The sequence below is a fragment of the Apium graveolens genome, chromosome 4 (genome assembly GCF_009905375.1).
Source record: "Apium graveolens cultivar Ventura chromosome 4, ASM990537v1, whole genome shotgun sequence".
NCBI classification, from domain to species: Eukaryota; Viridiplantae; Streptophyta; class Magnoliopsida; order Apiales; family Apiaceae; genus Apium; species Apium graveolens.
This window is the reverse complement of record NC_133650.1, coordinates 9,472,071-9,544,159: the sequence shown is the minus strand read 5'-3', so window position 1 is coordinate 9,544,159 and position 72,089 is coordinate 9,472,071. Positions and strand designations below refer to the sequence as shown.

At 33.9% G+C, this 72,089-nt stretch overlaps 3 protein-coding genes and 1 pseudogene across 6 annotated transcripts; 2 read left to right on the top strand and 2 right to left on the bottom strand.

Annotated features, from left to right (window-relative positions):
• Positions 1–24,439: 24,439 nt before the first annotated feature.
• Positions 24,440–31,039, top strand: LOC141717694 (protein EARLY FLOWERING 5). Of its 2 annotated transcripts, XR_012573740.1 has the most exons (10): positions 24,440–24,724; positions 24,890–24,983; positions 26,060–26,145; positions 27,329–27,378; positions 27,814–27,883; positions 27,971–28,052; positions 28,184–28,608; positions 28,796–29,320; positions 30,057–30,457; positions 30,595–31,039. XR_012573740.1 is itself a non-coding variant. In XM_074519871.1 (9 exons), exons 1-9 carry the CDS (start codon positions 24,644–24,646, stop codon positions 30,276–30,278), a joined length of 1,635 nt encoding a protein of 544 aa, XP_074375972.1. In that variant the 5' UTR covers positions 24,440–24,643; the 3' UTR covers positions 30,279–30,566. The 2 variants fall into 2 exon arrangements, 1 of the variants encoding a protein (XP_074375972.1); XM_074519871.1 differs by lacking the exon at positions 30,595–31,039 and having other exon boundaries at positions 30,057–30,566.
• Positions 31,040–32,200: 1,161 nt separating this feature from the next.
• Positions 32,201–41,694, top strand: LOC141717693 (DDT domain-containing protein DDR4-like). Of its 3 annotated transcripts, none has more exons than XM_074519870.1 (12): positions 32,201–33,041; positions 33,414–33,524; positions 35,220–35,306; positions 35,404–35,441; positions 35,586–35,667; positions 37,712–37,818; positions 37,989–38,145; positions 38,495–38,587; positions 39,571–39,691; positions 39,848–39,890; positions 40,028–40,207; positions 40,312–41,694. In XM_074519870.1, exons 1-12 carry the CDS (start codon positions 32,631–32,633, stop codon positions 41,405–41,407), a joined length of 2,526 nt encoding a protein of 841 aa, XP_074375971.1. In that variant the 5' UTR covers positions 32,201–32,630; the 3' UTR covers positions 41,408–41,694. The 3 variants fall into 3 exon arrangements, with proteins under 3 accessions (XP_074375971.1, XP_074375968.1, XP_074375969.1); XM_074519867.1 differs by having other exon boundaries at positions 32,202–33,041; positions 40,025–40,207; XM_074519868.1 differs by having other exon boundaries at positions 32,204–33,041; positions 40,025–40,207; positions 40,315–41,694.
• A 385-nt stretch (positions 41,695–42,079) lies between these two features.
• On the bottom strand, positions 42,080–43,610 carry LOC141718300 (AAA-ATPase At3g28510-like). The gene is made up of 2 exons (XM_074520683.1): positions 42,240–43,610; positions 42,080–42,208 (listed from the first exon to the last, which is right to left on the bottom strand). The coding sequence occupies exons 1-2, from the start codon at positions 43,608–43,610 to the stop codon at positions 42,080–42,082; spliced, it is 1,500 nt and encodes a 499-aa protein (XP_074376784.1).
• Positions 43,611–44,623: 1,013 nt separating this feature from the next.
• Positions 44,624–46,000, bottom strand: LOC141718299 (AAA-ATPase At3g28580-like; annotated as a pseudogene).
• Positions 46,001–72,089: the final 26,089 nt, after the last annotated feature.

The following is a 72,089-nucleotide window of genomic DNA, read 5'->3' as shown; positions in this document are numbered from 1 at the left end:
TGTATTGTATTACTTGAGTCTGTAAATATGTCAAAGATTAGACTGGAGTATTTTTCTGTAAACAGTTTCAAGCCTAAGAATAAAGTATGTAAGAAGATCAAGAAGATCATGCTTCAGAGAAATTGTGAAGAAGTTTGGAGTTGAATAAATCTGTTTTAGGAAAAATGTTCTAAGTCAAGATATCTATAAGCCACGGATCAAGTCATATAGAGAAGTCATTCGAGAACTCCAGAATGACTTATCGAGAAGTCCAAAATAGCTTATAGAGAAGTCTCAGAGATATCGACAAACCAAATGAAGACATGAAGATTGAAGATATCGACACGTTAAATTACCATTAGAGATCTCAGAGATATCTACAAGTCAAAATGTATATAGAGATCTTTGAGATATCGATAAGTCATTTTTGCATTAGAGAACTCAGAGATATCTACAAGTCAAAATGAAGATATGAAGATTGGAGATATGACAAGTTAATTTTCTTATTAGAGATCTCAGAGATATCGATAAGTCAATATGCTTATAGAGATCTCAGAGATATCGACAAGTCATTTCCACATGCAGAAATTTGGAGACCTCGACAAACCAAGTTCACTTATAGAGAACTCAGAGACCTCGATAAGTCAAAGATAATTATAGAGAACTCAGAGATCTCGATAAGCCATTATACTTATCAAGATGTCAGTCCTCTATAGATCAAACTGGAGATCTCGATATGAAGCTCAAGTACAGAATGCAGACAAGTTAAATATTCAAGATTATCAATCAACAAACGATATAATCACTTAGATTGAAAAGTCTACAAAAGCAGCTTGAAGAGTACAAGATCAAAATCCAAGATTAACTGACAAAGGAAAGTCACAGAGTCACAGAATTTGCAAAGATACACTAAGCCATAAATGGAAAGCTTTAGAGATAACTTAAAGTAGGGTTTATTACATCTTATTGCATGCTGTGTAAATCTGTGTATACTAATCTATAAAGTAAACACTGGTCCTTTGCTTTTAAAATATATCAAACAGATCTACTTTTCTTGTAACTCTCTCAAGGAAGAAGCCGAGTTCTTTACTTACAAAGGACCCATGATTTGTAGCAAAATACTAGCTTGATTTTAATACAAAATTAAGTGAGTTTTGAAATATTATGTGCATTGTTTAAATCCCAGTTAACATAATATTACTGCATTTCTAATCTGCTTTGTTCACCAAGTAACAAACATTCAAAAAGCCTTAAAAATATCCAAAACATATTCACCCCCTGTGTTATATTCATTACCTAACATATATCACAAAGTTACAAAGCTTGATAGACTAAACATATTACAGTATTCGAGGTTCAGCAAGGTTGCTTCTTTATTCATATGAAATTATCTTTACTACTCATCATCTTTTATTAAGATTCCCATCATCCCATGTGTTGTGACAGCCCTAGGTTTTGACCCATGTCATGTCACTATCAGTAGCTATAGATCTTCATAGTTGTTGATAGCCATACGACCAAGAACTTCATAGCCATTGAAGGTCTTTTGCTACAGCCTTCCTTAGCCACTGATAGTCACTTACTTAGCAGTTGATGGACTGATGTAGATAGCTGTTGATGTTCTATCTTCACTAGCAGTTGATGACTCACTTCACTTAAATTGAATTATATGGCACTGAATATTTATAATTTGCTTTTCTATTCTAGATTATCCATTGAGTCAACATGACTTCTGAATGAATAATTGCATTGTTACCTGTTTATTGTGTTTCTCACATAAGATATTACAATGACCACATCATTTGACGGGCTACTCCTCCAATGGTTATCCCTTAGGACGACTAGCAATTGGAGTTTACATTTCATCTTAAAATAATTATGCAATTGTTATTTTGTTTATCATCGAGATTAAGACTTGATTCCTAAAACTTGTTAATAAAGAACATGTCAAATTACTTAAAAATATTAAGTTGCAAACGTAAAAAGTAAAAATATACTTTAGCTAACTTACTCAGTAGTCAGTACAATGGTTTTTTTAAGTAGTACAATAACCTGTATAAAGTAATCATTTATATTTTTTATTAAAATAATTTTAAAAATATTAGGAGAATAAAATAACATATATATTTTTATAAAAAATATTAAAAAATTTATTTAACCGAGATAATTTTTTTATTCGTCTGTCTTAAAAGCAATCGTTACTTATTTTACGTGGATGATATTTATTAATTAGCACGGATATCAATTGTCAACCTTATATGGATTGGGACACATCGTAAAGATTGACAAGAATAAATGATTAATTTATCATGATTTGTAAAGACGATCTAATTGAGGTGTCTGAAACTTAAAAAATGCTAAAAAAATTGGGGGAAGTCCGTAAAGAGATATATGACGCAATGTTTGATGTGAATGTGCATATTTTGTTGTAGAAAAATAATATTTTAAAGATGAATGAGAGTAACACTTGATTGATCATTACGATACGGTGTTAGTGTTGACCGAAGAATTGACAATGACTAAAAATGAGTTTTTTGAGTATATGTAATTTGTTGGGATATTGAATAACGTACCATGTTCACTTAACATGGATACAATTTTAAGGTTGAATATCATAAATAAAATTGCATATCATCTTTATGCACATAATTGAGAGTGAAACGTGATTGATCATAGCAACAAAATATTTGAGTTCACCTAACAATGGGTAAAAAATGAGCTTTTTGAAAATATGCAATTTGTGGTGGATATTGAACAAGACACCTAGCTCATGTAACAACATCACAATAATTTTAAGGTTGAATAACATAATTAGAGTGCATATCAGTTTTCCACAACTTTGATTATGAAGCATCATTTGAATAGTCGAAAGTAATTAAAATTATGCTCAACTTAGTTCAAGGAAAATACAAATCTATTTATAATAAAATAAGTGACAAAGAAGATATATGCACTTAAAAAACTTTTAATTCATATCAGCAACGATTTTTTTTCTATTAGAGATTGTTACAAATATAAAAAGAATAAATAATGAAACTAAGGAATTTTAGAAGCTATATATGAAACTAATATCTAAGAGTTTCGTGTAATAATCAATTTTCATACATGACATTAAAATATTAAAAATATTATATTGACTTATAATTGTACCAACGGTCAATTCATTATAATAAATAAATAATTATATAAATTATAATGTGATTCGTGAGATTAATTTTTTTATTCATTTGTCTTAATTTTCTAGGATGGTGTTAAATGCAAAAAATTTTTGCTCCATGTAGTAGTCAGTTACTATAATATAACTCACTCATTTTCTGTGCAGGGTTGACAACATGTTAACACATTAAATAGAGACAAGTTGATTAAGACATACACTTTAAAACACATACAATTAACACATTAAATAGATACACATTCATGTTTTTCTAGATATATTGAATAAATGACTTATCAATTCACCTTTAAATAGATACACGTTCCTGTTTTTCTAGATAGAGAATAAATGACTTATCAATTCACCTTCATTTTATATAAATATAAGTGACTCCTATTTATTTCATCAGCTCAATCTGAGGTAAAAATGTTGTGCAAGACATGCCTGTACAATAACAAGACTAACTCAAATTGACAACCCTAAGTAAGTTGTATTGTAATCTATATTTTGCATTTTGTATTGTAATATTTAAGTCTGTAAAAATGTACAAGAGCAGACTGGAGTCTTTTTTGTAAACAGTATCAAGTCTAAGAATTCTATCTGGAAGAAGATCAAGAAGATCATGTCTCAGAAGAATTATGAAGAAGCATTGAGTTGAATAAATTTATTTTGAGAAAAATATTTTAAATCAAGATATCTACAAGTCACCGATTAAGTGTTATAGAGAAGTCATTCGAGAACTTCAGAATGACTTATCGACAAGTCAGGAAAAGCTACTAGAGAACTCAGAGATATCGACAAGCCAATTCGAAGACATGAAGAATAGAGATATAGACAAGTCATTTATTCACTAGAGAACTCTGAGTTATCGATAAGCCAATTTGTCACTAGAGAACTCAAAGTTATCGATAAGTCAAGTTGTCACTAGAGAACTCATAGTTATCGATAAGCCAAGTTGTCACTAGAGAACTCAGAGTTATCGATAAGTAAAAGTGAAGAAACGAAGATAAGAGATCTCGACAAGCCAAATTCTCTTATAGAGAACTCAAAGACTTCGATAAGTCAAAACAACTATAGAGTGATTAGAGATCTCGATAAGCCAATATACTTATCGAGATGTCAAGTTCTCTATATACCAAACTAGAGATCTCGAGGTAACACTAAAAGTACAAAGTGCAGACCAGTTCAATATCCAAGATTATCAATCAACAAATAATCTAATCAGTTGGATTGACAAGTCTACAAAAGCACTTGAAGAGTACAAGAGCAACGACCAAGATGAACTGGCAAAGTAAAGTCACATGCGTGCAAGATTAGCAAAGATACACTAAGCCAGAAATCAAATAATTTGATTATCAAAAAATAGGGTTTAGTACATGCTAATGCATTCTGTGTAATAACCAGTGTTTACTGTTCTATAAAGTAAACACTAAATGCTTTGTTAGAAGTAACAATTTAGATCAGAAAAATCTTGTATTCTCTCAAGGAAGAAGCTAAGCTCTTTATCAACAAAGAGCCTGGAAATTTTATAGCAAAATATTCTTAATTTTAATATAAAATTAAGTGAGTTTTGAAAGATTTATGTTCACTATTTTATCTGTCTAAATTCAGCACTAACACATTTAACTACAAGATTTTAATTTACTTTGTTCATCACCATAAACACTTCAAGAAAAGCAGAAAACCACAAAAACACATACACCCCCCCTGTGTGTAATTCATTATCTAACAAGTGGTATCAGAGCAAAATCTAAAAGTAAACAGATTCAAGATCTTGGAAGAATGAATACACAGAAAATCAGTAGCATCAAAATCCCTACTTTTGATAAGACTAACTACACTCTTTGGAAGAAGAAAATATTGTTGTTTATCAGGATGGCCAATCCATTATATATTCAGATTCTCAAGAATGGGCCTTTCACTCCTATGGTAAGAGTTGAGCAATTTACAGATGAAGATATGGTCATTCCAGCTCATTATGCTCCTAAAGATCCTTCAGAGTACACTGAGCCTGAGACAGAAAAAGTCTCCCTAGACAGTGGCTTGTAGTGATCTTGATAGAGTTACTTGATAATGTAATGTACAATAACATTGTCAACTGTGACACTGCTAAACAGATTTGGGAGAAGATTCAAATAATTTATGAAGGAACAGAGGAAGTTAGGTCAAATCAAAGAAGGATACTTATTTCACAGTATGAGGGTTTCATGGCTAAGCCAAAGGAAAGTATTACTGATGTGTTTGAAAGGTTTAACAAGCTGATTAATGACTTGCAGCTGCATGATAAATAATCTGAAGCTAAAGAAGTGAACTTGAAGTTTTTGCTCACACCCCCTGATCATTTGGAACATAAAATTTCAGCAATCAGAGAAGGGAGAGACTTGAGCAGAATAACTCTGGAAGTTCTATATGGAATCTTAAAAATATATGAATTAGAAATGATTCAAAGGAAATCATTAAGAGCTGGTCAAGGGCATGTTGTAGATGGTTCAAGTGCCCTAATTATCAATGAAAGCCAGACCTCTAATGATGAGCCAAGATCCCAGACTCCAGTTGCCTCAACAAGTGAGCAAAGAAACAATGATTCACGGGAACAAGTCATACTGGAATTGAAAGAAGATGAGTTCTACACCCTGGATGAACTTGATGAGCCAGATCAGTCAATGGCCTATATAGCAAGAAAATTCTCTAACATTAGAGTAAATAAGCCAAGATTCTTCAAGGGTAAAGGACAATCATTCAACAAAGACAACAACTGGAAAGGAAAAGGGAAGTACACATCTGATAGGAAAAATTATTACAAAATTGGATCTGTTGACAGATCAAAGATAAGGTGCTATAAATGTGATGAGCTAGGCCCTTTTGCTACAGAATGCAGGAAACCCAAGAAAGCAAAGAAAAACAAAACTTATCTTTAACTGGAAGCAAAGTATGAAGCTCTTCTGAAGAAACAACAAAGAAAATCCTATATTGCAGAGGGAAAGAGTTGGGATGATTCTGATAATGAGAAAGTTGGAAATTATGCATTTTACGGCCTTAGAACAAGGAGAGTCATCCTCATCAAAAACACATGTACCAACTCTTACCACCATTGATTTAGATATGAGTCAATATAAGGAAACTGTAGAAAAGATGAGCACATAAATTTTTCACATTCATACAAGTATGGTTGCTGTTAATGAAGATGTTAGCAGACTGACAAAGATAAATGAGAAGCTTGAAAATGAGAAACAAGAAACTGAGTTGTTGCTGGTAGAGCTTGAAGCTGTGAAACAAGAAAATGCATATCTGAAGAACAAGCTCAAGTGTGTAAATGAGATTGAAGTTATTTTAAGGGAAAAGTTAGAAAAGAATGAAGTCAAGTTGAAATCTTTCAAGAATGCATCTGAGTTGGTTGGACAATACCATGAGAAGAACAATCCATGTGCAAATATTTTTTTGGTCTTGATTATGATGCCTTGAACAATAAGAAGAAAGTTGTAGGTGAAAAAGGGAAAGTAAATGAAAACGAAGATGTTCCAGCTATGCTGAAAAAGGTTGGCTCACCTATGTTCAAATCATGTGAAGTAGATTTCAGTGAAGATGTGCTGATCATAAAGCTAGAAATTGCTGATGAAGACAATGAGAAGAAAAATGTAGAAACAGCTTAAACTTCAAAAGCTGAAAAGAAGCTCATGGATAACCAAGATTCCAAGACACCTGTCAAGGAAACAAAAACTGAAGATGCAAGAAAGAAGAAGAATAGAATTGTGAAGATTGGGATAAAGAAAATAAACAATTTTGCTTATGTTGTAGATGCTCCAAGGAAGAAATATGAAAAGTGTGGCTCTGTGAATCACCTAACTCACCTTTGTAAAAAGGTTGTTAGTAAGCCAGCTGAAGGAGCCTGAAAGTATAAGCCAAGACAAATGATCCCTATTCATTTTATGATAAGTTTGATTGCATTCCCTGTAACTTAAAAGTATTGAAAAGTTGTCACAAACTGAGAGTAGATCTCAAAGAAGTGAGTACTGGATCTACAACTGCAAGGGAAAATGCACAAACATCTATGAATGATATTCTTTCTGAGACTTCTAACTCTACTTCTGCTAAATTAGTTATCAAGAAGAAAGTACCCAACACTGCTTGGGTTGCTAAATACCCTTAAAATTCATTGTGTGCAGGGCAAAATGAAGAAGGTCATATGGATCATAGACAGTGGATGCTCCAGGCATATGACAGGTGATAAAGCCCTGCTATCATAATCTGAGGAGAAAGCTGGCCCTTTGGTGACCTTTGGAGACAACATCAAAGGATTCATAATGGGATATGGCAAGATTATTTCTGGAAATTTTGTCATTGATGATATATCATTGGTAGCTGGTCTTGAAGTAAATCTTCTTAGTGTCAGCCAATTTGTAGACAAAGGTTTTAAAGTTCTATTTGACAAAGAAGAATGTATTTTCATCAGCAAGAAAACCAATGAAGCTGCTCTAAAAAGAGCAAGGAAAAGAAGCTTGTTTGTTATAGACTTGGACTCAACAAATGAGGATGGAATTTGTTGCTTCTACACCAAGGCATCCATAAAGCAAAGCAAGTTATGGCATAAGAAACTCTCACATCTAAACTACAAGGCAATCAATACTCTAGTCAAGAAAGAGCCGTGAGAGACATGCCAAAATTAGAGTTTGCTCAAATTGAAGTTTGTGAAGCCTGTCAGAAAGGAAAAATGAAACGATCAAGTCACAAGTCAAAAACTGTGAATTCCATAAGTGCACCATTGCAACTTATTCACATGGACTTGTTTGGCCCAGTAAATATCTTATCAATTTCAAGGAACAAATATTCACTTGTGATGGTGGATGACTTCTCAAGATATACTTGGGTAGAATTCATGCACTCTAAAGATGAAACTCCACACATCATAATTGAGCACATAAAGAAGACATAAAAATTGAAGATCAAAACTGTGTAAAGAGATTAAGAAGTGATAATGGGACAAAATTTAGAAATACAATATTAAGTGAATTCTGCAAAAACAAAGGCATTGTTCAAGAATTCTTTGCTGCTAGAACACCTCAACAAAATGGGGTAGTTGAGAGAAAGAACTAAACATTAGTAGAAGCTGCAAGGACAATGCTGCAAGATGCCAATCTGCCAACTAGTTTTTGGGAAGAAGATGTAAATACTATATGTTACACTCAAAATAGATATCTCATGAACAAGATTCATGGAAAATCACCTTACTCAATCATGTCTAAGAGAATGCCTATTGTAAAGCATCTTCATGTGTCTGGAAGCAAGTGTTTCATCTTAAAAGACAAGTCTGAATATGTGAGAAAATTTGACTCAAAGGTTTTTGGAAGTAAATTTTCTGGGATATTCATTGGAGAGAACTGCCTACAAGGTCTATGTAATTGATCAAAAGAAAATCATGGAGAGCACATATGTGACTTTTGATGATGACAAGTGTCTATGCTTGGAATGTCTTGATGATAATGAAGTTGAAGCCTTTGTATTTGAAAATCTCAATATTAACAGTGATTCTAATGAAGAGGATGGAGGCAATGCATATGAGATGGTGAATGAAGAGACTACTGAACAGAAAAATCATGAAAATAGAAGCTCATCTCAAATACCTGAATTTGATAGCACAAACTCAAGGGGAGAAAGAGAAGAAGGATCTACTAGTCAATACCAATAATGAAGAAAATGATGAAGGCACCAGTCAACAAACTCACACAAGAAAATGGGATATGAGTCACAATCAAAATTCAATAATTGGTGATCCCAGTGCCGATGTAAGGACTAGAAGTGCAGCTTCTAATGAGTGATTACATGCATGCTTTCTGTCTCAAGTAGAGCCTAAGAAAACTGAAAAAGCTCTTATGGATCCTGATTGGATATCTGCCATGCAAGAAGAGCTTAATCAGTTTAAAAGAAACAAAGTTTGGGAGTTAGTTCCTGTACCAAAAAATAGAAGTGTAATTGGAACAAAAAGGGTGTTCAGGAACAAGATAGATGAAAATGGTATAGTTACTAGAAATAAGGCAAGGTTGGTTGTAAAAGGCTACTCACGGGAAGAAGGAATTGATTGTGATGAAACTTTTGCTCCAGTTGCAAGAATTGAAGCAATAAGAATCTTTCTAGCATTTGCTGCACATTCAAACTTCAAGGTGTATCAAATGGATGTCAAGAGTGCCTTTCTAAATGGTGAGTTAGAAGAAGAAGTTTATGTGCAACAACCATCTGGCTTTGAAGATCCTGAATTTCCAGATTTTGTGTACAAGCTACTCAAGGCTCTATATGGACTAAAGCAGGCACCTAGAGCTTGGTATGATACGAGGATAGATTTTCTACTTAAGCATGGTTTCACTAGAGGAATAATAGACAAGACACTCTTCTACAAGCTGCATGGTGGTGATATGATCATAGTTCAGATCTATGTGGATGATATAATTTTTTGTTCTACTAATGAGAAGCTCTGTCAAAGATTCTCTAAGCTTATGCAGAGTAAATATGAAATGAGTATGATGGGGGAATTAAGTTACTTTCTTGGACTTCAAGTCAGTCAAAGAGGTGATGGAATCTTCGTCAGCCAGACTAAGTATGTTGAAGATTTATTGAAAAAGTTTGGCATGGTTGATTGTTCACCTGCATCTACACCTATGTCTATAACAACAAAGTTGGATGAAGATAAAAAGGGCAAGAGTGTAGATATTACAAGCTATAGAGGCATGATTGGATCATTGCTTTAATTAATTGCAAGTAGACCATACATCATATTTGCAACATGTCTATGTGCAAGATTCAAGTCAATCCAAAAGAATCATATTTGATGGCTGTAAAGAGGATTTTCAGATACTTGAAGGGGACTCCAAACTTGGGGTTATGGTATCTTAAGAAAACTGGTTTTGAAGCTGTTGGATACACAAATGTGGATTTTGTTGGATGCAGGGTTGACAGAAAGTGTACTAGTGGAAGCTGTCAGTTTCTTGGATAAAGAATTGTATCCTGGTATAGCAAGAAACAACAATTTATGTCAACTTCCACAGCTGAAGCTAAATACATAGTTGTTGGAAGTTGTTGTGCTCAAGTGTTTTGGATTAGAAATCAGCTAATGGATTATGGCCTAGTGTTACACAAAATTCCAATCATGTGTGATAATACTAGTGCTATATCTATTGTGGCTAATCTAGTTAATCATTCTAGGACAAAGCACATTGATGTAAGGTACCATTTTATTAGAGAACATGCTGCAAATGGTACCATTGAGCTCATTTTTGTTTCAACAAAAAAATAATTAGCTGACATTTTTACTAAACCTTTGGATGAAGCAACTTTCACTAGACTTGTAGGTGAAATTGGTATGCTAAATTCTTCATCCTAAGGCAAGAACTCAGCTAATGTGTTGCAGTAGATTAATTTCTAGTAAATCAAAATTAGTTTAATTTAATTAGAAATTAACTGAAATATGAATTATAAATATTTCAGAAATCTCTGCATATTTATTTTTCAAAATTCAAAATTCAACTTGGAATTTTTCAAATTCTAAGTAAACTGTCTGGATGTTGACTTACATTTTTCAATATGTAAAATTAACACAAGACGGAATTAAAGTAATCAAAAGTATATAGAAACTGAGTTTTCGATAAGTCTAACTGACTTATCGACAAGTCATTTTAAGACTTCTCGAGTGAGTTCTCTATAAGTCAATTTCCTGACTTCTCGAGTGACTTTTCGATAAGTTTTATTTTGACTTATCGATAAGTCATTATAGAGTTCTCTATAAGTGTTAACTTACAGAGTTCTCTACAAGTATAATTTTAGATTTATGAATAACTCAAAACTGAAATAATTTAATCCAATAAATTTTTTTAGTAAAATACTTTTGACAAAATTATTCTGATTTTATTTTGATTTATTCAAATAAAAATTGTAAACAATTCAGTCCATTTTTAGACAAACTGGATATTTATTTGACATCTCGATAAGTTTATTTTTAGTTCTCTACAAGAATAAAATAAAATGAATTATCAATATATTTTTCACATTTCAAAATGACTTCTCGATAGACTAATTCCAAACGTCTATTTTTGAGTTCTCGACAAGTCATCTGCTTTTACTATAAATACCCAGACATATCGATACACATATACTTACGCCTTCGAGAACTCTAAGTGACCTAGCCTTTTCAATTCTAAACCGATTTCTCTCTTATTTCAAACTCTTTTCCACTAATTTTTCTTACCCATTCTCCCTTACTCAACAATAATGACACTCAACAATGTTAGAGTTGTAATCCCAGAGAAAGGAACCAACTACATCGCTTTCACTGATGTTAACCAAGCCCCTGATAGTTTCAAGGGGTTTGTGAAATTCTTGTCTGAATCATATCTTGCAGGTGCTTTAACTTGTTCTGCATGAGTTTTGGACAACAGTTGTGGTGAGAACTGTAATGAATGACAACTCTGTATCTTTGGTGATAACTTGCACAATTAGAGGCCAACAGATAGAGTTCAGAGCAAGATGTGAATGTAGCCTTGGGTCTTCCAACTGTAAATCTAGTGGAGGTGCCAACACAGGATGAACTAGCCGAGTTTATGGATTTCATCAACTATAGTAGAAGAATTAACATGTCAAGCTTGAACAAAATAAACCTAAGGAAGGAATGGTCCTTTGTGTTTGATTCCATAGTAAGGGCCTTCACATGTAGGAAGATAGGATATGACAACATCTTAAGTGTGGTGCTGAAGCTGGTGTTCTCAATAGCCCACAACAGACACTTGAATGTTGGTTTATTGATCCTGAAAGAACTTGCAACTAGGCTGACCATGTCCCAATCTGCTAAAGGTAAGGAAATTTTCTTTCCTGGATTTATTATGTCTACTTTAAATCATCAATTAATAGACATACATTTGCTGAATGGTATATACAACAGTAAAATAGGCAATTGTAAGCAAGTGTCCAAAATTATATTTAGTTCACTTACTACAAAGAATAAGGTAAATATGAGTCTGAAAATCACTCCATTTATGATGGAGAGGTTTAATACTTACACTTACCCTATGCATGATATGAGATCAAATGCTCAATCTAGTACATCTATGGTCTCTGAACCTGTAAAAGTTCAAATACAGGAAAACCAACAAGGGCCTTCCCAAGCTGAGACCACTTCTTCAAAACAAATAGCAGCTAGGAAACAACCACTTCATCCTCTCAAAAGGATGAAGTGAGTAAAAAGAAGAGAAATGAGGTAACCCTTACAGTAATGAATGAGGGTGGCGAGGAAAAAATATAACCTGAGTCACCCTTGGTCAGAAAAATAAAGAAGGCTAAGAAAACTGAGTTGACCACTCAAACCACCTTTGTATCCTCCCAAAAGGATGCAGTTGTACAAATGGGGACTAAACAGATTCTAGAGACATCCTCTCAACAGGATATTTCTATTGAAAAGAGCATTCTTTCCAATGCATCTTGTAAAGAGTCTGCACAGCCAACACCTGAACAAATCCAAGTGTATGGTAGGATAAATAAGGATGGCACACACAAAGAGAGCACATCCCTTGAAGCTCCCTTATCCATTCAGGGGGAGCTTCCAACACTCAATCCTGAGATTTAAAATCTTATATCTAGTATTTCTTCTTCCTATACTGAAACACTTGAATCAAATCCTCAAGTATTGCCACTTTCAAGTGACTTGGTCCAAGAAACCTTGCTCACTACCCAGACACTAAATTCAGATGGTGAGAGGTTACTAGATGGAGTAGACCTTGAAGACACCATCAGAATCATGGGGGTTCATCAGTTTTTACAGAAGACCCCATGGATGTCACAAATGCACCTTCATGTGCAAATCAGCTCTCACAGGGTATTAGGTTTGAGGGTAGTACTCCTGAGGGGGAGCTATCTAAATCCTCTCCAATTCAATTGGAGGTTCCTGTTCCAGGAACAACTCCTCTCAAAACCCTGGCTGAAATTTCTTTGACAATTGAAGCTGGGAGTACAATTGCCAATGATCCTGTTATAGAGGAGGCAAGTTTAGCATATTTAAGTGACAGTGTGGTGCAAGACACACAAGGGTTTGAGGTTGTTGCAAATGACAGTAGCACAGTAAAATCCCCTCCAATTCAAATGGAGGTTCCCACAACTAGTATGGAATAACACCCTATCATAACCACAGTACCAACTGTGAGTCAAACTGTGACTCCTGTCACAGGTGGTTCTAATACTATGTCACCTTCTCATCCAACAAACCAACCATCCACTTCTCAATCCCAACAACCTCATCTCATCTCCCAATGGTTGTATACAGCTGAAGCTCAACCAACAACTGTGGATGATCTTCTAGTGGATTAGTTGTTTGGACTTGCTTACATCTCTCAACAGCTTCTCACCGCAGATATGTCTAATCAGGATTACCAAACCATCATGCTCTCATATCAAACAAATGTCCAAGAACAACAAGATAAAATTGTTAATGAAGTTGAACAAGATGACAATTGTGATGCTTGGTCGAACAAGGACTACAGTCTGGAGATGGAGGATGTTTTGCCTAAATTCAGGGAAGATTATCTAACCATTTTAGGAAGCAATGCCGCTCTAACTCCTGATATGGTATATGATATAATATATGAAGTCTCCAAAGCTCAACTCAAAGCTTTCCATCTCTTTGGAAAAGCTCTAGCAATCAAGTTGACTGGTCATGAAGAAAAAATAATGGGAATGGCGAGAAGAAAGATGGATGAAATAATCCCTTCACAGGTGGAGATCAAGAATCAATTCAAAACCTTTTCTGAACAAATGTCAAGGTATGATCTAAGTCCGGTGGATAAGAGTGTCACACATCTCAAGGAATCCTTTGTAGCCTTGCGCAAGGTAGTTCAAGATCATATAACAAATTCTAATGACACAAGGTGGAAGTTGGATCAAATGCACACTGCAAGATACACTCCTTCTCCTTTGGTCATTGATGAAATACAGAAGCATGTGCAAGCTTCATTTGGACCATCTACCTCAACCTTTACTTCAAGCTCCTCTACTCAAGATATTCAAGATCTCAAGGCACATGTTGTTTCTCTAGAGAACTCAAATTCCTCCCTCAATGCTCAAGTTCAGGCTTTGACATCTCTAGTAAAGAATCAATAATCAGATATCAAGACCTTGGTGGACTCTCACAAGCATCTCTAGATGCAGAATTATGTTGCTTTGAGGGCCATCATGGGGAAGCTCAACATACCATTGCCCTCTCTACATGAAGAAATAAGGCCAGAATACCAACTCCCCTACTCATGCCTGTCATCAAGATTAAGGGGGAGATTGAGGCTAGGATTCAACAATCCAGGGATGCTAAAGCTAAGTCTAAAGAGCCTATTCAGGTTGGTCAAAGCTCTTCAAGTGCTCAAGTTGATGTTGGAAAAAAAGACTTCTAAAGGCTACAGAAGGACCCAATCAAGACCAGGAATTCAGTAAACTTCTTGCAGTACTAAGAATGTTTTTTCAAAACAATTACATGACCTACAAGAAAGCTTTGGCCAAGAACATAAATTTCATCAGGGCGGTAGTCGTAAAAATTAATAATTTCTTGGAGAAAAGAATTGTTGTGAATATCAATAATGGTGGTGTGGACAGATGTCTTCAGGTGTCTCTTCCAGATCTTAAAACCTTAAGAGCATCTGAACTGGATGTAATGATTGACAGAGTAAATCCGGTTATTCCAGAAGACACCCAACTTCTCCATGAGCTCAAAAATGCACAGACAACAGCTTTTCCTGAAGCCTATCTATATCCAAACAAAGGAGTAGTCTACATTTGTCCAACAACAAAGAAATGCAAACATTTCCTTGTTCTTAAAAACCCTGTCAAATCAAACATGAGGCTGATCATGACTTTGCAGTCTGATCCAAAGCACAAAATGAGCAAGAAGCATGAAGATGAGGAGATGATATAGATATTAGACATATACCTAATAAATTCTGACACCATGTTACCAAACACTCAGTTTAATCTAAGAAATGACAAGGATGATGATGAGCAGAAGCATGATGAACAAAAACCTTCTAGCTCAAATCCATGTCAATCATCAAAAGCAGCTGGTAGCAAGGACAAGAAGCAAGAAGAGAAGAAGGATGATGAAAAGAAGAAAGGGGATGAGAGAAGAAGGAAGAAAAAGCAAGATGGCTCAGGACCACACCAACAAACCCTACAAATCCAAATAAGTCAAGCTCAACCTTCAAAGCCAACAAACTTATATACTGAACCACCTCCTACCTCAAAGCCTAAATTCCAATACAAACAAACTGCTAACACCTTTCTAAAAATAGCAATCACCTCAAGCCAAACATTTCTCAAGAAAATCACAAATCTACCTTCTGTCAAGCCATCACTCAAGGTTCACTACCAATCTATTTGGAGGAAATCTAAGAAAGCCAAGCATATTGAGAAAGTGCAAGTTACTAAAAGGGCCATCTGGGATTGTTACAAGCAAAGTGATTTTCTACCTCTAAATTGGTGCATATCAGATGAAGACTACTTTCAACAACTAGTTGAGAAAATAGTCAGAGTTTGGGTTGTAACATTAAGGGAAGTAAGAATCTACTACGAAGATGTGTCCTTCACATTTCTTAGCTGTAACTTAATGGATACCCTCTCACCCGCATAAATCTAGAGAGTGATAAGTTTACTGAAGGATAAGGATACTGTTACAAGAACATGGAGATTAGTTTTAGCTGAATGGTTGATAGTAAGGGAGGAAAGGAGAGCAAGGAATAAGGCTGACTATGAGGAGAAGATAAGGAAGTATCATGAAGAGATTGAAATGTACATTAAAAGATCAGAAGAACTAAAGGCAAAAGGAATGAGCAGAATTTCCAAGGATGGACGATTTCTAAATGTCAAATCTGGCACATTCTCAAAGTTTATGATTGACTTGCTAGATGGTTATATAAAGCCAGAAAGACTCAAACGTGTGGAAGCTCTAAGTGGGACACCAATCATAGAGGAACTTGAAATTCCTGTTTATTTAAAGGACCTCATTAGAGAAGAAACAAAAGCAAAAATAGTCTTTGTCTAATGCATGTAACTATTTAAACTCAAGAAATCACCTAATGCATAAATGCTGTAATTGTGTCAATTTTTATGTATTAGTCTTATTTTCCATTGTAACTTGGGGTTAGTCTTGTTAAAATGCATAAATTTGTGTTAAGAAATCTTCTCACAAACTGGGGGAGATTATTGTGCAAGACATGCATGTACAATAATAAGACTAAGTCAAATTGACAACCCTAAGTAAGTTGTATTGTAATATATGTTTTGCATTTTGTATTGTAACATTTAAGTCTGTAAAAATGTACAAGAGCAGACTGAAGTCTTTTTTTGTAAACAGTGTTAAGCCTAAGAATTCTATCTGGAAGAAGATCAAGAAGATCATGTCTCAGAAGAATTATGAAGAAGCCCGGAGTTGAATAAATTTGTTTTGAGAAAAATATTCGAAGTCAAGATATCTACAAGTCACCGATTAAATGTTATAGAGAAGTCATTCGAGAACTCCAGAATGACTTATCGACAAGTCAGGAAAAGATACTAGAGAACTCAGAGATATCGACAAGCCAATTTGAAGACATGAAGAATAGAGATATCGACAAGTCATTTATTTACTAGAGAACTCTAAGTTATCGATAAGCCAATTTGTCACTAGAGAACTCAGAGTTATCGATAAGCCAAGTTGTTACTAGAGAACTCAGAGTTATCGATAAGTAAAAGTGAAGAAATGAAGATAAGAGATCTCGACAAGCCAAATTCTCTTATAGAGAACTCATAGACTTCAATAAGTCAAAACAACTATAGAATGATTAGAGATCTCGATAAGCCAATATACTTATCGAGATGTCAAGTTCTCTATATACCAAACTAGAGATCTCGAGGTAAAACTCAAAGTACAAAGTGCAGAACAGTTCAATATACAAGATTATCAATCAACAAACAATCTAATCAGTTGGATTGACAAGTCTATAAAAGCAGCTTGAAGAGTACAAGATCCACGACCAAGATGAACTGGCAAAGTAAAGTCACAGGCGTGCAAGATTAGCAAAGATACACTAAGCCAGAAATAGAAAGATTTGATTATCGAAAATAGGGTTTAGTACATGCTAATGCATGTTGTGTAATAACCAATGTTTACTGTTCTATAAAGTAAACACGAGATGCTTTGTTAGAAGTAACAATTTAGATCAGAAAAATTTTGTATTCTCTCAAGGAAGAAGCTAAGCTCTTTATCAACAAAGAGCCTGGAAATTTTGTAGCAAAATATTCTTAATTTTAATATAAAATTAAGTGAGTTTTGAAAGATTTATGTTCACTGTTTTATCTGTCTAAATTCAGCACTAACACATTTAACTACAAGATTTTAATTTACTTTGTTCATCACCATAAACACTTCAAGAAAAGAAGAAAACCACAAAAACACATTCACTCCCCCTCCATGTGTGATTCATTATCTAACAAAAAAATAAAACTTTTTTTTAAAATTTTTCTATCATTTTCCACTAATATATATATATATATATTCTAAGCAGAGAATAACATATGTACATGTTAGCTTGAGTTAAAAAACTTCACATACTTAAACATAAGGTAATTGAATCTTTTTTCTTATAATCTTTTTGTTCTAATGTATTTTAACATTTTTTTATTTGCAAGTTGTTTACCCACCTTTTTTACATCATTGAGTGGCTAAAAGTATGCATCAATCTCTCTATATCCCTTCTTCACGTGTGCATGGTGCTATACATCATATATATTATGCATACATGTATCCGTGTAATATATAATTTGTCTGGAAAAATAAAATTTTAGTTAAGGCAGTAACAGATAGGTTAAAACAAAAAGAATAACATGTTAGTATATAATGTATAAGCTGATAAAATTTCAAAAATAAATGTTATATGAATTATATTTTATTCTTATCTTTTTGAAAGAAATTTGTTCCACTGATTAATATATTGTTATGAATTAAGTATGAAGAATATTTTAAAGAATAGTTATTATTTTGAATTAAGTATGAATATTTTTTGTTAGGTCACACAACACTCTAGAAGGGGGTTGAATATAGTGTTTATACAATCAAATCGATTTAGAACACAAGTATGTAACATTAATCAAGGTTATTCAATATAATAAGCTCTGTTACAAAGTAGGTTAAACTAGTCTCTCAGTGATGAACAATATCACTAAGAGCTGCTAGGTTACAATGAATAATGTTCTCGTGAATGATAACACTTATAGTGTAAACCCTAAGTTGTGTTTATATAGTACACAGTTACAAGATATCTTTTAATTGATATGGAATATAATTCTGTCTCCTAAAATATATCAACCATATATTATCTTTTTACAAGTCTTCTAGTTGTTCAACTCTTCATGCATATCTTCTTTTATTTTAGTCCAGATCCTCTCCTGTAAATCAGCCGCATTCCTTTTCTGAAGTACCCGCACTTAAGTCCTGATATAAATCCTGACAGCCTTAAGTTCTGATATAAGTTCTGATTTCAGTAAGTTCTGATTTCCAGTAAGTCCTGATAAGTCCTGATATTAAGTTCTGAAACTAAATACAACAGATTAGACATGACATCACAAATATATCTAACATTTTTTAAGAATAATTTGCAAATGTTTATTTTTGTTTTATTTGTAGGTGTTAGTACTGTTAGGGTTTGTTTTATTGGTGAGAGGGTTAAAACATAAACTTTTGTTTTATCTTTTATTTTCTAAAAGTTATTAATAAAATTCTTTATTTTTTCAAAGTTATTTTGTGTTAATTTTTTTAATGTTAATTTGTTTAATTTAGGTTGACACTAGTTAAAACATTTATAATGCACTTTATAAAATGACCAAATCATATTTCACCTCTAAATAATTATTGTAATCTTTTTTTATATAATAATATTTTTTTTGTAACAAAGAATAACTAAATATAGAATAATTATGTAAATATTTGTATAAAATAATAAAATTTTCTTGAATTTTTTAATTTAAATAATTATGTACAGTGTTGTATACAGTAATTATAAAATTTACAATAATAATGCATGTTTTTCTTGCATTTGCATACTTTATCGACATGTGATTATGATTATTTTCAGGTTGGCAATAGAGGGATGAGAAGAAATTAACATAAGTATTCAAATATGTTAGCTTATGTTAAACTCAATTTTATTATATATATTAATTCTGTTATTTATATTATTCTTTAAAATTGCAGGATATATATTATGATTTTACTTCAAGCAAATTGGAGGATGTTGGTCATCTATTTCATAGAGAGCAAATATTTCAGAGTCGGCAAGAACTAGAAACATTTGTAAGTTGGGAAAATAAATAATATTAGCATAGTCATTATAAATTTTAAAGGAGGGAAAGACTATGGATAGAGAGATGCTTGTGTCTATTTTGGATGTGAACGATACTCAAGTTATCGTCAAAATAAGAATAAAAGCAATGAACATCAAGTTAAAAAACGTACAAGTGGAACAAAAAGATGTCAATGTCCTTTTTGTTTTAGAGGAACATAAATTTTTGGAGGAACGTGATGATTGTTTGTGATTGACGGGAATCACAATCATAATGTTCCGGTGTATAACATCGATCGTTCAGTAATGAGCATGTTGTTTGGGAATGAGAATAGGGACGTCGGTCATTCAGTAATGAGCAGGTTGTTCGATAATGAGAATAGGGTTAAAAGTGCTCATAATTCACTGAAGAGAATTTTAAAGACATCCGTCGGGAGCTTAGACACAATTTAGTTAAGAGTGCATTCATTATAAGAACTTCAAGAAAATGAAATAAAGCTAGTTTTGTTAGCTTATCAAACAAGGATCTTCATATTATTGTCTTACACCTTCTGACACAAATAATAGGTAAAATTTCTCATATGAAAATTAAGAAGATTATGAAGAAATATAGTCGCCATGGAGTAGATATAAGCCCTATCACATGTGGTTGTTACTTGAGAACAATACATGGACTCCAATGTGCACATGGGATGAGACTACTGGACGAGGAAGGAAAGTGTATCGAGTTGAATGATGTTCACATTTTTAGAAGAACTTTTCATATGGAAGGTGTTACTTCTTATTCACATGAGGATGATGATGAAATTTTATTATCTTATTTTAATATAATGATGAAACAATCATCGGAAGCAAAAAAAATGTACATTTCACAACTTGAGAAGTTAATATATCCTGAAAAATTTACATTGGAAGAACCCTTCACTAATCGAAAAAGTAAAGGTCGGCCGACAGGTAAGAGCTCCATGAAGGGAGATCCTTATTTTTTTAGCATTTTGAAAAAAAGTTCCCAAACGCAAGTCAGAAGATGAACGTGAAGTTCCTAGGAGTGAAAAATATCTTCCTCCGAAAATTCCGCAGTTTGTTATTCCTTACATTCATAAATGTACAGATGTTTCTGCGAATAGTAATTGTGGTTATAGATCAATAGTTCATCATATTTATGGGTCGAAAAATCAGTGGAGAAGATTATGTACAGAATTATACGATTTTATTGAAGGGCGTTTAGATTGTTAGATGAAAGTATGTCATAAAAATAAAGATGAAGCATGGTCTAACCTACAAAGGGAAAACTATTGTGAAAGTCCTTGTCCATATGAATATTGGATGGGTCCAGTGATTATAACTATTTATAATGTGATATTAGTTGTTATAGACCCTATACAAATGGGTACAAGGGTTGACTCAGTTGGTTAAAGAGGGGATAATTATCCTCTTGGTTATATGTTTGAATCTCACGGGAGAAGAATTTTATGATTATGCCTCATGAGCTAGAGTCTATCGATTAAATGCGGTTTACATTGGTTCATGTGGTTTGCAGGCTATTGCGTGAGCCCGTAGGGTTTACCTAGTGCGCACCCGAATGGCAGCGGCTGCGGGTTACCTATAATAAAAAATGGGTACTTTGACGTATTTGCCATTATATGCTCCCGAAGGCATTACAAGTCCATATAAGCTTACTTGCATTGCATTTCTAAGAAAGTGTAACCATTTTATCCCGATATGTACTTATTATTATCTAGAGTCGTTATACTTTAATTATTATTCTGATATGCACTTATTATTATATAGAGTTGTTATACTTTAATTATTAACTCATTATACTCTATTAATCATTTATGGTACAAATAATTGTCCAGTTCCAGAGATTTATAAATTTTGGTTCAAGTTTCGTGAAGTTTCTATAAATGGATGAGAGACTTCTTTGAAAGTTAAAATCGAGAATTGGAAGTTGTTTTGCGGTTAAATTATATTGTGTAACTTTAAACATTTATTAAAATATTTAATTTCCTAGTATTTTTAATTTTAAAAAATTAAGATTAAAAAGTTAAAAACAATAACACGTTATGTTAAACAAGTTCTTGCATAACAAATTTATTTGTACAATTTTTTCAATCCCGAAGATAAGTTTTCGAATGTCATGATTCACGAGTACAAAGAAAGAGTGAATGTTATTTCTAGTTTGTTCTTTTTTTGAAGATGCTTCTCTTAAAATGACTATAAAATTTGAAGACCCAAGAGCTACATTACTTGTTCGATTTGGGTTTGACGTAAATACGAAGAAATCTATCTATATTACTACGAGTTTAAAAAATCGATGCGATGATGTTGGTGGCGGTGTTGTGATGTTGTGAGACAAGGGAAAAGAGAAGTAAGGCGAGAGTGAGAGAGAGAGATAGAGAGAGAGATATGGAGGGAGGGAGAGGGAGAGAGAGACCGAAAAATTATTTCCAGTTCGTTTTTGAAAAAATGGGTATGGCGAAAGATAGATCGGGGACTGAAGGTAGTATTTCGAGGAAGAAATCAAGTTTTGGGAGGTTTCCGGAATATGGCCGGCGGCAGCCGGACGACGGTGTCGATCGGTGGCAGCCATGGCTGCAGGTGGCAGAAGGTTGAAGAAGATGATAATGTCCAGAGGTTGAAGATATTTAATATTTGAGTATATTTTGATATTTAAAATGGGAAGTATTTCGGGTTGAATTTGGAAAAACGGGTTGGGTAGATTGATAGATCGGGCAATGGTGAGTAGAACTCCGGAGAAAATTTGTGTTTCGAACTTGCCGGAATTTGACCGGACGGTAATGTCACCGAAAGTAGCCACGATTGTTGGTGGTGGAAGGTTGGAGAAGATGATGGGTATTTGGGGTGTATTAATGTTACAGATTTTGTTCATTCAATTTAATTGTTGATGTCATAATTGTTGGAGTAATTTTGGTATTTACTTAAAGAGGGAGTTACAAATCTAGAATCTATTTAATTAATTGTTAGATATTTTAATGAGTGTCTTGATTGAAGGCTTTTATGGTGCACTATTTGAGGGCATAATTTAGGCATTTTAGAGGAAATTTTGTGGCAATTATTGGGCTTGATTTGTGCCAATTTATTGGGCTTGTTTGTGCCAATTTATTGGGCTTGCTTGTGTCTAACTAATATTTTGGTTTAGATTTTATTTTATTATTATGTACTATATATTTGTATTTGTTTTATAATTTTAATAATCGTTCATTTTTTAATATTTTTCTTTGTCTCTTTGATTTTATTTTCAGGATGATAAGAGATTTAATGGGGGATCTCATATCAGATTTAAAGCTCAATTATCAACCAAGTTCTCGGATTACAAGATAATGTTGAAGATATGCGGGATTGCCCGTGCAACTATCTGACTCTAGTTTATACTTAGTTTTGTATAATATATTTTAGTGGGTTTATTTTTCCCCTCCTGAGTTTTTTTCCCACTGGATTTTACTCTTGAGGGGTTTTAATGAGGCCTAACTGTGGGTTATCTGATCGGGCATTGAAGCGATATTATCTAAGTTTTTGGGAGCACTTGCTTACTTTTTGGTTAGATGATATAATTTGATGAATGAAGGAAACTCCGTCCCTCCGGATTGTATTCTCGATTTTTATCAATGAAAATGTTTATATTTTTGCAAAAAAATAATTATTTATACTCTTAAATAACACGGTTAGCAATACACTGACATTAAAAAACCTAGATTTGTACATTTAGAGCAACATCACTAGGACTACTTTTTTCTAAATTTCAGACATCACACTTGAGCCACGTAAGTAAAAACAGTCCCGGAACAATAGGTGGCCGAATGCCTCCAATTGAAGGATCATTTCATACTTTTCAAAATAATAACCTATTCGTATTGTAAGTCCAGTTAGATTTATAATAATAAACTTAAAGGAAAAACTGAGAAAGCAGTAAACCATCTGCATTCTTTTTCCCTTTATTTGAATTAAAATATTAGAAATAAGGAAAGTGGGTCGATCCGGGGAGTTGGGACTGACCACTTTCGAGGTCTGCTCCCGAACGTTATTTCGATCCCATTTTTTAATATCAGACCATTTCACGTGTCCCAAGATTGCACGTGGGTTAATATGTAATTGTTGATTAGTATATGTAGCAAATTTTTAGTGCATTTTGAGCATTTTCAACAAATTTTTTAAATAAGCTCTTAAGTGGAAAAATAAAGAGTATTAATTAAATTGAAACTCTAAGACACTATTAAAGACTCTTTAAAACCTTAAAAACCTTCTCTCTCCTCTCTAGTCAACCACTTGCTCTTAACTTATATTTTATTAAAAAGTAAGGATTTGTCTGGTGTTAAACACAAACTTTTATGAAATTGAAGTGTTTCTATTGGTGAAATTTATGTAAATGCAGGGGTCCATTAACATTAATGATTTAAAGACCAATCAAATTTTGACACATAACTTCTTATTATGTGCTCATGGACATAACACAGAGAATCCGATAAAGTAATACAATCATCCATTTTCTCTCTCAACTTTGTATTGTACTCCTATCAAATAAAGATATTTTAATATTAAAATATTATTTAAATAGTAAATATAAAAAGTGTTGTTGGAGGTGAATAAATAATAGATTGTTAAAAGTTAATATTTTACAATATATTTGAAGAGTGACTGAAGGTACTAAGATGCTCTTAATGATCGTAATAATACACTTCCTCCGTCCCTTTCAATTGTTTACATTTTTTTGAGAGTCTCAAACACACATTTTAAGGTATATATAAAGTATAATTTTGTAAATTTTTTTATAATTTTATTTTTCTGAATAAAAATTAAAATATTCAACTTTTATTCAGAAAAAGAAAATTATAAAAAAAAGTTACAGAACTCTATTTTATATGCACGTGTCTGACCCTCTCTCAAAAATGTTCGAAAGGGACTGAGGGAGTAATAATTTTCTAATATAAAAGCATACTTTACTTATCTACCGGGTCGGACTCCGAAGGGCTTGGATATCTTTCATTTGTTCTTCATTCTCGTCCCCAAAATCCAAAGGTTTTATACACACACTACCTACCTACACACACTCCCTTTTTGATGCCGCGCGCATTGATTAAAACCGATCAATTCAATCGATTGCGATCATAATCAAACCCTAATCGATCAAATATTTACACCAGCGGTTAAAAAGTAAGCAGTCAAGATGAAGACGACAAAAGGCGGGAAAGTTATGAACCCTACCGATGCTTATCGCAAAGAGCTTCGCAAAAAAGAATTGAAAAGAGTAATCTTTTTATTCAATTGTTCTTTTTTGTTGTGTTTTGATTGGTTCTTTTATTTTTTGACCTAGTTTTTGATTTTGTGTTGTGTGTGCGGTAATTGAGTAGTGGTGATTGTTTTTTGTAATTGGTGATTATTTCGATAATGTTTAGTTGATTGTTTTTTGTAGAATAAGAAGGAAAGGAAGAAGGTGAGGGAGGTGGGGATTTTGAAGAAGGATCCCGATACGCTTAAGGATCAGATTGAGAAGTTGGAAGCTATGAGTAAGTTATAAGCTTTCGTGTTTTTTTATAAATGTAGTGTCTTTATTGTTTATGTGTTTTGATTTTGGGCATTTAGTTTGAGCTGTGTGTGTTATGTTAAATTAAGTAAGAGGTTGTAGTATATTTACGGAAATGGTTAGGGAGTAATGACATTTTTGTGTTATTATTGTTACTCTGGTGATTGACAATTCAGTTCAGGGTGGTGTTGTACTTACAACTTGATGTCCCGTCTTGGAAGACATAGGATGATCTAGTTTTTTAGATGAATCAGCTATACATGTCACTTGGTTTCCGTTTCTTTCATCTGTGGAAGTGAGATGAATGGGAAGGAAAATATTTTAAGGGAGATGAGGGTGGAGGAGGTGACGGGATAACTAACATAATGATGAAGTTTGTGAAGAATATATAGCGGAGAAAATAAATATTGAAAACCTTTTGTTTGGGGGGGGGGTTACCAAGTCCTATGTAATGGAGCTGTAAGGAATAGTATAATTTTCATTTATTGGCTACAATTAAGCTGAGATATCCAATTTATTCTTTCCAACTAACAGAATGAGAGAGCCAAGCCCAACATTACCACTCAATCCGTTGTAATAGTAGGCTTGGAGGTGCAAGAGTAGACTGAAAGTGCATGAAGATGATGAAGTTTGTGAAAACACAGTGCGGATGAAAAGAATGAGCATTTTGGAATTAAAAGGATTGTAAAATGCCAAATAGAGTGTTGCAAAATCAACTTTGTGGTAGGAATGAGGCAATGAGCACAATAATCAATTATAAACGAAATCATTGCCCTAATTAATAATTATACATTGCGTTCTTTCAACTCAAAGAATAGAGACCAAATGTAACTCTTTTTGTAAAATGACTAATTTATTTGTTATTACTCCAATTGCTCACAACATCACTTGAATTTCTCTTTATTTTTATTTGCATTTGTTTTAAGAGCTTTTTTTATGAAATGTTTTGTGTTGTTTTGATTATTCATGTCTGAAAGGAAAGTCTGCTGATCTGTGGTGTGTAACTGATAAGCTTTTTAGCATATTGATTGATGTGCCTCTCTGAATATTATGATGCAGAGGCAGATGGCGCTCTTGACAAAGCAAGAAAGCACAAAAAGAGACAACTCGAGGACACATACAATCTTGTATTGAAGAAAAGGAAGGTATGTATAAGATATGCCAAGCATTTACTTTATGTGTGTGTGTGTGCGCGTGTGAGGGAGTGTGTGTATGTATGAATTGATTACATAGCAGTCTAGCTACTATGATGTGTTAATAAACTACCTCTTAAAATTCTAGGTAGTTTATTACTTTTTCCCGGGTAGGAGATTAGTTCTTGTTGGTTATGTTGACTATTATATCTTGTAACTCGTCTTTGATGTAATTTTTTTCAAACATGACAAGTATAATATGTGACAGTAGCATGAGTAGAACACGGCCCCCTCCAAATGTTCCATCCATTCCTCAATTCCTCGATTCCTGTTTGTGGTGCTTAAAAGCGTTTGATATGAAAACCCTTATACTCGTTTTTCAGCAATCACAGTTTAAGAAGAAACTAAGAGAATTACAGAAATAATTGAGTATCCTCGATTCTCTTTCAAATTATGGAGAGTAATTTGACCATAGGTTTATAGAGATGGTAAAATAAGAAATTAAATGACTATCGTCTATCCTCGACTTCACTACTTCTTGGGTTATCACTAGTAATATTAAGTACTAATGTCTGGATTATTCTGACAAAATTCTCTTTCAACTTCAAATGACATAAATTATATCACTTGGTAAAACTTGCTATCTTTGCTCCACTATTTGAATCGTCCCTCAGATACCTGAATTCATAAAACATATGGTACTACTAATTTTTTGCATTACTAATATTATTTAAAAATGTAATTATATTTTTTTTTGCAAATATATAAAAATATTTTGTCAAGCATTTTTTATGAATTCCTAGTAGTGCTGGCCGGTTATCTGTCCATCCCAGGTTTTCCGCTTTGAGGGATCTCATCAACAACCATATAAGTTTGCAATATGGATTAGTTATGGCATTCCCTTCAGGAAAATTGAAACACATCCTACTGTCCATGTCTAATATTTATGGTAAGTAGATTATGTGGTAAGCCTTAGAAAGTTGCATACAGCTGTGTTGAGAACCTGGAAGAGCTGATATGCTAATATATAATTCCAAGCACATGGTCTACTAAATTGCCCATTGCCATATTTCATGTTGCTTGATTACCTATGCTTACAAATTACTTTTTTTTTTGCACGCTTCATTAAACGCTTTTGCTAAGTGCTTATCTGGGTATATGCTTTAGCCTAAGCTTTTATGTGATCTGTGTACAGGAACATGAATCTAAAATGCGGGAAAAAGGCGAAGAACCAGTAATGTTTAGGTGAAGATCTCTCTCTCTCTCTCTCTCTCTCTCTCTCTCCCTTAAGCGTAAAACTTCAGACTTTAAGGCGTTCTCTCTCTCTCTCTCTCTCTCTCTCTCTCTCTCTCTCTCTCTCTCTCTCTCTCTCTCTCTCTCTCTCTCTCTCTCTCTCTCTCTCTCTCTCTCTCTCTCTCTCTCTCTCTCTCTCTCTCTCTCTCGCTCCCTCCCTCTCTCCCTCTCCCTCTCTCGCCCTCCCTTGTCTCTCTCTCTCTCTCTCTCTCTCCCTCCCTCCCTCTCTCCCTCTCCCTCTCTCGCCCTCCCTTGCTCTCTCTCTCTCTCTCTCTCTCTCCCCCCCCTCCCTCTCCCTCTCGTGAAAAAAAGGCGCAACTCTTATAAGGTATAACTTTATTATCTTGTTTTTATTAATAAACTCTGTTGGTCTCACTAATACTGCAGTCATTTGGGACCTCCGCGGAGACGGACAACTGCAGAAGAAGAAGATCGTGCCAAACACCCGAAACCAGAAGTAATTTCTTAATTTTAATTTATATACTATATCATTTTGTATTAGTATTCTTGTATAAAAACGAATTTTATATGACTATTTATGCAGGATTCTGTATACTATCATCCGACTTTAAATCCAACCGGAGCTCCTCCAGCTGGGAAGCCCCAAATGTATAAATCGTCAATAGGTACTTGTTTCTTTTCTTTTCAACTTAAATTGGCTGGTTTCTTCTTTTTCTGTTAGTTGCATGTATATAAATGAGAACTCTTAACGTGCTTTCTTATTACTGGCTCGGGTTATTGGAATGTTGATGTGCAGGACCGCGAATTCCATTATCAGCAGCATCATCTAGTGGCGCTGCATCATCATCACTGGCAGAATTGGATGATGTTGACCTGTCAGTTCCTCCTCCACCCCCACCACCTCCACCGATACCTCATGCTGGCGAGGTGAACATGGGAGATGTTTCTATTATACCCGAATCTTTGCCTCTACCTCCTCCACCCCCACAGCCACCTAAGCCTGCTGTGGCAGACTTGGGAACAGCCTTGCCTCTACCACCTATGCCTCCGCCACCTCCCGGTCCCCCGCCTAAGGAACAAACTGCAAATCATCAATTACTTCCTCCGCCGCCTGCTGTCCATAAGTCTCAACAGCCACCCCCTCCAGGAACTGGTGGGCTAGAAAGAGAGAGAAATCAATCTGCTAAATCAGACAATATGGTCCCTCAGGAGTCAGTTCGGGTAGAATTTTTGTTCATCCACTAATTATTTTTTCGTGACATGTTCTTCCAAAGCAAACAATTGTCTGTGTTAATTTTTGTAGTTCTACCTGTTATTGTTGCAATGTACATCTGATGTATCCTTTTCAATTTGCGAATATTTATTGTCGGAATACTGTTAATTTCCCCCCTTCTTTTTCCTTGTGCAGGGATCTGGTGTGCTCCCTCCACCACCTCCACCTCCAGGAATGCCACCAAAGACGGCCGATAATCAGTCTGAAGGTGCACTATCTAAATCCAATACCACCAATAATCCCCCCGAGACAAAGGATCTATCTAAAATACTTCCTCCCCCACCCCCTCCCAGGCAACAACCGCCAATTCCTGGACCTCCCCTTCACCCTGCTCTTCAGCAAGATGTCTTGCCCCCAGGAATTTCACGTATTCCTCCACCTCCACCTGATATGCGCCCACAATTATCTGCTCCTGGAATGTCTGGTCAGCAAGTTCCTCATGGAATGATGGTCCCGCTAATGCCAAGACCACCTTATGGACCTCCCCCTGGCGCTCCCTTAATGATGAGACCACCGCTTCCTCCTGGTCCTCCTCCCATGGCTCTAGAAGATATTGGTGCAAGGCCATTTATCCCTCAGAAGCCTTCTTATGTGAAATCTGCTGCATCCACCGTTGTCAAGAGGCCTCTAGCTCAGCATACGCCCCAGCTAACATCTATGGTGAGATTTTTATACTGAAGGTTACGTTTTCCTATACTAATTGTAGCTCTTTTACGGACTTAATATCATGCTTTTTACATTTTGACTATAAGCATTTTGTAAATCCCAAGATGAATCCACATACAAGAACTCGTCGATGAGTTCAGTATATGTTGCAAGGTGTTATAGGAATCTAATTTGTTGCTGAAAGAGACACACAGAAGATTTTAAAATTCGAAATATATGCTCACTGTTAAGGCAATTTAAGAAATTGTTTAAAAATGGCCAAAGTTTTTTCTTAAGCTCACATTAGTAGTAAAGACGAATAGGACTAAGTTTAATGAATGGGGTAGTAGCCAGATGGCATATTTCTACTAAAATATTAAAATAAAATTTTCATGTTGCTTGTTGTAAACAGAAGTGTGCGATGCATACATAGAAATTAATCTGATCCTAATTGGACCCAACGGCTTTGAAATATACCCTTACAGGCCAAAGGAAGCATTATTATTACATGTTGATAATTCTTTCAGTACTTAACCAACCAAAGTAATTGATATCTTCACCTTCCTATTATAAGGTGATAGGTATATGTCAGTCCTTTAGGTGCATAGCTTTGCCTTCTAGAGTCAGTTCCAAGTCTTTGGTTTTCAGGCTTGGCTGAGACTTTTCTTCCTTTTTACAACTCACGATCTTTAAATTTTTATATTACTGTTATCTCTTTGTTTGTTAAAACCTTTTCCTTGCATGGATACAGATTCCTGCATCTGTGCGTGTGAGGAGGGAGTCTGCTGTTCCCAAGTTGAAACCGAAGCCATCCGTTTCATCTGTGACAGCTGCCACCCTGCCAAAAGCTGCTCCAGCAGTTGCAAAAAAGGAGTCTGGTACCTCTTCATCAGCACCAAAGCCTCAGAGCACTGATGATTCATATATGGCATTTTTGGAGGATATGAAAGCCCTTGGTGCTCTTGATAATTGAGCTGATTTGCAAATGTGGTTGCGGAATGAGGAGAGTTGCAATGCAAGGTCCGAAGGGTAGTATAGGAAGAGTGTCTACAAGTGACGACAAATTCTTTTGTGCAAGATAACATTCACCTGCTTTTTATGACCAATTGCTTCTGAATATCCTTTATGTTTTTCATTCTCAAAGTTTATAAGGTATCTGGAATCCTCATATTTGAGGAATTTGTAGCTCATGATCTCGTTTAAAGGACATGGACATCATTAGCTTTAAATTCTGATTCAGTAATTAAAGAGATTTCTGAAACTTTTTTAATTTTGGTTAATTTATGAAGGTTTATGTCTGCACCAAATCCGTGAATCCTTTTCTGCAGAGAGAATGGAATTGCAGGTTCAAAGTTGAATTCTCAGAAAGTAAGTTGTTGAGGCCGACTCACAATGGTGTTTGAGCTAACTTATCAATTCCATTTAAAAGTTTTAGCATATTAATTGACGAATTTCAAGGAACAAGAATGACGCTGACGTGTACTCTGAGTTGAAATTCTGGGCAAGTAATGTGATGGCTTGAAGATGGTTAATTTTGGGAGTTAATCACCTTGTTTAGTTTTATGTTTGGCTTGTAGAATCCTCTCTTTCAAAATCATTGTGACTTGGAAGCTGGTTTGTTTTAGAAGCGTTTAGTATCTGGACTGGACTAGAATAATCTGAATTTGTTTGTTAATCAAATTAGGAATTGAACCAATCCAAGTCTTAATTAATACGATATCGATTATTTCTCTACGACTATTGTCAGCACGAGTCAATTATTGCCGAGGCTAAGAAATTATCTTTGCCCCTAAAGCAGTGTAATTTATCCATTAAATTTGCAGGCTTCCACTGATTGAGAGAAATGATAAATTCGGGTCCAGTTTCGATTCAAATCTACAAACTTGCTAATACTAATTAACGTATATTAATTATGAATTAGAATGAATGGTGTCTGATACATGGTTAGACAAATGAAAAATGAAGCAACAATATTGCATGGAATCCAAATTAAAACAAAAACAACAAAGCGTTCATAGTTCGAACATCGAATCTGAGTCTTTAAACACAGTAAATCATTTAGTCACTAATATTCCATTCACTTGCACATCGGCGACGAACTTGGAGCCCATATTATTTTTAAATAAAGTAATAATATAAATAATTATACAGTAATTTGACTAATTAAGTAAGCTAGTTACAAATATATTTTTGTCTTAACCGGAAAAAATGGGTATAATACTAAAAAGACCCTAAAATATTCCGAAGTAACTAAAATTTTTTCCAAAATAAAAAATGAGTAGTCGTCAATTAAATTGAATAGGAAAATTTTTAGAGACTATGTCAAATTTTTTTAACATATCATTTGTATCCTTTACATTTTTCTAATAATATTACAAGAATTCGCGATATGTATATACAAATATGTTAATTTGTTTGATTTGAAAATTTTAAACATGTATATTCTATGCCTTACGAGATTCACAATTAAAATTTTCTATGATGGTAAATAGACTATGTAATAATAGTGTAGAGCCGATAATTTTAAGCGTTTATATAATTGTAATGTATTTTTAGATGGTTTTAAGCGTTTCTATTATTAAATTAATTCTTATTTTTTCCAAAAAAAACAATGTAGTGCAAAAGTCTGATACATTTATGAATTCTGGTCCAATTATTACAATCATTTATTCCTAAATTTTGCATGTAAATATAAAGATCCCCTAAAAAGTATTTTTGAATAAATGATCAATAACACTGGCATGTCCGGACTCCGGAGCACCTGCCATTCATTCAGTGACGTATACCCCAGACACGCATCTCTGAGCAGCTGCTGCTTTCTTGATGACTTCTTTACAAATGCCCCTCAAATCTAATCCTCACATAGTAATTAGTTCCTGCCCTAAATCTTAGGTTTCCCATTTTTGTAATCATCTGCCCTTCATAAAAAACACACACACACACACTCACCTCAACACCCCTGAATGTAGCAATTACTACTAACACCAACTTTCTTTTACCTTTACACCCCCTTCAAATTAGAATACCCCAGTTAGATTCTACGCTCCCTAGTCTTTTTTTCACCTCTCTCTCACAAATTCTACCCTCAATTTGTCTTTTTTTTTTCACCACAATCTCTCTCTCTCATATTCTACCCTCAATTGCCTTTTTTTTCACCCCCAATTTCTACTCTCTCTCTCTCTCTCTCTCTCTCTCTCTCTCTCTCTCTCTCTCTCTCTCTCTCTCCTCACATCCAAACAAATAAACACCGAACAAGAACCTTTACTCTCTTCCTCTCTAACTCACTGCTTCAAACTCATAATAAATCAAGAACTAATGCAACCACATGATCTCTCCGTCTAACTCTCCCACACAGGATCCCAAACCACTTTCCGATCCCACCCCCACCATGTCCGACCAACAAATTCCGATCCCTTCCGACAACAACAAAAGTATTAATAACAACATAGTTAAAAGAGAAAGACCATCCAGAGCTTGCACTGTACGCTCCGCCGCAAGACTTCACGCCGCCGCTGCAGCGGAGGCTATAATTGTTGCTGCTCAAAGAAAACAAAAGAGGAAGTTCCGGCCACCACCACGGCATGTGGAGTCACCGTCACCGCCACCGTCTCCGCCACAGGACTCGAAATGTAGTAAAATTGTGACCCAATTGGTAATGGAGCCTGAAGCAGCTCAGTTGCCTCGCTGGAGTATTCGGTCCATGTGGGAATTTGCTTCAATTCTTAATTTCTTGAATGTGAGTCGAAATTAAGTGTAAAGTTGCAATCTTTTTACGAAATCTTGATGTTTCTTGGTTATTGACTTATCCTAATTTATTATGTAGGAGACTAATGGAATTTAGTTTAAAGTTCAATCTTTTTCGTAATCTTGATGTTTCTTGGTTATGGACTTATCCTAAATTGTTATGTAGGAGACTAAGGAAATTTAGTGTAAAGTTGCAATATTTTTCCGAAATGGTGATGGTTCTCGGTTATTGAGTTACCATAATTTGTTATGTAGGAGACTAATGGAATTTACGATAAAGTTGCAATTGTTTTAAGAGATGTTGATGGTTCTTGGTTTTTGTAATATTTTGTGTGGGCGTGTAATGTGTTTGTTATGTTGGTAGGTTTTTAGGGGCCTTTTGAATATCAAAGTTGAGTTTTCGGCCGAGGAGTTGGAAACGGCTTTGTTAACACCAAATAGTACTTTGGCTGATATTCACATTCCTTTGTTAAGGGTAAGTGTTTTATTTTAATGAATTTGTGTTGCAGTTTTAGTTCTATATGAGTTCTTGACTACTTTTAATCATATAAAACAATAATTTAGTGGGTGCTTTATCAACCTTTCTAATTGTGTTCTATCTGATGGATAAATAGTATAATATTTGCACAGCTTTCACTTTCTTCTCCTCTTTTTAATCTAGCTCGAGTTCTTGTATGAATTTGTATCTAATAAAATATATATATAGAGAGAGATAATCAGGCATGAGAGATTAGGGCAAAGGAAAAATGGAAGTACTCCATAGTTTATCCATGCACAAAACAAAAGATGACATTTCTATATTGTTTGCTGGAAGCAGAGAACATTAAGGAAACTTTGCTTAAATGTACTTTTCCAGCTCCAGACAGCATTGGTGGTTGACGTGAGAAGTTTACATGACGTATGCTTTAGATTAAAAGTAGTCTGATTTGTACTGAACGAGAAAATAACTTTGCCAAACATAGCTCATTTTATATCAAGCCCAACGTAGTGCTAATCATGCCAACCTAGTCAGCAACATGTTCGCATCAGAGTGCTCTGAGGAGATGCAGGAAAGACTGTTTAAAAAATCAACAGTTTGTCGCATACTCGTATTTTGGCTTTAAGAGGTCACTAGGTCAGGCGCACGTACAAAAATATTTCCACTACATGTATGGCTAAAATTTAATTTGTGTCATATATAAGTTCGTTAAATAGCGTTTCTTTTATCTAGCAAAAAAAAGCGTCTTTAACTCCTGGGGTCATGTTCTAATCCTAGACTTTCTTTGAACACATAAAAGTTTGAGCTACATTATATCTTTAGTATCCTTGAAAGGCTTTTCAGCTTTTCGTATCCATGTATAAGTACATATTTTCCAATTATTTTGATGAAATTATCAGGCACACACAACAAATATATATTTGTTGCCTTACTGCTTTAGTCCTAGTAAATGTCGGTAACAAAATATTGGAATGAACCAGATTAATTATTACTTGTTAAAAAGATAAAATAACGGCTTTAGATGGATTTTTGGATGGAAGGTTACCTGAACAGATTTATTGATCACACATAAACACCTATAAGTTTGCGTTACCTTTTCTATACTTCTAAATTTGGATGAACCGATGAAGAACTGAATGTTGCTACACTTGTTTCCTTTTAAGAGATTGGTTAATGCCTATGCATGCCCCTGTATGATTTTTTCTGGTCTACTGTTTACGTTGGTGGTATTGTATGCTCTCTTATGCCTGCTGTAGAGAAAATTCACAAAGTTTACATAAATGTATTGCGTAATGAACTATGAAGCAATAACTTGATTTACTTGTTCAAACAAAGTTAAGCATAGCTGTACGTCTATTTTTTAGATCACGCTATCGGATTCAAAATCATTCTTTTGGCTTGAAAGACTTACTCCCTTTTGATCATGTAACCATACTATCCTCTTTTAACCGTAACAACCCTAATAAGGTCATGTCTTTTGATATGGAAATTGTGTATTATGCTAAATCTTTCTTTTGGTAACATACAAATATACAAGAGTTGTACATATGTTGATCAGATCATAATACTATTTCTATTATGGAGCTGTTTAAATTAATATTTGACACGTGGCTTACATATATGTTGCTTTTATGTAAAAATATGTGTTGTATCTTTTTGGTTTTCACATTTTATATACTGGGACAATAATAGGGAATTCCTCCTATTACTCGTATGGCACTTGGGCAAACTACTTGGATTACTGTTCTATGCAGAAAATTGAGAGACTGGTGGCACTGGGTAATACATGACTGTTCAATTTAATAGTTATGGAAGTTTAACTATCTGTTAATGCAGTTTAAACTGATGGTTTATATGGTTCGGTACTTGGCTGCAGGTTGCAGATGGGGAGCTACCAATTATTGCGTCACAAGGGTAAGTTTATCACATATTATTTTTTAAGGTGTGCATTTTCATGACCAGCTTGTTTATCAACAAATTAGTCAATATAAATAATTAAAATTGCAAATTTTCTTGAATTTTTTTGGGTGTTATGGGTTTATCATGTTCATTTGACAGAACTGAGATTGAAGCATACAATATACTTCCTCCTGGTACGCGTGTGGTGATTTTGAAAGCATTATGCGATATTCGTGTTGAGGTACAAGATTTATAATTCTCAAATCTGCTTCATTGTGTACTTTGTAGTCTGATGAATTTGGCTTCTACATTACTCAGAATACCATTTATTAACATTTTTTGAATATAGCACTTAGTTTGTTCACTTTGAGTGTCCATTCACACGGTTGTTGCCAAGTGATATGACATGAACAGTGAAACAGCTGATGTATGAAAAATAGTGAAGAACGAAGAACCAAAGAAGTCATCTGTATACTTATTGATAAAATATATCATTGTATAGTTTGTGAGTGTGAGGTTAATATATTGTTAGTATATTTGCCATGGTAATATTTATAGAGTTGCGGTAAAGGAAATTAGGTAGTGCTTGCCTATTCTTTAAGTTACGGTTTGAGTTTTTAAGTAGATTTGTAATCCCAAGACATTGAGGACACACTTTCATAATTGATTATCATTATACTCCCAAATGATATAAATATATTGTTAGTATATTTCCCATAGTATACCAACATTTATCGAATTTGAAAAAGAGTCAGAAGAGTATTAATAGAGTTGCGGTAAAGGAAATTAGGTTGTGCTTGCCTATTCTTTAAGTTACGGTATGAGTTTTTAAGTAGATTTGTAATCCCTATACATTGAGGACACACTTTCATATTTGATTATCATTATACTCCCAAATGATGGATAATTTTTCTCCTAGTTAATATTTTACAACTAAAGATAATTAAGCCTTTTGACCTTTGAGTCCAAATTTTGGATTAGGTAGTAGGGGTTCATGATCTTATTTCCTTATTCTTGTAGAATTTTTTGTGAATCCCTTTGAGTTGAGTAGATTTCATTCTCTTAACATAATTAATATGACTTGGAAAAAATCTGCTCTGTTTGGTTGGAAAAAATTAAACTATATTATGGACAGATATGGGGAGTTTGATTCCTTCCTCTTTTTTCATTCACAAGTTTTAACTCGATACTTCCAAATTGGATTAATTGATGTGAATTACGAGTTTCTCTTTTTTTTTTGTCTTATCAATTTGTTTAGCCTTTTTTAGAATAATTTAAGAATACTCCAATACTTTTTAATTTAAATTGAAATTTGCTTAGTTAAAGAATATTATTTCAATATAAATAATATTTTTTGCAATAAATTTCGTGCATAATAGTATAAATAACTAAAGAATTTGAGTCGAACACTTATAAGAAAGTATGTATTTAGACTCTTAAATTATTCGAACTATTGAATAAGGTGGTTAGGTTCCACTTGATAGTCGTTCAAATAAAATGATGGGCTTTAAATTTACTCATTTTTTTAATATGATTTTTGTTTGTTTCTCTTTGAGTTGGATCTGATTGGAATCCGAATTAATCGGATTCGTTTTAAGCCCTATGTGTTTCCCTTATACACCAGGGTTAGAAGGTTTAGAGGAAAGTCAAATGTACACAGACCTTACCTCTGGTTTTCGGTGTAGAGCTTAACTTGGACAAACACAAGAACAATAACTAAATATAGCTTTTTTTACCTGAAATCTTCAATTTTGTCCTTGTGTCGGTAGTCACATGACATGAGAGTGGCCGCAGGATCTGTGTCGGATCCTTCTTATTGGAACCGGACACTACATCTTGCAGTGTAGAAATCTAGTTTAAAAAGCCTGAAAGAATCAGTTATCTATGTTATCCCTTTGATATCAGGATATGAATTTGACATAAATAATTAAGCGTATAAAATATATTCATAGTAGACATTGTTTTTTATATATGTGAAATCAAATTATATGAAACTTATGTGTAAAATTACATGCCGAGTCCCCAGACACTGCATCAGGCCATCTGTGCACAATTTTAGACCCATATCGAGGAATCCTATATTTTTTCCATTGAACTAGGAATACTTAACATAGAAAATGCAGATATAAGAGCACCATAAAAGAAAAGAACATTAAGTATAAAAAACATAGCATGCATGAATTACACTGATAGAAATATATTATGTTTGCTTGTTCGCTGATATTTATTTTATTCTTTAACTACACTTCAGTGCCTAAAAAAATTAATTATTTTTTTATTCACAGCAAGAAGATATTCGGAATTATATAGATAACTCAATAAAGCAAGGCATTCATGTTTCAACGTTCCGTAAAGAACGCATTGGGGGTGATTCACAAGGAATCTCCTTTTGGTAATCTCTATCATTTATTTTATTTATCATGTATTTCCTGATTCTGGATTGGTGTTATTCACTGAATCGTCACAGAATACATCATATATAACAGGGGAAATTACATTATAGTGAATGTGATGGTTTCTATTCTGCGATGATTATTTAGTATCTTTATATTATTGTTGTAGGTATGAAGATGATCCTGTCATTGGTCAGAGGTTGTACAGAGAAATAAGAAAAGTGGAGGTGAAGAAAGGAAAGGGGAGAAGTATTCAACCCATTCCCGTTTCATGTTACCAGTGGGAAACAGCTGCAACTAATTTGGATGAATTTCAAGATGTTTCTGTAAGTTCTAAATTTCTAATGTCTTTTGTGGATGTTTATATATATTTAAATATTATGTATGCCTATCTGTGTACATGTATAAGCTTGTTCCCGGTTTCCTCCCAAAAAAGTTATCGGTTATCTTCTCATTATACTATGAAATATCTATGCTCCTGACTCAGGACGGCTCATAGGTTAAAACTTTTAATAGTGCTAATCTGCCAACCAATGAGTTCATGTCATCAGGTTTATGATATTCCTAGATAATTGGAACAGCTAATGTGGAAATTGCTTTCTGGAATCCATGTATTTTTTTGTCTCGTTTTAATTTACCTTCTTGTCTGGTAAGGGATCTGTCTTTTGGTTGCAGGAGAAGCTTTTCTCAAGCAAAAATAGAACAGAGGCTTCACTAGGAAAGAAGTTAAAATTGGACGTGCTTCCAGAGGTTGAGAAGGTCCTTAAGGTAAATTCTACTTATTAAGGAAGCACTGGTTTTACATTGCTGTTTTCATGGTGTGTTTTTAGTTGATACATAAAACTTAAAGGTGGAACCGGGGATTTCATAAAACTTAAAAAATACGTTGATTTTTCTTCTTCTTTCTATTTACAAGTGTTTCACATCAGTAGTACCTGAAATATGTTCAACTTGACTTGGGAAAAAATCATCTTTACTAGAACAGCAAATAGTGCAGTACAGATATAGTGACAAAAGCTACGGAACTTGTGGAAATATGATCCAGTAAGATACCAACAAAACTATATAAAAATTTAATGGGTGCAAGATGTAGTTAGCACTTTTGTGTCTATCAACATGGGTTAAATATCTCTTAGTATTTCAAATTAAAATAAAAAATATGGATTTAATGGTTATATGGTGTAGTTTTTTGTACTCTTGATTCCTCTTGCTATATAAAAATTTAATGGGTGCAAGATGTAGTTAGCACTTTTGTGTCTATCAACATGGGTTAAATATCTCTTAGTATTTCAAATTAAAATAAAAAATATGGAATAAATGGTTATATGGTGTAGTTGTTAGTACTCTTGATTCCTCTTATATGTTGCAGTGATTAGAACTCTTAGGTCTATTGAATATTTTAATTGGGTTGGACTCCCTTTAATATATTTGTTATAATCCTTGCTAAAGAAATTGGAGGTGATGTTCGAACACATACTAAATAGTTTACCTTCTTGCCTAACTGGTTTGTTTGCTATAGTTTGAAAATATTACATGTAATTTATTATTATCCGAGGTTAGGTTGGAGCCCTCCCAAACCCATCTGTTTCCGCAACTGTCTGTATCCTTTGACTTCCCTTCAATATTTCTTCGCTCATGACTACCTGTTTTAATTTCTTTGAATATTATTATTACTACTATTTTTCAGTTTATCGAAGAGCTGAAAAGATTTGTATTACTATGTATGTATTATTTGATTGTTCATTGGACAGACAAAAGAGAAGCTATTGAAAAGACAACAGAGGCAAACACTTCTTCTTGATAACATGATTAGTGTGGATGGTCCTCCTGGACGCTCTCTTCGTGGTAGAAAGCATGTCTCCTATACTTTTGGTAAGAGGTCTATATATTTTTTCTCATTTAATTTTTTTAATGTTTCCTACGGGTTTCACTTGATAGGAGAAGTTACCAAACTGATTTGTATATGACTTATGAATAGCTAATTTAATGGTTGTCTCATATACCGCATTCATATCTTTTTTTTTGCAGATGACTATGACAAATCAATCAATGAAGCTATCAGTGTTACCAAGTATGAATTCATCACCTTGAAAAGTTCATAATTTGGAGTATTATAAATCTTCAAAGATATAATTCCATTACTTCTTAGACAAAGTAATCCTTAATTATCCGACCTGTATATATGATTTATAATTCTTGTTTCAGAAGAAAGCAATCTCCACCAGAAACTACTGTTAGAAGAGAAGGTACGAGATCCGACATTTCTATGAATGGTGAATTGGGCGGTCCTTCCCAGTTTTCTGAACGTTCGTTTAGCATGCCATCTCCAGAATCAAATGATCACGATGAAATTAATGAAGATCTTACCTATGAAACATTGGGTCGCGGGTACTCTCACTTCTGGTCATATATTATATTATATTATATTACGTATAATTTGTATTTATTTTTTGTTCATCTCTTGAACTGCTTGATAAATTCATGACATAAAGCAGTCAAAGAAGACAGAGGCCTGGCCGGTATCCGGCCAAGGAGTTCGTTGAAGAACTGTCCGATAATGATGCAGAATTTGATAGTGATGAGGAAATAGTCGGGGAAGCAGTATATGATGATGAATATCTCAAGAAGCGGAAAGGAACGAGGAAGATGTCCAGTGGGTCCGAAGGAGATGAGGAGTATCACTGGGAAGGTGAAAATGTGGAAGAAGAGGAAGATGAGGAAGATTACTCTCTGAGTATGAGTGATGATAGCGACGAGCGTATGAGCGATGATAGTGGTAAGCGACGAATGTCTAAGAAATTACCAGGTCGCACTAGGAGAGGATCCAAGTTAAGGTCAGTTAATGAGTTCAATTCGGGTCCAAGACGCAGTAAGAGAGCCACCAGAAATCGTATAAATTACAGAAAACTAGAAGTGTCAGATTCAGAAACAGAATCATTGAAACCTGAGAAATCAAATGCATCCGATGAGCACACAGATGCAAGTGACAAGGAGGAATTTTCAATAAATAGCGAGAGTGAGGAATCTGAGGCCAGTGATATCCAGTACAGGGATGAGGCATCAGAGGAGGAGCAGTCCGGGGAATCAGAGGAGGAGCAGCCCGGGGCATCAGACGAGGAGCAGCCTGATGCATCAGATGAGGAGCAACCTGATGCATCAGATGAGGAGCAACCTGAGGCAATGCTTGAAGACCAACCAGAGGCAATTTATGGAAACCAACAGGAGGTAGTGTATGGAAATCTTTCGGAGGGAGTGTATGAAAACGAACCAGATGCGGTGCATGGAAACCAGTCCGCAGGAGGGTATGGAAAGCAACCAGAGGGAGCATATGGAAACCAATCGGAGGCAGTGTATGGAAACCAATCGGAGACGGTGTATGGAAACCAATCGGAGGCAGTATATGGATACCAAGAGGCAACAGCTGGGGAAGAGCAGGTTCAGTTTCCTATCAAAGCTGATAGCCCCGGTCAGAACAAGCCTGAAGTTCAGAGAAGGGGTTTTCTTGACCTAAATGAGCTTGCCCCTGGTTCTGGATTTGATGATAGTCCCAACTCTATGATGAAAGGTGAAGATACAGATAACTTCTGAGGTTTCCCTTGCTTCCAAGTTAAATTTGTAGGCTTATCTTCAGGAAGCTGGTTATGATTCACAAGCTTTGTGTTTGATCGACCGAGGAAGTTAGTGCAAGTTGCAATTAGAGAGTTATTTTTCTAGCAAATTAGTGCAACTGCCTTTATGCAGCATAGTAATGAATTTTATGAAAGAGTGAATGTAGATTGTGTTCTGGTTCAAATATAAAGTGTACCATGTCCTATAACCTGTTATTTACCTGATGAAAAAGAGATTAAAAAGAATATCATAATCTTTACTTGCTAGTTCATGTGTTGTATCGTCTGATCACTGACTAGTTGGGATGGTCTGATTCGGGTTTCTAAATAATCAAAAAAATCAAGCTTGCAAAAACACGTTTTTTTAATGATAGTAATAATATTAGTAGTCGTAATAATATAGTTTGCTAAATTATTGTAAGCATACAAAATTTATTTATGTTTTGAAATAGTACAGATCTTTTATTATGCATTTGCAATTTACCAGATAGATATCTTTAATGTTAATCATATGCTGTTCTTAGATATCTTTTAGTCAATAGGTGAATGTCAATATTTGGAATTGCAAACTTGAGATATTTCTGAGCTTCTCACATATAATGGTTTTTCCAACATTATCATCAATGCACAGGAAGAATGTATATGATTGTTTTCAGAGTTGTGCAGCCTCTTTGCTTATATATGCCTGTATTTCACCCACATTCATTGGTTCCTTGTGTTGATCCAGCAACACTTTCACTAGTTCCTTCATCCTTGACACAGCTTCCGCCTTTGCTAGTTCCTTCTTCCTTTTTATGTCCTTGACTCTTGGCTTCAAGAACTCGAATCAGATGCAAAAGACATACGTCTGCATCTTCAGTCGCAGTCTTGGGCATGAGGTTCTCTGCAACATCAGCAGGTGTGATGTTGACCTCAGTCATCAACTGTTGAATCAAATCAAATTTTGGATGTGCATCCACCTCCAGGTAACTCTTTGCAAGAACCTTAAACCCCTCAAAACTGCAATAAGACATCTCAACATGACGATCCATCCTACCTGTTCTGGTAAGAGCTGAATCGAGTTTATCCACGTAGTTGGTCGTAAAGATTATAATTCGCTCGCCTCCAGATGCAGACCACAGCCCATCAATGAAATTCAGCAATCCTGATAGAGTAACTTTGCTGTCACACTCCACATTGGGTTCTTTATCAGCTTTCTTCTTCCCCTTGTCACTGTCTAATGGTTTGTTCTCATTCTTGTTCCTTTGATGAGTAATGTCAAGCGCACAGTCAATATCCTCAATTACAATAATCGATTTACTCATCGTATGGATCAAAAGCATTTTCAACTCTGTGTTATCCTTGACAGCAGTCAGCTCAAGATCATAAATATCGTAGTTCAGCAGATTCGCCATTGCAGCAATCATGGTTGATTTTCCTGTCCCCGGAGGACCATAAAGCAGGTAACCTCGTTTGCATGCTTTCCCAATTCTGGCATAATAATCCTTACTTTTGCTGAATGTTAACAAATCTTCAACAATCTCCTGCTTCTTGTCCGGCTCCATGGCCAAAGTTTCGAAAGTAGCCGGATGCTTAAACACAATACTACTCCATGACTTCCCATGGCCAGAATAATTTTTGGTGCTGCTGTTGTTAGTGTATAGCCTTCTCTCCCTATTTTTCCGGTTAATATCTTCCCCCGTGCTGAATACATGTTCCAAGTAAGACTCGGTGACCATCTCTCGGTGCTTCTTATGAAACTCAAGGGTGTAATATCTTTTTTCTGTCCCGGAGTACTGTGAGTATGACAGCGACGACTCAACCTTATTCGAAACCCACCACACATGTACACCATTAAACGTATCACTCACTCTTTCATGCTCATCCATACTTATTACTAGACTTTTGCTATTTAATCCCACCTCGGCTCTGAGTTTCTTGACATTCTTGGATGAGATGACACTGAGATAGGCCTTTATGAAGCGATATGCTTCGTTGCGTCCGAGATGACTTCCACTGAATTCATGGATGGAGAGTTGAATGTAAGGATTGAAATGGTCGATGAGCCTGTGTATGCATGACTTCAAGTAGCTGATGAGCTCAACAGGAGCGTATTCGCAGATGATCGTCCAAGCTTGTAGGACATTTTTGATCGGTGAGCCAAATGTATTCCACAGCCTCGTCATTTTTCCCGGGGTTGCCATTGACGTTAATTTGTTACAGAGGCTCGAAATAACTTGATTTCTTCTGCTATGGTGTAGGCAATGAAGAGTTTGGTTTCTTTGCTCTTTCTTGTATATAGTAAAGAACAAAAAAAAATTCACTTAAAATTAGGAGGTAATCCTTGTGTGTACCTTGTAGAATTAGATGCCTCTCTTAAAATATTGTTGTATATTTAGAATTTTCTAGTACTTTTATTATCACATCTTGATTTGTTTATTTTAGGCCTACTTGGAATCAAATTAATTTACTCTTCTAGTAAAGAATTATTTAATTACATGTTCACATAATGCAAAAATACAATTAGGTACTATTTCCTGCTTTTCAAAATCATTTAAGATGTTTACAGAATAATATGTATGAGTATGACTGGCATTTTAAGTTAACATAGTAAATTTCTGTTTTTCTTAATTTTAAATAGCATAATTCATAGGTGGCAGAAGAACACCAGGTTTAACTTCTTAACAAAGCTGATAGCCAAGGTCAGGACAAGGCTGATGTTTGTTCAGAGAATCAGAGTGCTTTCATTTTTCTTTTTAATGTAATTGAGCTTACTCCGCGGGTTGATGATGGTTCTAACTCAATGATAAAGGGTGAAAATACATATTTCTTTTGAGGTTTCCCTTGCTGCCAAGTTAGATAGAAGGCTTGTCATTGGCATGGGAAGCTGATTACTAATTTATAAGGTTTGTGTTCATTCGATCCAGGATATACGACCAAGTTGCAAATTGAGACTTTTTCTGTAGCAAACTAGTTCAATTACCTTCATGCAGCTTATTAATGATTTCTGTTATGTTTTAGGTTGTCTGTAAGTAGCATGGGGTAATCAGAAGAGTTATGCGGTTTTTGTACTGTGTTCTATAATGATAACCTGCTACTTGCCTGATGAAAAATGAATACTAAAAGAAATAAAGACATCTTGGATTATGAAATCCTTGATTTGTATGGGATGCCAAATGACTATGACTGGTTTAGAATTTTTGATATTTGAGAAGTCTTAGTTCTTTGCAAGTTCCTTCTTTTTCTGCTGGTCTTTGACTTCATCAAGAGCTCGAATCAGATTCGACAGACAAACATCTGCATCTTTAGCTGCCGTCTTGGGCATGAGTTTCTCTGCAACATCAGCAGGTGTGATGTTGACCTCCGTTATCAACTGCTGGATCAAATCAAACGTAGGATGTGCTTCCACCTCCAGGTAATTTTTAGCAAGCACCTTAAACCCTTCAAAGCTGCAGTAAGACATCTCGATATGTTTGTCCATTCGTCCTGTTCTGATAAGAGCTGGATCAAGTTTCTCCACATAATTAGTTGTTTGCACAATAATCCGCTGGCCTCCACAGGCGGACCACAGCCCATCAATAAAATTTAGTAGTCCTGATAAAGTAACTTTGCAAGCATCCTGGGATTCTTTACGAGCTACGTTCATCAGTAAGTCAGTGTTTGAATGTTTCTCGTCTTTCTTCATCCTCTGACCACTAAGATCAAGTGAGCAGTCAATGTCCTCAATTACAATTATTGACTTACTGGTTGTCTCAGTCAACAGCATTCTTAACTCTGTGTTAGAACCGACAGCAGTCAGCTCAAGATCATAAATATCGTAATTTAGCAAATTCGCCATTGCAGCAATCATGGTTGATTTTCCAGTCCCCGGAGGACCATAAAGCAGGTAACCTCGTTTACATGCTTTTCCGATTCTGGCATAATAATCCTTGCTCTTGCTAAATATTAACAGATCTTCAATAATCTCCTGCTTCTTGTCTGTATCCATGGCCAAAGTTTCAAATGTAGCCGGATGCTTATACACAATATGGTTCCAGCTAACCTTAAGGCCATGATACTGATTGGTTTTGCTTTTGTTAGTGTAGAGCCTTCTATGCCTATTCTGCCTTTGAATTTCTTTGCCATTCTTCAATACATGCTCTAAGTAAGTCTGAGTTATCATCTCTCTGTGCTTCCTATGAAACTTAAGGGTGTAATATCTTTTTTCTGGCTCGGGAAAACAATTTGGGTTTGAACTGGACGGCACAGCCCTAGTACTTAAAACCCAGAAAACTTGCACGCCACGAAATTTATCACTCACTTTTTCATGATCATCCATGCTTAGCACTAGCTTCTTGCTATTTTTGCCAAGATCCGCTTTGAGTCGCTTGGCATTCTTGGATAAGTTGGCGCTGAGATAGGCCTTTACACGGTTATATGCTTTGCCCTCATCATGGATGGAGATCTGAACGTAAGGGTTGAAAATACCAAGGATTCTGTCTCTGTATGAATCCAAGTAAGGGAGGAGCCCAGTACGAAGGTATGGCCTGATAATTGCCCAGACAAACATGAAACTTGCTATTGATGAACCAAGCGTAGTTCATAGCTCGTTCATTGTTCTTCGGTCTTCCAACAATTGTTTCTTTAAATTCCTTAAGGGGAGACAATGACAATGTGTCGGTAAAAGTTCGTGTGTTATGTCCGAAAAGTAGGGTTTGAGAGTTTCGAGCTCTAAATAGAGCATTAGAGTCTTTTATATATACTTCATTCGAAATCCGAAATCCGAAATTTTAAATTTACAACCTGATTTTTTGGATTTGGATATAAATTTAATTTTTAAATCTGAATTTTTTTAGATTTAAATTTGGATTTTAGGTATATCAATCCGAAATCAGATCTAAAATTTGAAATTCGATCTAAACCCGATCTGAACTCCAAACACGAAAAACACGAATATATTTATATATATTATAGTTATATATATGTCACACGGGGCTGAGTTCTATGGAGTCCACCTTTTTGTTGGAGTCCTCGGAGTCCATCTACGTTCTGCAAATAAAATATATTGTAAAACGTGTTATTTTGCAAAACATGTTACACAAATAGCATAACTTCAACAAAATCATGCAAATTTCATATATTTACAGTACAATATGTATGTTCTGCAATATGTTCTGCAACATAAACATTTATGTTCTGCAAACTAAACATATTTTGTAGAATAATATATTTTTGCAATGTTCTGCTTCTAAAATGTATGCAATCTACAAGATTTTTAATAGAATAGTGATGTTTGTCGAAAAATAAAATGTTTTGCAATATTTTAAGCTATATTTTACTTGCTAAACATATATGGACTCCGAAGACTCCAATTAAAAGGTGGACTCCATAGAACTTTAATCGCACGTTATAATACATTATATATATGGTCATATTCCTCTTATGCCCCATTTGTTTGGGTCTGAATACATGTGAATGAGCCTATCTAACTGAATCTAATGTGTTCAGATTGTTTGGGATAATTGCTTTTCTGTTGAGCAAATCTTAGAAACAACTGATTCATTTATGCTTATAATCCTCACTGAACCCATTCATATATACAAATTTAACGTGCTAACATGGACAACCACCGACAAATGTAAAATTGTGTTCATAGTAGATACTAAAAATTCAATTAAAATTCTTTATCATATTTTAAGTTAACTATTTATTTTTCTTTTAGGTTTTAAATCATATATACCATATCCATACAACCACGGCTTTGGAAATGATAATTTCGTGATGGGATTTTAACTTATTAAAGAAATGATAACTCCACTATTAGTTTTATTATGACATGATAACTGATTAATAGAATTTTATATTTTTGTCCATTAAAATTTATTCAATTACATGTATTTTTTATTTTTTGAAAAAAGTCACATTCAGATAAGATAAATTTTTATTTACCAAACAATATTATTCATTCAGAATTCAGATTTTTGATTCTTTCAGATTATTCAGAAATATTATTCATTCAGATTTAAATCATCCAGATTTACCAAATTACCCCTTAGTACCCTTAACTTAGAGAATTAATGTGTTATTTACATAGAGTTCAGGTGTAGAAAATTATATTTTTACAGTAAAATTTGTTTTATTCTGTATTATTAATATGCTATTTATGTAGAATTCATGTGTATAGTTTTGCCGTATTTATAGTTTAATTAGAGTTCTAGTATTGTAGTAGAACTACACATGCAAAAAGTAATATTTATTTATTATTCCTTACGTCCCATTTTATCTGGCTAATTTGACTTTTACCCGCATCTTTTTAATTTTACATTGTACATGACTATATTACCCTTATTTATAGAGTCAGGTGTAAATATTTTACAATTAATTTATTATGGTTTCAATAATTGAATTCATTGAAATACAAGTGTATTTAATATGTCAAAGGGTTGATACAGGTGTATCCATTAACGTAACTCATTAATCAATAAAAAAATGAGACCGTTAATCTAAATTAAATAAGGGCATGAATGAAATTAACCAGATACAAATGGAAATTTTGACATAATTTTGGGACATATAAAAATAGTAAGATAGTCAGATAACATGGGATGGAGGGAGTATATTCTAAAAACATTTTTAAGCACATAAAATATTTCAAAAAATCCCGAGATTTTAAGCACATAAAATATGCAAAAAATATTTATATCGGTTTAAATCCCGAGAATCTATTTCAAATTCAGGCTTATGCAACATAATTCGACTTATATTGTACTGGTTCTAAAGTTCTACTTTAATAATTGGTTCCAAGTTGAGCGCGGTCATATACGATATATTATTTTATATATTATAGTATATATTATTTTATATACTATACATTATACAATATACATATTATTGTATAATTTTTAAAACATATATTTACATATTTATGTTAAAAATTAACTAATAATGAGTTCAATGAAATCTATTTATTGTATAATTAAAACGGGTGATAAAAGAAACAAAACATCTTCGAGTTTTTTTTTTCTTTTTTTTCATAGAGAACCCGGGTAAACCTCACGGTCTCATCCAATAACCTACAAAACACATGAACCAAGTTAAATCACATTTAAACGACATGCTCTAGCTCAGATTCTCTTCCTGTGGGATTTGAACCTGTGACCAAGAGGATAGTTATCCCCTTTTTAACCAACTGAGCCAGCCCTTGCGAGCAGCATCTTCGAGTTATAAATCTAAATAATTGGGTATTAATTGTGTGATTTTAAAACATTAGCTAGAAAAGTGAACACAATTAATGTTACGGTGGAATGGTTGAATACGACACATTAAAATTCTTTCACCAATATTGATAGTTATACAAATTTTCAGATTTCCCGTTCGGATTTCGGATATGAATATTCAAATAAAAAAATTTCGGGTATTGGGTATACACGAATCCAGTTCGAAATCTGATGGATCAGGTTCGGATATCCCTTTTCAAGTATTTTTTAGATTCGGGTCGGGTTCGGATTTTGATAAAATTTTCTTGTTTGGATATGGATTCTGTCATAACTGACCTGATCCGACCCAATGCCATCCTTACCGGTATCATTACTCTTGCTCTTTCACTGTATACTGTATTTGCATGCTTTTACTATAATCATATTTTTTTTTGCCGGAAAATCATATTTTAAATATAATAAGCATAAACACTACAATTTATTTTTCTTCAAGGATAACATTGCAAATTCTTGAATGAAATTTTGTTATATATTTGATATGTTATTATTGGTTGTATTCATATTTAAATATTAATTAAAAAACCAAATTTTCAACCTATACAAAATTATTAGAGTTAGGATTTTTTTTTTGCTAAGCGAGGTAGGAAATATTTTAAACATGTAGATGTAGTGTTGTAAGCAGAGACGGAGTTTTCGAGGGAGCAGGGCTCCCTAGATTTCCAATAATAGCCTTCTAGTATCCATTTTATGGCAGATGTACATGCAGATCTGGCTGAAAACATTGTATATCATCTCATACACCTGGGTTCGAGTCCTATTGACGTACGGACGCCGCCAATAGCTGACAATATTTCCGACGGTCTCTCTGATTTCATATACTCCTTCCGTCCCAATATACGTTTCCTCTTTTGACTTTCGATACTGTTCACGGTAAACGATTGACTACTAATTTACGTCTAATCTATAATATCAAACATAGTCATGAGTGATCTTGTTGGATTCGTATTTATCAGTATTTTAATACAGTGAAATTTTTATATTTAATACTAATACAAATTTAAAGATATTAACGATCAAAAGTGTGCATTGGCAAACGTGTCCAACATAAAGAGGAAACGTTTTTAGGGACGGAGGGAGTACTAAATTTTTACAAATAGGTACCATGATCATTAGGAGCGGTATGTTAGAATCCTTACTAACCTTACCGGACAAAAGTGATAAATGTATAATCTACTAAAATTAGGTTACTGATTGAAATGTGCACATTATTGCTTATTAAACTTTAAATGTTATTGTATTTGGCAACTGGTCAAAAAGCGTGTTGATATAGTAGAGTCAATTTTGACAAAAAAAATGTGATGCTTTATCTTGACAAAAAGATTTATTTGGTATTGGTTGTTTTCAATTACTTGTAGATTTTTAAATTTCATAACATTTTGATCAGTTTTGCTAACTCATTGAATTCAAATGTATAGTATATATATTTATATCGTATATTTATTGTGCTTAGCTCTGATTAGTTTTTAAAACTTTGATTTATGCATGTTTTTTTATCATTGTTTTGTCAATGAAAATTATTTAAATTTACCTTTCTAAAATCTTTTTGTTGTGTTTTTGTTACAGAAAGTTAATATCAATTTACTTATTCATATAAATAGGTGAATGATAATATTGAAAGTAACACATTTTACATTTTATTGGTTTTTATTAATAGATTGTAACTTCTTCATATCTTCTCTTCTATATATAATAGGAGAACAAGAGAATAAAATTAGTGAAATTTTTTATTATCAGTAAACAACGATTCTATCCATCCTATATTTTATTCATGTGTTGAAATGACGAACTTACCTTTTTATACTTAATTTTTATATAAAATATGTTGCTATTGAGGATTGAACCTAAGCCATTATGTTCACATGTATATCTTTTTACCAATTCACCGTATTGTTACTTGTATTTTTAATCATACATATATAATGTGAGTATCAATAATAACGACAATTTTTTTAACATAATTACTGAAATATTTATAAACTTAATTTTAAGGAATTGAATTTAAGATATAAATTTAAACTAGTACATAAACAGATCATCATCTTATTTACTAAAATAAATTTTAGTTTAAAAGTATGTCTCGTACATTTTAATATATAATTTTTAATAAAAAAAATAAATTGTACATATAATTTTATAAAAAAATTTAAAATATATACTTATATATATAAAACATATAAGTGTATATATATTTAGACATGTTAAGGTCATAAATAGTTAGTATATTTCGGTTTATTATCAGAACTTGATCCATTTTTTAAAAATATTCGAAATATGATTACATGACCCGACCGAAAGTACAATTTCACTATCTAGGTTTAAATTAAATTACGGGTTTGACGAGAAAATCTTACCCATAATGGAAAATTTTGTAATATCTAATTTAATAAAAATTAAGATTTTTGAGTTTTTTATATGATCAAGTCAATTGATAATATATATCGAAATTATTAGTTTCGAAATCAGAATTTTAACCATTTTCAAAAAATACTTGAACTTTAACTACATGACCCGGCCGAAAATACATCGTCCCTGTCTAGGTTTAGTGAATTTAAATTATAAGCTTGACCCGAACATCTTATCAATAAGAATAAAATTTATAATATCTTATATCGAATTGAGATTTTAACGATCTTTATACGATCAAGTCAACTAATAATATGTATCAAAATTACTAACTAGCCGGCTGTACATTATTTTTTTTAGGACTTCACTCAATATTTAAATATATTCAGAATTTTACATGAGATATCACAAGATCCATTAAAACCACGACAATATACTAAATCGATTTATATAATGTTTCATTTAAAAAAATAGTTTTATAATATTTTTCAATGATGGTGAATTTGTAAAGAGGTGATTCAAAGGCCTACTTATTTTCATTATCTTTAGAAAAAATTGAACTAGAACTATAAAATAAAAATTAGATTTTTCATTAACACGTTATTTCAAAAATGGTAAGACATGCGATGCTTCTTCATAAAAAATATAGATATTTATTGCATAATTTAATTAAAAATATATTTGTATTCATGAAAGAAATCTTTAATTTTAAATTGTTCAATTTGATATGGTTATTATAGGTAATCATATCCATGGAGTCCCTTTTTTCTAGGTCCTGTAGTCTAAAATATTAGTTTTGTATTACAATCAAATCTAATGGTTTAGGTTTTATATTTTTAATAATTTTAAAATTAAAATAATAAACTCCATGACATAAACAGGGTTTTATGGTGTTGTATTATTAATGTTAAACAACTAGAACATTATGTTCAGTAGAATCATATGTTATGTAATATTTTACTTGTCAAATGTATGCGATTTTTTTTATTAAAATAGTGAAGTTTATAGAACTGATTTACATTATAATACGTTTTACAATATTTTATGTACAATTTTACTTGCAGTGACTCCCACATTTAACAAAAAACAAGGACTCAATACAATTTAACTCACACACACACAAACACACACACAAATATATATATATATATATATATATGAGAAATTTGAAAAATTATAGAATTCAACATTTTGAAAAGATAAATTATTTAAGATGAGCAATAATAATTTTACGAAAATAATATTTAATATTGGAAACCATCGTACGACTATTTTAATTTATTAAAAAAAGTTAAAAGCATGATGTATTGTACCGTATGATTTAATCTATGTTATGTTATCTAAAAAATATTTAACGTTAATTGATAATTTGAAAGGATTAACAAGTTTAACTGATATTTAAAAAGAAATATCGAATCAAAAATTTTTAATTTTACGAAAATTATATACAATGTTATCGAGTTATTTTAAAAAGAAACATTAAAATCATAAACGGAAACACTTGAAAATGATTTGAAAGATGATACTAGTACAAGTTTCTTTACAGATTCTTGGAAAAAAAGCTCGTGAATTTCACTAGTTAGTCTTTAAGATATATGATTGATTTTTACGTCACATCCATGATTGATACTCGGTTAAGCAAAATTAGATTGAGATTGATTTTTAGTGCTACTATAATTACTATATATAAATAATTATAATTTATTTATTAGATAATTCTAATTTTTTAACAATTATAAATACATGTTATTTGAGTAATTTATTGGCTAATGATTAGACATATATGTAACTTAGATATTTAGCATATAACATAGTTTACTCGAAAATATAACAAATAATAATTTACATACATACACACGCACATGTGACTTCATCTTTACAAATTTTAAAAGATTCAATGTTAATTTTGTATTCAGATTTATTGATATACTAGAAGAGAATAACAAAAGTTTTTTATGTTGTGAAAATAAGAATGATTTAAGTTTTTTCAATGTGTTAAAAACTGGGTGAATTATGTCAAGTTTAATTGATGAATTATGGCATTGACAATTATCTGACATCCTATAAAATTAACTTTATACAATAGATTAAAAACTAAGAATACCGAGTCAACTTTAGTTAATAAATTAAGATATTAGCAACGACATAAAATGAACATAGACGTTGAATCTAAAAAAAATCATTTTCCATCAAAATTAATTTATATTAACGGTAATGTAAATCCTAATTTGTTGAATATTATGATTGCAGGTCTTGACGATTTTAGTAATGCATTACTAATTATTTTAAATTAAGCAAGGTAATTGTAATTTAGTAGTAAGTTAAGTAATAAAATAGCTCATTACTCCTGGTTTATTTAACCAAAACTTAAATTTTTTACTCAGACTCTATATTAATCTGTTAACTTTTAGTTTACATTTTATGAAAAATACTGAAAACATTCGATGGATTATCTTTAAATCTTTTTTTTAAACGTAAAGTGACTACCCTGCTTGTCTTCATTCAGTAAATACAAATTATACGACGCAAACAAGAAAATATGTAATTTGATTAATGAGTTATATTAGAAATGTTGTGTACATTATTAATGACTTACATGAAAATCATACACATTGATAAACACTAAACTTGTATTTGATATATCTTAGACGTCTTTACCAATAAGAAAACAATCAAGAATGCTACTAAAATAATTATATGTTGAACAAAAAAAATCTTGAAAATGACTCGTGCCTTGCACGGGTTATTAGGTTAGTTTTAGTAAATAGATTAAAATTAATTATTTTATAATTAAAACTCCTCAAATTTAGTATTACTCATTTAAGTGAGTTTCTTCAATTTTTAGAATATGAAAGTTGTTAGGTCCTTTAATTGATTTTTTTGGTTTTTAAAAATTGAATATTAAAAAATAGGAAACATGTGGTTCTTAAAATTAATGGTTTTTATAAGTTTTATATGTAGTTTTTGAGGTATATATGTGTATTTTTTGTGTTATAGTATTTTATTAGTATAGCTGGTTTTGTTTTGTTAATTTCGTTTAATCGTAGGGTCTTGGTGGTTGATCTTGTGTATATATGTGTTGGTTTGTTTGAATTTATTTATTATGTATTTAGGGGTCTTTAGATAGTGTAAATTTAACAACCCAACTAATAAAATTTCTCAAGATAATACTTATTTAAATCCAAACTCCATTAAAATCCGATAAAACTTTCAATTCTTGAAATAAAATACAACCAAATTACAACCAAACTAACAAATTCTAAAGAAAATCTAAGAAAATACAAAACTTCTCAAAGTCTTGGAACTCGCACTCTTCCCCTTAAAACAACCCACCTAAAAGAGAGAATACCTGCTGGAGGAAAACAAGAAAAACAAAGGACCGGCAGTGAGTGAAAGCTCATATACGGATTTAAAATAAAGCATAACTGAACAAAGATTAAAAGATGACGAGGCTAAGAACATAACTGAATATCTGAATGAAGCACAATAATAATAGTGAATGAGACAATATAAAAAAAGAATACTCAACTCATAAAATAAAACTAAATGCTTACCACCCAAAACTTATCATACTCTTACACATATCCGTATCAATTTTACATAATAATCACAAATAATATAATCGAAAGAATAATGATAAAATGAAATCATACCCTTATACATACTCTTACACATATTCTCACACTTACAAAATAATACACAAAATAGCTTACATACGAACATGAGAGATAATCTTACACTTACAGGATGTCCTACATTTTCGGTAATCTAGAAATATGTAGTCATCAAAACTTACAGGGGTTTGCACAGCACAAAGCAAATGCTACCCAATATCTTACAGGGGCTTGCACGGAAATAAGCACGTGCTACCCAAAAAGCCAAATCATACACTTACTAGCCATGGCTATACGTGTCCCACAACTTCGGCGACATGCCCATACAATTTAAGTACACCGCATAGGAGGTACCAAGCACGAGATTATCCACTCGCGACGGATGTCTAACAAACTCCCAAGTCATACAAATAACATAAATAACTCAAAATAAATACTCAAAGATCACACACTCAAATATCTTACATTTCCAAAATTATATATAAATTTATCAAATAACCTCAAAAAAACTATAACCCAACATCACGAAACAAAATAACATAACAAACCACTAATTATTGATAAGCTCAAATCTGATCAGTTTCAAAGAATGTCAAATTACTGCATAAAGATTAAGTCAACTGAAAAAGTACGAAACACGAGAGTCGTAGGAAATTCCGAGACCTTTCCAGAATGGTAAGGCTCATCAAAAACGAACAAGTAACAAATTCAGAAAATAAATAAATGCGGACTGCAGAACAGAATCAGCCCCTGATTACAATTATATTTTGATATTTAAGACATCAAAATCACAGAATTTAGCAGCAGAATGTAAACGCAAATTGCAGATATCAAAAAGAGCTTTTCAGAATGGTATTGCTCATAATATTTGAATAAATATTCAATTTATAATGAATTTTTAAAGGTTGGATATTCAAATCCCGAAGTCAAACAGACAAGTCATACAAATTGCAGAAAAACTCATATTTAAAGACCGAATTTCACAAATGGTAAGGAACGAAAGTTGTAGATAATTAAAAGACCTTTCCGAAATGACCAAAATCAACAAATTCTAACAGATAACGAATCAGATATGAATTTAGCAGGAAATCAGATCGTATACAATGAAGAATACGGAAACGAAAAATAAGAGAACAAAGAAGATATTCGTACCTCGAAATCTTAGTAACCGAGAATGCTAATAACGATTTTAGAACCACAAATCACAAGAACCCCAATTCCACAAACGCCAAATTCAAAACCCTCCAAAAAGTTCTTGATGTTCATCTCAATCTCCATCTATTCTCTCTCTCTCTCTCTCTCTCTCCTCTCTTCTCCGATCAAAGTAACGCAAACCCTTATTTTTTTAGCAAATCCTAACTCTTCCTTCTTTCTCCCCTTTTTTATTAAAACCCTCACTCTTTTTTTTAAAGCTTTACTATTTTTTTTAAACCAATACCCTTAAAACAATATTCTCAATATAAGAATAAAAATAAACTTATAAAAACTATTTTAACTACAACACTGACATTAAAAAATAATTAAATCAAATAATTCAACTAAAAATAATTATAAAAAATCGGGATGTTATAGTAAATGTAGATCTGTGTGTATCTAGATTTTAATGTATGTATAAATTAGGGTTATGTAAAAACTATTTGAGTATTTTGTATTTTGAGTATAGGTGGAGTTATGTGTGAGTGAGTTTATCTAGTACCATGCTTTAGTCAATTGTTTGTTTTGTACCTATATTGTATTGTTTGCTTTTTCAATAATGAATATCAACATGCATGATTCTAATTATAATAATGTGTGTGAGTTCGTATGTGTATATAGATTGGATAATTCATTATGATTTTAAACGTTTTACGTTCTTACTCTTAATTTTATTTTTAGTTCATCATGTTTTATTTTATACGTGAATAACATGATTTTGTTGTATTATTTATTTGAAATAATGTTGTATGTAAAGTGCCATTTTGGTGACTTTTTGTGCTTATTATAGCCGTGCCATATATGATGGCTTTTTGGACCTAATATGGGGTGTTTTTGGGTCGTTAATGATATTTTATTTTGAACCAAGGGACTCTCTTTGGTGTAGAAGTTTCCAGTACTTATCCTGCAAAGTTCAGTTTGTTAACAAGGCTGATGTAAAACCAATTTTCAAGATAAGTACTCGATCATTTTGTTATCTACTTTATGATAGTGTCTAAGTAGTAATAAATGCCCAATCATTAAAATCTTTGATTAAGGCATTAAAATCTTTGATTAAGGCCTCCGGGTATCTATATTTTACTAGCTTAATACTTCAAATATTAAATAAATCTAAATGAAGGATTTCCCTTTGGTGCATTCTTTGGACATGATGATAGCTGGACTAGGGTCGAAAGAAGATTTGGATCAACCAAGTACTCGGCTTGAGCATATATTTTAGATAAGTGGTCTTATTTTTTATTTCATTTTCCTCGGTGTTTCTCTCTTTAGACCTTAAGGCATTATTGTCTAAACTTGTGGTGCCATCATGCATGACCTTCGGTTAGATGATAAACTTTATTGTATGAAGAAAACTCATTTCTTCTTATATTGCATCTCAGTACAGAATGTACCTCCCTGAAAAAATAAACAAATTTTTAGAGTTATTTATAATAACTTGGAATATAATGATAATGATGATTTTTTTTAATCAAAAAAGTTCTCAAATAATAAAACAAAAATATAAAATTATTTCTTTTTTAGAAATTTAATTAATTTAATGTGACAAACAATATTATTCATTCATAATTCAGATTTTTTCAATCATTCAAGAATTTTAACGATTCATATATTTTGTTTATATTTATCAAATGACAATGCCGAAAGTATGGAAACTGTTCTTAATAAAATTTTGATCAGTACTTAATTTATCACTCTGTTGTGGAATAAAAATTAGGGTCCATTAGTATTTAATGTTAGGGTTTGTGAGATTCGAACTTTAATGGTTGTTCTCGCGGTGGGGACTGACTGTACTCGCAAGATGCCTATATATCTCGATGTAGTAGAGAATCAAACCAAAAACATAGTTCTAGGTTGAGGGGTAGAGCCCTTTATATAGAGATGAGTCTAGGGTTAGACTTGTGTTGAGTAACTCTTCTACTTAGATGGTAATTAGGACTCTTGTATGGCAAGGGATTCTAGACCTTTCTTGTAGGTATTAGTATCCATGTTGGACATCATGTCTATGTTCTTTCAGCCGTATTGGGCCTAGTCCCTGAACAACTCATATTCATGGACCTTGACGACCTCTGGTCGTGGGCCTTGACGATTTGGGTCGTCCTTAGTCTGTAACACGCCTTGACCAACCTAGTTTATATTAGGCTTTTGGACAAGAATCTCAAGTATAACTAATGTGATATTTAATATGTCTTTAGGATGTGTTTTCTATCCACATCATTTGCCCTCCAACTTCCGGGGAAACTACTCGAGTTTTTAAGAAAGTTATAACACTCTATTCGCGACTCGGGATACTTTTGGCCCTTCCCGGGTATCGGTCGTTCATTGGTGTTGCCATTTTAGCATAAAGTGTGGTGCGACCTACACGTTTATGACTTATATTTTAGTGTGAGTATACACACTTTTGAGCCTTTGCACATGCTAATTGAATAGTATTTGACACTAAACGGTCCTAATCGGGACTAAAAAATGAGCGTTTATCACCCTTTAACCTTCGTTAAGGTTAACTGTAGGGTGAAAGTTGCTAACAGGCCCAAACCAGGGCTAATCGGCCCTAAACAGGGTTAATTTCCATGTGCAAACTATTAATTGGGCTAGAAATAACCTAATTTTAAGTTAGGGTACACTAATTGGCCTTAATCGAGGTTGATCTGCCCTAATAGGGGCTAATTTGTCTTAATTAGGGCTAATTAGTACGCTCAAGCCACTAATTATCCCTAATTCACACTAATTATGTGCACAAATAAGTTAAACGGCCTTAAACATGGCCATTATGTTGTACAAGCCACTAATTATCCTTAGTTCAGGCTAATCTTCACTAATCGGCCCTAAACAGGGCTAATCTTCACTAATCGGCCCTAAACGGGGCTAAGTTTAAAATCCTAAAAATTTCAAAAAAAATTCGCATGAGGGTCACCGGAAATCCTCCAGGAGGCTATGGACCAACCTCCGTGGAGGTTCTGGTCGGCCAGAGGCCTTCATGTGGAGGACTCGGCCCATCCTGCTGTTGGTCGGCGATGGAGCCACCTCCATGATGGTCCTGGTCGGCCGGGAGGTGGACGTTCTGTAAATATTTTTTTTACAGGAGGTTCTGGTTGGCCTCAAGCCCTCTATGTGGAGGACTCGGCTCTTCCCACTCTCGGTCGACCATCGAGCCACCTCCATGGTGGTCCTGGTCGGCCGAGTCGTGGCGTTTCTCAAAACTGCTACATTCTTGTTCTCGTGAACACCCTGTACTTATTCTCTTAAATGTTTAGTACCTAACGAAACTTGTTCCCTTGGACGTTCTATACTTCTTCTAGTGAACGTTCTGTTCTTGTTCTAGTGAACGTTCTGTTCTTGTTCTAGTGCATATTCTATTCTTGACGAAACTTTTTTCCGTGGTCGTTCTAACCTTCGTTGCTCATTTTAAGAATAGGTTCTTAGAAGTGGAATTAATAAAATTAAATATATTGGTACTGGTGGAGTAGGATTGACCTGTGATTGCCCCTCTCCGACCCTTACTGCCCAACCTCAGAAGATGCCATTCATATGATGAGAAATAAAAAGGAATATCGAAAATTCGAGTGGCTGAAGCTGAAGCAGCTACTTTCGAAGTACATGAATCACACAATGGTAGATTAGAAACCTCTGGTAAAATGCCCGCCGACAACTCAAGTCCAACCCACGAAACTTGTTCTCGTGGATGTTCTAGTCTTCACGAAACGTGTTCTCGGTGAGCGCCAAATTTTCAAAAAACTTTCAAAAATTTATCAAGAGGGTCACCGGGAATCCTCCAGCCCTCCAGGAGGCTCTAGACCATCCTCTGTGGAGGTTTTGGCCGGCCAGAGGCCTCTATGTGGAGGACTCAGCCCCTCCTACTCTTGGTCAGCCACGGAGCCACCTCCATGGTGGTCCTGGTCGGCCGGGAGGTGACGTCCTTTGAATTTCTTTTGTATTCATTCCCGTGAATTTTCTAGGCTCATTTTGGTGAACATTCTACTCTTATTCTGGAGTACTTTCTGTTGTGCAAGACATGCCTATACAATAACAAGACTAAGTCAAATTGACAACCCTAAGTAAGTTATATTGTAATCTTAGTTTGCATTTTATATTGTAACATTCAAAGTCTGTAAAAATGTCAAAGAGCAGACTGGAGTCTTTTTCTTTAAACAATATCAAGCCTAAAAATTCTATCTGGAAGAAGATCATGCCTCAGAAGAATTATGAAGAAGCTTGAAGTTGAATAAATCTGTTTTAAGAAAAATATTCTAAGTCAAGATCTCTACAAGTCACAGATTTAGTGTTATAGAGAAGTCATTCGAGAACTCCAAATGACTTATCGAGAAGTCAGGAAAGCTACTAGAGAACTCATAGATATCGATAAGCCAATTGAAGACATTAAGATTGGAGATATCGACAATTCATTTCTTCACTAGAGAACTCAGAGTTATCGACAAGTCAAATATCATTAGAGAACTCTAAGATATCGATAAGTCAGTTATCACTAGAGAACTCTGAGTTATCGACAAGTCAATTAGTCACTAGAGAACTCAGAGATGTCTATAAGACAAAGTGAAGACATGAAGTGGAGAGATCTCGACAAGCTAAATTTTCTTATAGAGAACTCAAAGACCTCTACAAGTCAAATCAAGTATAGAGTAATGAGAGATCTCGATAAGCCAAAATACTTATCGAGATTTCAGGTTCTCTATATAACAAACTGTAGTTCTCGAAGTAAAACTCAAGTACATAGTACAGATCAATTCAATATCCAAGATTAACAATCAACAAACAATTCAACCAGTTGGATTGACAAGTCTACAAAAAGCAGCTTGAAGAGTGTGCAAGATCAAGGGTGAAGATTAACTGACAAAGGAAGATCAAAGTAAACACAATATGCAAAGATATGCGAAGCCAGAAATGGAAGATATACTTTTCATAAAATGGAATGATTAGTGACAGCTTACTAAAGGGAATAGCATATCTTATTATACACTGTGTAAAACAGTAGTTAACTAATATATAAAGTTAACACTGGTCCTTTGTTAGAAGTAACAATTTAGATAAGAAAATCTTGTAATTCTCTCAAGGAAGAAGCTAAGCTCTTTAGCAACAAAGAGCCTAGAAATTTTGTAGCAAAACATTCTTAATTTTAATATAAAATTAAGTGAGTTTTGAAAGATTTGTGTTCACTGTTATTGCTTGTTTAATTTCATTATTAATACATCTCACTGCAAGATTTGATTCACTTTGTTCACAACCATATAAACTGCAAAGAAAAGCATAAAAACACAAAAACACATTCACCCCCCTCTGTGTGTAATTCATTACCAAAAAAGTGGTATCAGAGCAAAATCTGAAAGTAAACAGATTCAAGATCTTGGAAGAATGAATACACAGAAAATCAGTAGCATCAAAATCCCTACTTTTGATAAAGCTAACTATACTCTATGGAAGAAGAAAATTATGTTGTTTGTCAGGATGGCCAATAAACTATACATTCAGATCGTCAAAAATGGGCCCTTCACTCCTATGGTTAGAGTTGAGGAATCTATAGATGGAGACATGGTTATCCCAACTCATTATGCTCCTAAGGATCCTTCAGAATACACTGAGCCTAAGAAAGAAAAAGGTTCCCTGGATAGTGGCTTGCAGTTAATATTAATAGAGTCACTTGACAGTGTAATGTATAAAAACATTGTCAACTGTGACACTGCTAAGCAGATCTGGGAAAAGATAGAGATACTGTGTGAAAGAACTGAGGAAGTTAGGTCAAATCAAATAAGGATACCGATTTCACAATATGAGGGTTTTATGGCTAAGCCAAAGGAAAGCATTACTGATGTGTTTGAAAGGTTTAACAAGTTGATTAATGACTTGCAGCTTCATGATAAATATTATGAAGCTGAAGAAGTGAACTTGAAATTTTTGTTCACTCTTCCTGATCATTTGGAATAGAAAATATCAGCAATCAGAGAAGGGGAAGACTTGAGCAGAATAACTCTGGAAGTTCTTTATGGAATCTTAAATCCATATGAACTAGAAATGATTCAAAGAAAATCATTAAGAACTGGTCAAGGGCATGTTGTAAATGGTTCAAGTGCCCTAATTGTCAATGAAAGCCAGACCTCTAATGATGAGCCAAGATTCCAGACTCTAGTTGCCTCAACAAGTGAGCAAAGAAACAATGATTCACAGGAACAAGTCATACTAGAATTGGAAGAATATGAGTTCTACACCTTGGATGAACTTGATGAGCTAGATCAATCAATGGCCTACCTGGCAAGAAAGTTCTCTAACATTAGAGTAAAGAAGCCAAGATTCTTCAAGGGTAAAGGACAATCATTCAACAAAGACAGCAACTGAAAAGAAAAAGGGAAGTACACATCTGATAGCAAAAATGGTTACAAAACTGTATATGTTGACATATAAAAAATAAGGTGCTTTAACTTTGATAAGTTAGGCCATTTTGCTACAGAATGCTGGAAACCCAAGAAAGCAAAGAAAGATAAAGCTTATCTTGAATTGGAAGCAAAGTATGAAGGTATTCTATAGAAACAGCAAAGCAAAGCTTATATTACAGAGGGTAAAAGTTGGGATGATTATGATATGATGAAGACGAGGAAGTTGGAAATTACGCACTAATGGCCTTGGAGCAAGGAGAGTCATCCTCATCAAAAACACATGTACCAAATCTTACCACCATTGATTTAAATGTGAATCAATATAAGGAAACTGTTGAAAAGATGAGCACATAAATGTTTCACATTCATACAAGTATGGTTGCTGCTAATGAAAAAGTTAGCAGACTGACAAAGATAAATGAGAAGCTTGGAAATGAGAAACAAGAAACTGAATTGCTGATAGTGGAGCTTGAAGCTGTAAAACAAGAAAATGCATATCTGAAATAAAAGCTCAAGTGTGCAACTGAGATAGAAGCTGTGTTGAGGGAGAAGCTAGAGAAGAATGAAGTGAAGTTGAAGTCCTTCAAGAATGCATCTGAGTTGGTTGGACAATATCATGAGAAAAACAAGCCATGTGCAAATATTACTATTGGTCTTGATTATGATGCCTTGAACAATAAAAAGAAAAATATAGGTGACAAAGGAAAAGCAACATAAAATGAAAATGTTTCGGCAATGCTGAAAAAGGTTGGTTCACCTATGTCCAAGGCATGTGAAGTTAACTTCAGTGAAGAAGAGTTGATCATCAAGCAAGAAATTGCTGATGAAGATAATGAGAAGAAAAATGCAAATGCAACTCAATCTTCCAAAACTAAAGAGAATCTCATGGACACCCAAGATTCCAAGCCACCTGTCAAAGAAATCAAGGCCGAAGATGCAAGAAAGAAGAAGAAAAATAGAAATGAGAAAATTGGGATAAACAAAAGCAACAATTTTGCTTATGTTGCAGATGCTCCAAGAAAGAAATGTGAGATATGTGGCTCTGTAAATCACCTAACTCACCTTTGTAAAAAGGGTGTTAGCAAGCCAGTTGAAGGAGCCTGCAAATACAATGAAGCAGATGCAAATGATCCCTACTCATTCTGTGACAAGTTTGATTGCATCTCTTTCAATTTGAAAGTGATGAAAAGTTGCCACAAATTGAGAGTAGACCTCAAAGAAATAGTAATTGGGTCTACAACAGATAGGGAAAATGCACAATAGTCAATGAATTCTATTTTATCTAAAGCAACTCATTCTACTTCTGCTAAATCAGTTAATAAGAAGAAAGTGTCCAACACTACTTGGGTTGCTAAACACACTTAAAACTCATTGTGTGCAGGGCAAAATGAAGAAGGCCATATGGATCATAGACAGTGGATGTTCCAGATATATGACGGGTGATAAAGCCCTGCTATCACAATTTGAGGAGAAGATTGGCCCTTTGGTGACCTTTGGAGACAACAACAAAGGATTCACAATGGGATATGACAAGATTATTTCTGGAAATGTTGTCATTGATGATGTAGCATTGGTAGCTGCTCTTGAATTAAATCTTCTCAATGTCAGCCAGTTTGCAGACAAGGGTTTTAAGGTTCTATTTGACAAAGAAGAATGCATCTTCATCAGTAAGAAAACCAATAAAGTAGCTCTAAAAGGAGCAAGGAAAGGAAGGTTATTTGTTGCAGACTTGGACTCAATACATGAGGATGGAATCTATTGCTTCTACACCAAGGCATCCGCAGAGCAAAACAAATTATGGAATAAGAGACTCTCACATCTACACTCTGGTCAAAAAGGAGTTGGTGAGAGACATGCCAAAGTTAAAGTTTGCTTAAATTGAAGTTTGTGAAGCCTGTTAGAAAGGAAAAATGAAAAGATCAAGTCACAAGTCAAAAACTGTGAATTCCATAAGTGCACCTTTGTAACTTATTCACATGGACTTGTTTGGGCCAGTAAATGTCTTATCAATTTCAAAAAAACAAATATGCATCAGGTGGATGATTTCTCAAGATATACTTGGGTAGAATTTATGCATTCTAAGGATAAAACCCCACACATCATAATTGAGCACATAAAGAAGATAGATAAACAGGCTGAAGATTAAAACTGTGTGCAAAGATTGAGAAGTGATAATGGGACAGAATTCAGGAATGCAACATTAAGTGAATTCTACAAAGGCAAAGGCATTGTTCAAGAGTTTTCTGCTGCTAGAACACCTCAACAAAATGGTGTAGTTGAGAGAAAGAACAGAACATTAGTGGAAGCTACAAGGACAATGCTGCAAGATGCCAAGTTGCCAACTAGTTTTTGGGAAGAAGCTGTTAATACTACATGCTACACTCAAAACATATATCTCATCAACAAAATACATGGCAAATCACCCTACTCAATCATGTATAAAAGAAATCCTATTGTAAAGCATTTTCATATGTTTGGAAGTAAGTGTTACATTTTAAAAGACAACTTTGAATATGTGGGAAAATTTGACTCAAAAGTTTTTGAAGCAATTTTTCGAGGATATTCATTGGAGAGAACTACCTACAAGGTTTATGTAGTTGATCAAAAGAAAATCATGGAGAGAACAAATGTGACTTTTGATGATGATAAATGTCCAGGACTGGAATGTCTTGATGAAAGTAGACTCTTCATTCATCATTTGTTGTGCATTGACTTCACCTTCTTCGTCAGAATCACTGTTAATGTTGAGATAATGGAAACTCATCTCAAACACCTGATTTTGATAACACAAACTCAGGGGGGAAAGAGAAGAATGATCTACAAATCATACCAATAATGAAGAAAATGATGAAGGCACTAGTCAACAAACTCACACCAGAAAGTGGGAGAAATGTCACAATCCAAATGCAATTATTGGTGATCCAAATGCTGGTGTAAGGACTATAAGTGCAACTGTTAATGGGTGCCTACATGCATGCTTTCTGTCTCAAGTAGAGCCCAAGAAAACTGAAGAAGCTCTAATGGATCCTGATTGGATATCTGCCATGCAAGAGGAGCTGAATTAGTTTGAAAGAAACAAAGTTTAGGAGCTAGTTCCTGCACCAAAGAATAGAAGTGTAAGTGGAACAAAATGGGTGTTCAGGAATAAGATGGATGAAAATAGTATATTTACCAGAAACAAAGCAAGGTTGGTTGTAACAGGCTACTCACAAGAAGAAGGAATTGATTATGATGAAACTTTTGCTCCAGTTGCAAGACTTGAAGCAATAAGAATTTTTCTAGCATTTGCTGCACACTCAAATTTCAAAGTGTATCAAATGGATGTTAAGAGTGCCTTCCTAAATGGTGAGTTAGAAGAAGAAGTGTATGTGCAACAACCACCTGGCTTTGAAGATCCAGAATTTCCAAATTTTGTGTACAAGTTACTCAAGGCTCTATATGGACTAAAGCAGGCACCTAGAGCTTGGTATGATACATTGTCAAGATTCTTGCTTAAACATGGTTTTACTAGAGGTACCATAGACAAGACTCTCTTCTACAAAAATAATGGTGATGATATGATCCTAGTTCAGATCTATGTGGATGACATTATCTTTGGTTCTACAAATGAAAAGCTTTGCCAAAGATTTTCTAAGCTTATGCACAGTGAATATGGAATGCCAATGATGGGGGAATCAAGTTACTTTCTTGGACTTCAAGTTAGTCAAAGAAGTGATGGGATCTTCATCAGCCAAACTAAGTATGTCAAGGATTTATTGAAAAAATTTGGTATGGTTGATTGTTCACCTGCTTCTACACCTATGTCTACATCAACAAAGTTGGATGAAGATAGAAAAGGCAAAAGTGTAGATATTTCAAGCTATAGAGGAATGATAGGACCTTTTGGTTCTTTTGAATCTTGTAGAAAATTTTTTATTGATATGATCATTGCTTTACTTAACTGCAAGTAGACCAGACATCATATTTACACCATGTCTTTGTGCAAGATTTTAAGCCAATCCAAAAGAATCACATTTGATGGCTGTTAAAAGAATTTTCAGATATTTGAAAGGGACTCCTAACTTGGGATTATGGTATCCTAAGGGAACTAGTTTTGAAGCTGTTGGATACACAGATGCAGATTTTATTGGATGCACGGTGGACATAAAGAGTACAAATGGGAGCTGTTAGTTTCTTGGATAAAGACTTGTATCAGGGCATAGCAAGAAATAACAATCTGTGTCAACTTCCACAGCTGAAGCATAATACATAGCTACTGGAAGTTGTTGTGCTCAAGTGCTTTGGATTAAAAATCAGCTAATGCACTATCGCCTAGTGTTACACAAAATTCCAATTATGTGTGACAATACTAGTGCTATATCTATTATGGCTAGTCAATCACTCTAGGATAAAGCACATCGATGTAAGGTACCACTTTATTAGAGAACATGCTGCAAATGGTACCATTGAGCTCATTTTTGTTCAAACAGAAAAACAATTAGCTGATATTTTTACTAAACCTTTGGATGAAGCTACTTTCACTGAACTTATAGGTGAAATTGGAATGTTAAATTCTTCATCCTAAGGCAAGAACTCAACTAATGTGTTGCAGCAGGTTAATTTCAACAAAATCAAAATTAATTTGATTTTATTAGAAATTAACTAAAATATGAATTATAAATATTTCAGAAATCTCTACATATTTATTCTTCAAAAATAAAAATTCAGCTTGGAATTTTTCAATTCTAAGAAAACTGTCAAATGTTAATTTACATCTTCAATATGTAAAATAAACACAAGACATAATCAAAGTTAACAAAATTATATAGAGAACTGAGTTCTCGATAAGTCTAACTGACCTGACTTATCGACAAGTCATTTTAAGACTTCTCGAATAAGTTCTCGACAAGTCAATTTACTGACTTCTCGAGTGACTTCTTGATAAGCTTCACTACGACTTATCGATAAGTCATTGTAGAGTTCTCTACAAGTGTTAACTTACAGAGTTCTCTACATGTATTATTTTTAGACTTATCAATAACTCAAAACTGAAATAATTTAATCTAATAAATTATTTTGGTAAAATACTTTTGGTAAATTTATTCTGATTTTACTTTGAATTTATTCAAATAAAAATTGGAAAAAATTTAGTCCTTTTTGGACAAAGTGGGTATATATTTAACATCTCAATAAGTCAATTTTTTAGGTTTTTACAAGAATAAATAAAATGACTTATCGATATGTTTCTCACATCTTAAAATGACTTCTCGATAAGTATATTTCAAACGTCTATTTTTGACTTCTCGACAAGTCATTAGTTTTTACTATAAATACCCAAATATCTCGATACATATACATACTTACAACTTTCGAGAACTCAAATGACCTAACTTTTCAATCCAAAACCGATTTCTCTCTTGTTTTTGCTCCTTTCTCACTAATTTCTCTTACCCATTCATTCCCACTAAATAACAATGACACTCAATGTTGTTAGAGCTACTATCCCAGAGAAAGGAACAAATTACATAACTTTTACTGATGCGAATCAAGCCCCTGATAGTTTCAAGGGGTTTGTAAAATTCTTGTCTGAATCCTACCTTGCAGGAGCTTTAACTGCTAACCCAGTCTTGTACTTAGATGTGTTGCATGAGTTTTGGACAACTGTTGTGGTAAGGACTGTTATGAATGACAACTCTGTATCACCGGTGGTAACTTGCACAGTTGGAGGCCAACAGATAGAGTTCAATGAACAAACTTGGTTTAATCCTACTTGACCAAGACTTTCATGAGTACTATGAGAATGCTCATATATTGTTAATTATTATACATGCTATTTTGGTGGGCTTGTTGCTCACCCTTGCCTTATTATTTCATCACACAACAACAGTTAGACAAGTTGAACATGACCAAGCTCCCAATTCATGAGCGGATAGGAAACGTTCCGCAGTTTCCTATAGGCGTTGATGCCGCTGTAGTTGAGGTAGGATCACCAATAGTCTAGGCTTTCAACTTTTGATGTACCAGACTTATGTATATTTATGAATTGTAATGATGGAAAATAATATGTAAATCTATTCAGAAACCCTTTTGAGGTGTAATGACTTATAATTGTGTAATAAAATGACTTGTAGTATTTTTGGTATTCATCTATGAGACTATAACGTGTGGTGTGTCTGTATATTGTGGGGTCACAGTATGCATTAATTGGTTGTTTATTAAGATTAAGTGTTATTAAAGGAAATGGAACTCGTGAAAACCCGGATCTCCGACCCCGGATTTGGGGTTATACATAAATGGTATTAGAGCTAAGCGTTATAAACCTCAGAGATGATGCGTCGTTAAAATAATAAGTTCACTAATATAATAAGAACTCTTTCCAAGTTCATAATCAGACTACTTAACGTAGTACTGACAGTTAAAACTAGACCTGGCAACGTACCGTGTCGTGTACAAATATTCAGTGTACTTTCATATTTTTGTGTACCAAACCTTAAACCCGAACCCGACCCAAATTTGCATTCGTGTATCAATTTGGTGACACTAACCCGCAACTAATATATTCGTGTTTATCCGCTTTAGTACACTAAAGTACACGGATTATATATGAAAAATATAAATTGTTAAAAAATGCAATAGATAAATAATTGGTGAAGTGCTCACTCATGTAGTCAAGGAACAATAAAATATATTTTAATGTTTACAATTATATATATGTTATTTAGAATAGGTAAAATTTATATTTGGTATTTATTACATATATGTATATTATATATTTTTTAAAATTTAATTATTTATTTATTCCGTGTACTTTAGTTCCGTGTCGTGTACCTATATTGGAAACCCAAACCCGACACTGATTATATTCATGTTTTTTCGTGTCTGTGTACTTTCGTGTTCGTGTACCAAATTTTCAAAACCAAAAACTAATTATTCGTGTCGTTTCGTACGGTTTCATGTGTCGTATACCAGTATTGCCAGGTCTAGTTAAAACCCTTACAGGAACCCTTATAAATATCATGGTAGTAGCATAGTTCGTTATCGTATAAGGTAGCGGGGCACCGAACCCTGAGGTTGAGGAGCAACAACATGATGATGTTTTAGTGAATATTTGAGATCATATTGTGGATCCAATGGAGCACCCTAACGAGGGGCCAGATGATGTTCATATTAAGAATGTAGCGGTTGAAGATATTATCCTAGAAGGGATTGTTGCTGAAGAGGATCCCATGGAGGAACCTAACAAGACTGAAGATATGATTGCTAAGGAATTAATGACCGTAGTCAGGGCAAAACAAGAGATATGAATTGCAGGTTACTACCGTAGGTTCGTTCAAAATTTTGCAAAGATCGCAGCCCCTTTAACGCGGCTTACTTATAAGACTGAGAAGTTCTAATGGACAGAGGAATGCGAGAACAGCTTCCAAGAACTGAAGAAAAGATTGGTGACGGCCCCTCGTTGGCGTTTTCGGAGGGAAAAAAGGAGATTTTGTGATTTATAGCGATGCTTCACACAAGGGATTAGGGTGCGTGCTTATGCAGCACGGTAAGGTAATCGCGTACGCGTCAAGATAATTAAGGGAAAATAAAATTCAATATCCCCACCCATGATCTTGAGCTAACAACAATAGTTTTACCCTAAAAATTGGAGGCACTACTTGTATGGAGAGAAGTGCGAGGTTTATGCAAACCCCAAGAGCTCAAGTATATTTTTCACGCAGAAAGAGCTCAACATGCGCCGGAGGAGGTGGTTAGAGCTAATCAAGGATTACGATTATGAGATTCTGTATCATCCAGGGAAAGCCAATGTGGTGGCTGACGCCCTTAGTAGAAAATAGAGACTCAAGATGATAATGTCTTCGGAAGAGTTGATAAGAGATTTCGAAAAAATGGAAATAGAAGTGAAGGTAACCGGAGCCGGTACCGAAAAGCTGTTTGAGATTGCAATGTAGCTCGAATTATTGGAAAAGATCATATTGTGCCAAGAAAAAGTGATGAATGAAGGCAGAGAGCCAATGAATGGAGAAGAGATTACTACCGAGAAAGATGATAAGGGAATAATGAGGTATTCCTACAGAATTTGGGTTCCAAATGTTCAAGAGCTTAAGGACAGGATCTTAGATAAAAGCCATAGTTTGAGGAATAAGATTTAAGGCAAACCCTGAATGTGATAGTCAGGGAGGTCGCCATCAAGATAGAAGGAACCCATAATATAATGAAATGGAAATTAAGTATTTTAACGTATAAGATGATGTTGTGTATATGTTGTGTACTTGATGATTACTTGAACAAAACACCTTAGTAGATTTTACTTAGTGAAATAATGTAGCACTCGATGGATAAGATTTATAGTCTCGACGGATGACTCATTATAGTCCCGATGGATGATGTCTTATTATCCATCGAGTGAGTACCTTATGTAACAATAAGTCTGTAGCACATTTCTGCATTCATCATTGTGTAGATTCTGTAAGTAGTATTCAAGTCATGTTGACTTTAACTAGATATGTAGAATATGTTGATTAATTGTACATAGACGATGTCTTGTAATTCTGCATAAGTGAAATGAAGTCAAGTGCCAGTTTGCTACCCGACAAAAATAACCTACAATGAAGTCGACGGATGATCAATATCTCGACGGATGATCATGAACCTGACGGATGAAGAATTCAAACATCAGTTGACAGTGACAACACAGTCACATGCGTCGAGTGGATGCAAATGGAATGTGGTAGCCTATTCAACTGGGTTTTCGAGAACAAAGAAGCATTGCCATTTCCATGCTATTATGAAGTTATTCAAAGATGCTGGAATAGAGTAATGAAGTAGCATTGTAATAGATTAGATAGTTTTTGTTTTATTATCTTGTCTTATTACTTTATAATCTTGGTGATATATAAACCAAGAAGTAGCAAATAAAAAAAATCTGAGAGACAACAAGAGAAACATTTTGTAAGCAGAATTCTTAGCATTTCTCTGTATTCTCAGCAGTTCAATATTTGTAAGCAGTTGTGAGCATTCTTGCACACAGGGTTCTCTCGATATATAATATAAATCTCTGGTGGAATCATTCAAATCAACCAGAAAGTTTTTAAAGACTCTTATTTTTAATTACTTGTGTTTTGATTCACTTAAGTTTTATTCCGCATTATGCTAATCAATACACTTATATTTATATTTGAGTTAGAACATTTTATTTCAAGAAAAAGTTTTAAGAATTCCATTCAACCCCCCTTCTGTAATTCTTGTCATATTGTTAAAGGACTGACAATTGGTATCAGAGCAAGCTCTTAACTTACAAAGAGTTTAAAGATCAAAACAATACAGCAAGATAAACAAGAAGGATGTTGGAGTCAAGATTCCTTTTCTGGATAAAGATAATTACCATCATTGGAAGGTAAAGATGCATCTTCATATGCTTTCTCAAGATGAGGCCTATGTGGACTGCATAGAAAGAGGCCCTCATGTTCCAATGAGAGCTGCAACATGAAACGAGCTATCAGTCCCCAAGCCAAGGCATGAATGGTCTGATCCTGACATTGAACAAGCCAGGAAGGATAAAAAGGCCATGAATATCCTGTTTAATGGATTTGATGGAGATATGTTTGACAACATTATCAACTGCAAAACTGCCAAGGAAGTTTGGGATACAATACAGATCATCTGTGATGGCACTGAGCAAGTTAGAGATAACAAGATGCAGCTCCTGATTCAGCAATATGAGCATTTACATAATGAAGAAAGTGAGTCTCTCACTGACATCTTTAGTAGGTTTCAGAAACTACTAAATGCTCTAAAGTTGCATGGAAGGGTCTATCAAACTAAAGATTCCAATCTGAAATTCCTTAGATCTCTTCCAAAGGTATGGAAACCAATGACAGTCTCATTAAGAAACTCACAAGATTATAAGGAGTTTACTT

Bases quoted from the DNA above. Each gene is read 5' to 3' on its own strand.
- LOC141717693 (XM_074519867.1), top strand. From the start codon at position 32,631: ATGATCTCTCCGTCTAACTCTCCCACACAGGATCCCAAACCACTTTCC. The intron at 33,525-35,219 runs GTAAGTGTTTTA...GGACAATAATAG, and splicing joins TTCACATTCCTTTGTTAAGG to GGAATTCCTCCTATTACTCG. The intron at 35,307-35,403 runs GTAATACATGAC...ACTTGGCTGCAG, and splicing joins TGAGAGACTGGTGGCACTGG to GTTGCAGATGGGGAGCTACC.
- LOC141718300 (XM_074520683.1), bottom strand. From the start codon at position 43,610: ATGGCAACCCCGGGAAAAATGACGAGGCTGTGGAATACATTTGGCTCA. The intron at 42,209-42,239 runs GCCAAGAGTCAA...AAAAGGAAGAAG, and splicing joins ATCTGATTCGAGTTCTTGAA to GAACTAGCAAAGGCGGAAGC.
- LOC141717694 (XM_074519871.1), top strand. From the start codon at position 24,644: ATGAAGACGACAAAAGGCGGGAAAGTTATGAACCCTACCGATGCTTAT. The intron at 24,725-24,889 runs GTAATCTTTTTA...TGTTTTTTGTAG, and splicing joins GCAAAAAAGAATTGAAAAGA to AATAAGAAGGAAAGGAAGAA. The intron at 24,984-26,059 runs GTAAGTTATAAG...ATTATGATGCAG, and splicing joins TGAGAAGTTGGAAGCTATGA to AGGCAGATGGCGCTCTTGAC.